The sequence below is a fragment of the Brassica napus genome, chromosome A9, assembly GCF_020379485.1.
Source record: "Brassica napus cultivar Da-Ae chromosome A9, Da-Ae, whole genome shotgun sequence".
Lineage (NCBI taxonomy): Eukaryota > Viridiplantae > Streptophyta > Magnoliopsida > Brassicales > Brassicaceae > Brassica > Brassica napus.
The window spans coordinates 9,530,965-9,602,772 of NC_063442.1; the positions used below are offsets into that span (position 1 = coordinate 9,530,965).

At 32.8% G+C, this 71,808-nt stretch overlaps 7 protein-coding genes, 1 long non-coding RNA gene and 1 pseudogene across 8 annotated transcripts in view; 2 read left to right on the top strand and 7 right to left on the bottom strand.

The window, feature by feature from the left end:
• Nucleotides 1-5,813: 5,813 nt before the first annotated feature.
• Nucleotides 5,814-7,993, bottom strand: LOC125577838. Its single transcript, XR_007316238.1, has 2 exons — nt 6,466-7,993; nt 5,814-6,365 (listed from the first exon to the last, which is right to left on the bottom strand). It is a non-coding gene; the product is annotated as an uncharacterized LOC125577838 (long non-coding RNA).
• A 4,968-nt stretch (nt 7,994-12,961) lies between these two features.
• On the top strand, nt 12,962-14,788 carry LOC106367812 (annotated as a pseudogene).
• An 82-nt stretch (nt 14,789-14,870) lies between these two features.
• LOC106380591 (cytosolic sulfotransferase 5-like) lies at nt 14,871-20,228 on the bottom strand. The gene is made up of 2 exons (XM_048739779.1): nt 16,992-20,228; nt 14,871-15,251 (listed from the first exon to the last, which is right to left on the bottom strand). Exon 1 carries the CDS (start codon nt 19,528-19,530, stop codon nt 18,550-18,552), a length of 981 nt encoding a protein of 326 aa, XP_048595736.1. The 5' UTR covers nt 19,531-20,228; the 3' UTR covers nt 14,871-15,251; nt 16,992-18,549.
• A 2,186-nt stretch (nt 20,229-22,414) lies between these two features.
• On the bottom strand, nt 22,415-26,213 carry LOC106349011 (acid beta-fructofuranosidase 3, vacuolar). Its single transcript, XM_013788884.3, has 7 exons — nt 25,718-26,213; nt 25,353-25,361; nt 24,356-24,600; nt 23,599-24,216; nt 23,042-23,451; nt 22,875-22,962; nt 22,415-22,791 (listed from the first exon to the last, which is right to left on the bottom strand). Exons 1-7 carry the CDS (start codon nt 26,091-26,093, stop codon nt 22,573-22,575), a joined length of 1,965 nt encoding a protein of 654 aa, XP_013644338.1. The 5' UTR covers nt 26,094-26,213; the 3' UTR covers nt 22,415-22,572.
• A 5,963-nt stretch (nt 26,214-32,176) lies between these two features.
• LOC106349019 (3-oxoacyl-[acyl-carrier-protein] synthase III, chloroplastic) lies at nt 32,177-34,526 on the bottom strand. The gene is made up of 7 exons (XM_013788896.3): nt 34,137-34,526; nt 33,616-33,901; nt 33,447-33,552; nt 33,250-33,368; nt 33,070-33,134; nt 32,758-32,983; nt 32,177-32,677 (listed from the first exon to the last, which is right to left on the bottom strand). The coding sequence occupies exons 1-7, from the start codon at nt 34,325-34,327 to the stop codon at nt 32,456-32,458; spliced, it is 1,215 nt and encodes a 404-aa protein (XP_013644350.1). The 5' UTR covers nt 34,328-34,526; the 3' UTR covers nt 32,177-32,455.
• A 10,721-nt stretch (nt 34,527-45,247) lies between these two features.
• On the bottom strand, nt 45,248-48,558 carry LOC106349029 (flavin-containing monooxygenase FMO GS-OX-like 4). The gene is made up of 7 exons (XM_022692489.2): nt 47,979-48,558; nt 47,106-47,176; nt 46,879-47,031; nt 46,703-46,785; nt 46,486-46,621; nt 46,248-46,412; nt 45,248-46,163 (listed from the first exon to the last, which is right to left on the bottom strand). The coding sequence occupies exons 1-7, from the start codon at nt 48,523-48,525 to the stop codon at nt 45,969-45,971; spliced, it is 1,350 nt and encodes a 449-aa protein (XP_022548210.2). The 5' UTR covers nt 48,526-48,558; the 3' UTR covers nt 45,248-45,968.
• A 102-nt stretch (nt 48,559-48,660) lies between these two features.
• LOC125575667 (flavin-containing monooxygenase FMO GS-OX-like 4) lies at nt 48,661-51,480 on the bottom strand. Its single transcript, XM_048739780.1, has 6 exons — nt 50,783-51,480; nt 49,869-49,939; nt 49,625-49,777; nt 49,319-49,537; nt 49,069-49,242; nt 48,661-48,976 (listed from the first exon to the last, which is right to left on the bottom strand). Exons 1-6 carry the CDS (start codon nt 51,330-51,332, stop codon nt 48,794-48,796), a joined length of 1,350 nt encoding a protein of 449 aa, XP_048595737.1. The 5' UTR covers nt 51,333-51,480; the 3' UTR covers nt 48,661-48,793.
• Nucleotides 51,481-55,479: 3,999 nt separating this feature from the next.
• LOC106367841 (RING finger protein 44-like) lies at nt 55,480-56,049 on the top strand. The gene has a single exon (XM_013807701.1). It carries the CDS (start codon nt 55,480-55,482, stop codon nt 56,047-56,049), a length of 570 nt encoding a protein of 189 aa, XP_013663155.1.
• Nucleotides 56,050-66,794: 10,745 nt separating this feature from the next.
• LOC106349044 (flavin-containing monooxygenase FMO GS-OX2) overlaps nt 66,795-71,808 on the bottom strand; it is a 6,839-nt gene continuing 1,825 nt past the window's right edge. The window contains exons 2-7 of the mRNA XM_013788930.3: nt 70,709-70,779; nt 68,342-68,497; nt 68,100-68,182; nt 67,856-67,991; nt 67,609-67,782; nt 66,795-67,185 (exon numbers count right to left, since the gene is read on the bottom strand). Of these exons, the coding sequence (XP_013644384.1) occupies nt 66,964-67,185; nt 67,609-67,782; nt 67,856-67,991; nt 68,100-68,182; nt 68,342-68,497; nt 70,709-70,779 (842 nt within the window). The 3' untranslated portion in view covers nt 66,795-66,963. The remainder of the gene's footprint in view (nt 67,186-67,608; nt 67,783-67,855; nt 67,992-68,099; nt 68,183-68,341; nt 68,498-70,708; nt 70,780-71,808) is intronic.

Here is a 71,808-nt window from a genome sequence, read left to right on the forward strand (position 1 = left end):
AGAAAATAATTCAACAAAATTAAGCCCTAGTTTTATTCGCTTCTCGACCCGTCCTTTTTTTTTACCGTCACGAAGTCGTCTCCGCCTCTCTCTTTCGTCTGCGAGTCATGAGTTCTTCAACTGAAATACTTCAACCTTGTAACAAATCTGGAAGACAATAGTCTTTGACATGCATGATGATTAAACATTACGTATTTGACTTTTTTCTGGTGGTGGATCGGTGGTGGTGGATGACTGCAAGGAGCGGTGGTAGAGGAGAGAGTGGTGGCAGAGTAAGAGATGGTGGTGCCATGGTTGTTTGTGGTGATGGAATGTGCGGTGGCAGAGGAAGAGACGGTTGTGGCGGTGGATTCAGACATAGTTTCACTCCCTAAGGTACGTTAGTTTGTTATTGATTTTTTTTTTTTTTTTTTGCAACAAACGGCTATTCTATTACTCAATCTTGAGGTGACATGGATAACTAAACCGGAATAGAACAACCAATAAAACATAAAAACCTATGAAAAGAACGGGCATTCCTAGCTAATAAATCAGCAATTTCATTTTGCACTCTTGGGAAGTACTCGATTTTGAAGTCCGGATAACACAACTTCAGAAGTTGAATGACCTCTAGCTTCAGAAGTTTGTTATTGATATGAGTAAAAAGTCTCAATAATCTATATTTATATTAAAATATAATATATATTTATGTCACTATCATTGAAATATAATTATATACCATATAAATAAATAAAATAGTTATTTTGATTTATTTACCATAAATATATTATAAATAAACAAGAGGTATTATGTTGATTTATGTGATTACTCTAATCTCCTATATAGTAATTGAGAAACAATTCAGCATATGTAAGATTTTATTAATTCTTATTGTTATAAAATTATATAAGAAATCGATACAACTAAAATTTATTTAAAAGCTATGAAAATCACTTAGCGAGAACAAGGATTGCATAACAAATTTGTTTTCACATAGAATATTTCGAAGTGTTAATTGACAATCTGAAATGATATTTTTTTTTAAATTGATCCCATTGTTTTTTTAATGGGCCTAAAACAGTTTTTAATGATTAACTAAATAGGTCACGTACATAATAAAATGTGTTTTAGTTTAAAAATTATTGCATACCCAAAATTAATATGAACCATCATCATTTTCATTTAAAATTTTGTCACAATAAAAATATAGGGTTAAGCAAAAAATCAGAATCCAAAAAAAAAAAAAAACCAAAACCGATCTAAAAATAGTGCTGAGCCTTAACCAAAATTGGTTAGATATTCGAATGGGTTCAAAATTTTGGTATCTAGAGAACCGTAGCCGAACCTGATCCAAACCAAAATATTTTGGATATCTGAATATATCCGAACAAAATTTATATACTTAAATATATTAATTATTTTTAAATTTAATATCTAAAATAATATATATATATATGATGTTTTAATTTGTCCAAAATACTTAGAAAATGTACAAATAGTTATAAGTACATGTTTAAAATAGCTAAACGATACTAAAAATACATAAAATCTCTATTGATTCCTATCCAAATATTTAAGCTAAACCAATTTTTATGTTAAGCTTAAATTTTTTGGCATACATTATTCAAATTTATATGTTCTATATTATTTTATTTTGAGATTTTGAAAAATTTAGCATATATATGAACTTTAATTTTTCAAAAAAAATTAAATAGGTTATCCGAACTGAACCAAACCCGCAAGGATCCGAACTGAACCAGATTTTTGAGATTTTGTTTATAATATTTAAGTATAATATATTTTTAAAAAATTTACTCCGCGCAGGACACGGATTATCATCTAGTAATTGATGAAAACCAATGAACAAGGAAGAATGAGAGAATAACTTTAATTTTTTTTTTAATCCAAAAATGGATTTTAATCAAACATAGAAAAAATAAGATTTGTAAATATTTTAAAATTATTTGGTAACTGTACTTTTTGTATTTGGTCATGATTATTTGTAGATTACAAAGTATTTGCAGTGTCGAAATAATGCAAGAAATCCGAACTCTAATTTTACAAATCTTGGATCATTGAGCTATTTGTAGATTACATATTCATACAATTTTAGAATGATCGATTAACAGAAAAATATGTATTCAAAAAAAAATTTAGAAAAGGCTTTGCAATCTGTAGATTACTATTCTAATAAAAGTTGACTGCCTAACAATTCGTGGAATTCAAATTCTAATATACAATTTTCCGTAGAATATAAAATATGCTATATGTAGAACAAAATTTAAATTTCTTAATTATAAGTTCTAGAACCCCAAAAAAAAATACTATTACATTGACATGGGTACTTCTTGCATTTTTTAGTTTTTTTTCGTAATTGTTTGAGTTTGTAAAACTATTTATTTCATTAATTTTGTTAAATAGAAAGGGAAATAAATGTAAATATGACAAAAAGAGTATGATGCTATAACGAAAAAAATACAGAATTTTTTGTCTATATTTCAAAATTTCCCTAAAATTTATTCTTTTCTGTAAAATTCAACTTCATAAGAAAACACTACTTAAATACCCGCACCTTGCGCGGAATGAACATTATATATTAAATTATTTTGTGTATTATATGTTTTTACTTATTATTAAATAATAAATATATATTGAATAATTGAAAAATCAGTAACTATTACACATATAATTAAATTGGTACAAACATATAAATAAATTTTATTAATCCAAGCAATAATGTTTTTCTATTTGATAGGATATATAATAAAATTTAAATGATATTAACATATATAATATATATATATATAATATTAGTCTATTAAATGATGATTTCTACTCATGGTTTTTTTGATCATGTGTATCTTTTATAACAAAAAATTTAAATTACTGATAATAAAATTTTCATTGTGAGATTAATAGTTTAAGTAATTCATAGTTTAAAAAAAAATTAAGTTGTTGATGTTTGCGCAAAGCTTTTATCAAGAAAAAATTGTCAAAGTAAATTTCAAAATTAAAATATTTATGCATTTTATATGGTATATAGGTTAATTTAAAATGATATATATTATATATATATATATCTTTTAATCTTAATAATTATTAAATGAAACTTTATACTTATATAATTTTGTAATCATTTGTATTTTTTTTAATAAATTTTTTAAACCATGGATCACAAAATTTGAATTTGTGACTTTTAACAGTTTTACTAATTTATAGACGATTTTAAAAATTTAAAATATAACATATATAAAAAAAATTTAAATTATTATTATATAGTTAATGTGGTTGTATAATTTATTTTAGTAGTTTAAAATCAAACAAATATGATAGAAGATACACTAATTTTTATCAAATATTTATTGTCATATATAATTTAGAGACAGTAGGCAATTCTGTAACTTTTATTTAAAGAAATAATAAAAATATTAATAATAAATTTATGGTTAGTTTTATAAAAACATTATTATATATTTAGATGAACCAACTTATTTCTATAAGGATTCCAAGAATCATTCTAGTAGTAACACGTGATTACAAAAAAATGTTGTAATGATTCTCTATTAATATATAAGAGATATTATACATACATTCATTCTACTTGAATTTAAAAGTTATCCATGAAATTGAAAATATATAAATATATTAAAATAGTTTATATATGTTTTCTTATTTTTTTTTAATTAATAATAGTTGAAACTAAAATTTCTGACTTTGGATCAACTGCCTCAATCAGTTTCAGTCCTCATAGTAGTTCTATACTTGCTGAAATACAAAAAAAAATAACTATTTACTGAAATATATATTTTATACTATTTCTTTTTAATGTTTTTTTCTAATTTATAATTTAATATAAAAGGAAGTTTTAAATTTTGGATTATTGCTAATCTGCAACGTTAAATATATTTGATCTTCACCCACCTTACATTTAAAACATAATAATGTATTATTCTAGCCCAAAGAAACATAATAATATATTTAAAATATTTAATATATATCAATATTTTACATGTTCCACCGCATGTTTGTTTACTTTGTAAAATCCCGCGAATCATGATTAAGAATTTCAACTCTATATATGTATAGTTGTTAAGTAGTCTCTGTATCACAGGTCACATGTCCTGCCTAATATATTTAGTCAATATATTTTGGTATTGTTGTATTAGTTAGTGTCGGTTCAAAGAATTATCCGTATATATTTTAGTCTTCCATGAGTTATACCTGAGAATCTTCAGATATGATTATGAGTAATTTTGTCATTTTTCAAATGAGACTGAAACAAGATTAATCATTTTCTTTCCAGTACTTAATGTTGAGTGGTGTTTTGTATAGCCACATGCCACATGCCACATGCCACATACCATTTGCCTGCCTGTTATATTTATAGTCAACAGATTATATCATTTCTTGAGACCAAAGAAAGTCCAAATCAGATACAAATTAAAGAGAAAGGCATTAATCTAAGGGTCCGATTGGTAATTGCTGTAGCTTTAAATATTTTGCTGTAGAAAAAAATCTGTAGACTTTTGGCTGTGGCTTTAGATTTTATTGCTGTAGAATTTTATTGAAGCACTAAAAAATTGCTTTGGATATTTGGCTCTGCAGAGCACTTGTACAACTGTAGGTTATTTTAAGAGCTGTGGTTTCAAAAAAAAAATTAAAGCTTGATTGCTCTGAATTTGGTGCTGTAGAAATAAATAGGGCTGTGGACAGCACCTACAGCAACTACCAATCATCCCCTAAATTAATAATTTTAGTCGAAAGATAACGCCCAACACTTTCTTTGAAATTTATAACTTTGCTAAAATGATATTTACAAGCTAAATTATTCATCTATGAATAATATCATTTCAATGTTTCTTCATCTTTTAGTCTTTGAAGGATCCAAACAGGTTCTGGATAAAAATGTACACATTTCCACATCGAACTGTGGTTTTCATAGTCATAAACTGTGTTCCAGTTGTAGCAATAAATTCTATTAGAAATATTTTACTTTGAGCCAAAAGTTTTCAGTATTTTTAATAAAATTTCAGACGTGTTTTAGACCTATTAACTATTTGAAAGCAATTTTTTAGGCTAAGTTTTATTTTATCTTTGGAAAAGCAAATCAGAAATCAGCAGACAGAAGATTGCAAACTCATGTATCTCTTGCTTTAATTTGAGTTCAATACATGAGTCTCAGACGTGTTTTAGACCTATTACCTATTTGAAAGCAATTGCTTAGGCTCAACTTTTGTTGGAGAGACTATCTATGCTTAGATCTTAGAATTTTAAATCTATTTTCGAATTCAATCAATTCATACAAACATTAAGATCAAGTTTGATAAGTTCACTAAATCCTTAAACTATTTTTTTAGAATAGTTATTTGGCTCATCTATGATTATCTCATGTAATCAATAACACTATAATATCTACCAATTATCCTAAAATCTAAATGTCAGGTTGTCAATCCATATATAGCATTAAGAATAATCTAGATGAAGAATTTAATCAATAACCCTAGCAGTTGCTTGATTTGAGCATTGTGATTTGAGTTATAGAACTATTCTTTATAAACTATTACCATCTGTTTATTTGTAATTATGATTCACATGAGAGTTTTCCTAGGTCTAGTGCTTTCTTCCATCACTTACAACTATATAATTTATTGTCTTTTATTGCCAACATCTTAGCCAAAATTACGCATGTGCTTTACATGAGCTTAGTTTTTATTAGTTTTTCTATTCCGATTTGGATTTTAAGACCGCTTTTAGTTTTAATGGTAGAATAGATGTTTGTTGTCAGAAAAAACCCTATGGATCACCATAATTGTTTTCGTGTCGGTTTAAGATGGTTGGAATAAACTAATTCACTTGGATTGGGAAGGCACATACAGATTTTAGAGTGTAGTTGTGATATGAAGAATTTAATCAATAACCCTAGCAGTTGCTTGATTTGAGCATTGTGATTTGAGTTCTAGAACTATCTTCTTATTACATAAAGTAGACTTTGTCTCTCTTTTTAGAGAGACACGTCATCAAATAAAGAGAAGAGAGCCTGACACGTGGCAATCTAACTTAAACGATTGATCACGTTTTGCTAATGGACTTTCCCCGAATATTAGCTTATAGAATCTGAGAGCCCAAACTAGACAAAAGAGAGGACCATATCGCCATTTTCTTCTGCATTCCTCACAGCTTTAGGGTTCTATGAATATCCGCTTCTGTGACCCAATGATTCGTCAGTAAGCTTTCCATCGGACTCTGTTCATGACGATTTAGATTCGGTTCTACACCTCTGAAGCGTTACAAGTCTCATTGATTCAGCATCATTAACCCAAACTTAACTCTTCCTCACGATCTTAAATTCAATGAATCTTATCCATCTACCAGTCGGTGATTCTCACCTATAAAAAACTTAGTATTCATCCATTAAACATCATCCTCACATTTCCTAATACTGAGAAAATTTTTACTTTCAATTGTTGAGAGCATCGAATTTCTTACCGGTGATTTGAAACGAAATGGACTTCCGGCTATCTATGGGCCCACAACAAGCCATCCTGGATTGGCACCTGAATCCCGTCAACCCGACCCGTTTCCTGAACGCCGTGGAGTGATTTAGTCAGCTTCTACGGCTGCTGTTTTGTCGTCTGAGTCATCATATTCGGTACGTCCTTCCTCGTTATCTCAAATCAGAGAAGAAACTGAAACGATCTCCAACGACGGAGGGGAAATGCGGAGATATAGGATTTGATGGTGGATTACATGCAATTTGTTTCTTGAGACAGAGATCGTCGTAGCAGTTGGAGCAACGATTTATGGTGGTGGACCTGTCGAGGAAGCCGCAGCTGTTAGAACAGAGACGGTGGCCTTCCCGCGTCTGACATAAACGTTTCTCCGCCACAGATCTTGAAAGAAAGTTTGATTTTTTAAATAAACAATCTAGAAAAAGCAATTGATTTAAAGAGATAATGAATCTGCAGAATCTAAAAGAAAGAACATGACACGAACCGGAATCTGGTCACAGAGAGAAACACAACGAAAGAAAAACAGCATATCGATTAATTAAAGTGAAGAAAATTTTATTTCGCTTTCTCAACAACTAAACAGGGATTACAAGAAAATAATGAGATGGAAAGTTTATTAAAAAGCGAGAAGATAGAGAAGGAAACATCTCATAGAGAAGAGATAAGAGATATCAGAGCGGAAGAGGAGTTGTGTAAACTGATTCTTGAGAAAAGAAGAAGGAGAGGCTTTAGAATCGGACCTTAAAAATGTCTACAATCGTTCAATAGTTTAACTGCGCTTTAAAATTTTCTTTCGTGAAGATATTTAAGAAATCAGAGTAAAAGAAAATAGTAAAAGGAGGTGAGGTCCACTAAGCAAGCATCGCCATTTGATTCCGACGAGCACCATGTAACCCAAACATTTAAAATTTCAAGAATTGATTACTTTTTTACGGGCAATCAAAAGCTCAAACTTGGACAAACCTTTTACATAAAAAATGAAGTCTCACACCCACAACATTAAAACACAGATCGTTAAATCAAAGATAACGATTAATAACTTAGAGAGGACACATGTAGTTAACGTGTTTACCAATGGGTGAAAGAGACGAAGCCTCCTAAAGCAAAACTTTAGGACATTTTATTTAATTGCAAATAGTGCACATGGTTAAACCCCAGTTGTTATGAAAAAAAAAACATAATTCCATTAGGACTGTAAGTGACCAAAGATCAATAAATCCCAACACGACATGAAGCCCACTACAACTTCACACGTAAACACAAGAGAGCTCCAGCCTTCTGTACCTGCAAAGATGAACGTAATAGACAAATAAAACCAGACTGCTTTTAGTAACAAATTTACTATATTACAGTCTGTCAATGAAGGCCAAATCTACCTTACAGCTAGAGCTTAAGGATAAGATTAGGAATCAAACTAGATACTTCTAAGTCGTGGGTATATATATATATAAATTTATATATACATTGTAATAGCTCATTGTAAATTATCAAGAAAGTATTATTCAGAACTAAAAGTATTGTCTTTTTTCTAAACATTCATATGGTACCAGAGTCATTATAAGCTTTAGAGCATCTTTATCCCTAGAAAAAGAAGAGTCTCTTAAGCAAAAAAGTACAGGAGAGGCCCATAAAATAACAAAAACCGTATGCCCAAATTGCCAAATAAGAGACGTTTTCGGTGGGTTTTTTCAAGTATTCGCGGGTCTCACTGACACGTGACGGCCCGCGATTGGTTCTTTTTAAAAAATAAATTTTAATCAGACAAAAACGAAGAAAAAAAATAAGAAACCCATTAAGGGTCTGTGCGATAATGATGCTCTTAATTAACATATATCAACAATGGTTGATCGACTCAATCCCTACCAATTTTCTGGTAATGTTCATGTCCTCAATTGCATTTTCACAAAAGGACACCTACATATTACTATGATGCCTTTAGTGAAATCTAAAATATATTTTCCTTTTGCTAAAGGACTTTCGGAAAAAAATTATACTTTAATAAAAAAAAACTTTACAATACATCACATTTACTATACAATTGATGAAGCGTTCCAACCATCTCACAACTCATCTATAAATACTGAAATGCAACTCGTATTGAGCCGGCAAACAAAACAGTATAGATCAACATGGTCCAACAACATCCCTTCTAAAAGCTTCAAAGCCTCCTCAAGTAAATTCAGGTTGACATTATTGCACGGTTACGCTTTTTCTCCAAACATGTTTTTGTAACCTAATGCAAACAAACTCGATTCTAATGGATGCTACAACCGATACTCAAGTCAATAAGAACTTCGACCTACACCCGATGATAGTCTCTACTAGCATCATTGCACATGTACAACAACCTTATGACACGATGTCTCACGGGTGGTAACTTAAAAGATCGTTATATTTGCGTAGTACGAGAGTAATTTCATAATATCGATGACATAAACACTTCTCAGCATATATAGCAACTGAAGGTATGCATCACAAAACTATTTATCTATATAATAATATTATGCATGGTAAATTCCAAGGTTGGTAGGTCAATGTTGGATAAACTAGGCATGAATGTAACGTGAAAAATTATAGGAGAATACAAGCAACAATCACATGTCACCACTACAACTTTGAAAACCGGATATTTCCTTCTACTACAAGAAAATGATAAGTTTTGCTTTCAAAACTAAGAAAAATATGTTAGATAATTGTCTTGGGGTACTATTTCGAAAATCATAACTAATACAAAATTATTTCAACTACTTTAAGACTTTAACAATGACCTACACCGAGTTAGAATTTAAGAATTAAAGAAAAATATTTAACAACTTTAGATGAAAGTAAAAAACTCGCATTTAGTTTTACATAAAAATAAACAATGACATATGCTCACATTCTCCATGGCGCATATACGGAACTATAACATTCCCAAAAGAATCATGCAACATCTGGGTCCAAACCAAAGAACAGCACACCCAATACACTTAGGCCTTGATTGGCCGAGCAGATGATAAGTCAGTAGGAATATGCTATAGAGGCAGTATGCTAGAAAAACTGTAAGCTTTTGCTAAACTGTTTAACAGAATGATTGGTAAAGCAGTATGTATATGCTATTTAAAATTATCAAAATTAGTATATAATATATTTATTTCTAATGAATATATTTCTAATATATATATATATAATTAAAAATATAAATTAATTTATTTTATTTAATAATTTCAAAATTATGTTTATATAGGAAAATATTATTTAAAAAAATCAACTAAAATATCTATTTTTAAAATAATATTTCACATTTTAAATATAATTAGTTATAATATTTAACATTTAAAATATGATTTAATTATATATATATATATATATATATATATTTAAAGAGAAAAAGACTAGGATAGCACCAAACCAAGTTTTTGTTCCCAAAGTAGCACTCAAGGCTCAAAGTCACAAAAATAGGGTTCATTAAAGAGGTAAATATACACTTATACGGTTATACCCCTTGGGTTAATTAATCCAAACCGTAGGGTTTAGAGTTAAGGGGTGGGGTTTTGGAATTAGAGTTTAAAATTTTATAAAAAATAAATACTAAAATAAAAAATAAAAATTTTAAAAACAGTTTCAAAAAGTATTTTCAAATTATAAAAAGAAAATTTGAAAAAACAATTAAAAAAAAGTTCATAAAAAAAATTTCAAAAAAAAATTATAAAAATTTCGAATCTGAAAACACATAATCTGAAACTATAAAAAAAATTTCTTTTTTTTTATTTTTATTTTTATTTTTATTTTTATTTTTTTATTTTTATTTATTTTTGTTTGTTTATTTAATTTTAAACCAAGGGTATTAGGGATATTTTATCCTTTAATGAATGTTATTTTTGTGACTTTCTCCTTCTAGTGCTATTTTTGAGACATAAACTTCAAAAGGTGCTATTATTGACAATTGCCTATATTTAAATTTGAAATACTATTTTAAAAGAATATTACTGTAAATTTATTTTAGAAATCAAAATTTTATTTTCTGGATATAAAAATAATTTTATGATATTATTAAATAAAATAAATGAATTAGTTATATATATTTTTTAATTTTATAAATTATAAATGTAAATGATCTTCTAAAAGCTTCATATGAGAGCATTGACAAGAAAGTATTTGGAGAACATTAACATTTAGTAAATGTTTTTCTAAATATTTTTCTAACAAATGTTGATTGAATAATGTAAAGCATAATGCTAATGCTAATGATCTACCAACCAAGGTCTTACAAACAAACTTTAATTTTTTTATTAACAAAATATCAAATCCCGCGCGAAGCGCGGGCTTTCCCTAGTTCTTTATAACCTATTACCATCTGTTTATTTGTAATCCTGATTCACATGAGAGTTTCCCTAGGTCTAGTGTTTTCTTCCATCATTTACAACTATATAATTTTTTGTCTTTATTGCCAACATCTTAGCCAAGATTACACATGTGCTTCACATGAGTTTAGTTTTTATTGGTTTTTCTATAGTGATTTGGATTTTAAGACCGCTTCTAGTTTTAATGGTAGAATAGATGTTTGTTGTCAGAAAAAACCCTATGGGTCACCATAATTGTTTTCGTGTCGGTTTAAGATGGTTGGAATAAACTAATTCACTTGGATTGGGAAGGCACATATAGATTTTAGAGTATAGTTGTGATATCTGCTATCTTCACTACTGAACTGGAGAGAGTTGAAACTACCGAATTGATAGAACCCTAGGATGCTTCTTTGGAATAGATGGGATAATTCTTTGCAGAAATGAATCAAAAGACTCAAGCTTCTCAAAGGCAGTGGATCAAATGGTGACACAAGAGGGATGGTTGGATCTCTTGATACTCCTAGACTCTCCGTTGGATATGACACACCAAACAAACAGCCCTTAAATCTCTGGATATTACACACAAGAACAAGATAACTCAAAAGCGATATCAAGAAGAGAGAGAAAACAAGTTTTAGATTGAAAATATGATAATGGACAAGAGGATTTCGACCAGGACATAAAGCAAGAGCCTTGTACATGCACATGGACTGGAGAATGACAAAAATAAAAGACAAAGGTTCCTTGAGTTTAAAATTCAAAATAAACATAATATAAGTTTTTGACCATAGATCAACAACTAGGTGGTCGGGAAAGTAACTTGTGGCCTCATTAAAAACCTATCTTTGGAAAACCCAGTGAGACAAAACTAAAGAGCACACACAAAGTTACTTGCCTAATTGTTGATCAGTTTGAAGGTCGGCCAAGACTTGCTTGAACGGTGGTTAGGGTAACTGTGGTCAAGATATCATGGATGAGACTTTGAACATGGCTTTCCACTTGTTCCCAAACTGACCTAACGGAAAAGCTTCCTTGAATTCCTTTGTTCTTGCACAAGTCATTGGACCTTCTGAAATGGTTAAGGCACATACATCTTCAAGCTCTCCCTCTTGTTCAAGACTATTCACATGTTCTTCACCTGACCATCTGGACTTGACGATACATGTATTGTTTTCTAATTTGTCTTCAATTGACCATCTAGACTTGTCCACGTTTGTTGATTTGTCTTCAGTTAACCATCTAGGCTTGGCCACATTTGTATTGTCATCTGGTTCGATCAAGATCACATCACGAATCATACGGCAGCCCTAACACAATGGAAGAGTTGCTACGCTTAAAACATTTATAAAATATGAGATTTTGTTAATATAAACAAATTTTGATTCCAAAATATAAAAAATATTTTGAATTTATATACGGGAAATTCATGGATTTTAACGGCAATTTGAAGATGAACTACATCCTAAAAATAATACAAAACTAATTATAAATCTAATTAGAAGACTAAATACAAAAATATAGATTTTCAATAAATCTAAATATGTAAAAATACCAGATGAGAACATGTGTGATTAGTATGACCATGTCCCGAGATTAATAGGTTCATTCCAAATTTGATGACTCTGGAGTGAACCCTAGTTGAAGGGGTGTAATATAAATATTTATTATTGGCATTTCCTACTCAAATGATTTTATTAACATTTGTGTATTTCCTGTAACAAAAATTTAAACTGTCAATCATAAATTAATGTGAGATTTTTCAATACAAATTTTAAAATGAAAATATTAATATCTCAATATTTTCTTACTACAAATTTTGAAATTAAGATATTTTTATATTTTATATAGTATATAATTTAACTTAAATGATATTAATATATATATATATTATAAATATTATTAATAAGACTTCATATTAATATGATTTATGATCATTTGTATCTTGCTTGAACAAAAAAAAGTTAAACCATTGATCACAAAATTTTCAATGTAGGATTTTTACCATTTTTAGTAATTTATAGTCATTTTAAAGCATTTAAAATATAAAATATAATAAAAATCTAATTTTTTTTGTTATATGCTTAATGTGATTGTTTAATTTGTTTTAATAATATAAAATTTGACAAAAGAGAGAGAGTACAAAATTGTTATCAAATATGTATTATTCATAATCATTAATTTTCATATATATGTTAATCATATTAGGTAATTCTGTAGCTTTTATTTATGGAAGAAATAATATTCTCTTGTACATTAGTAATCAATTTGATAGTTAGTTTAATAAAAAATATAATATATATTTATATGAACTAACTTTTTTTCTTTTTTTTTTAAGATTCTCAGAATCATCCTACGGATTGACACGTGGTTACGAAGACATGTTGTAATACTTCAGGATTAATATATGGATTATGCCTAATGTTGTTACCTATACTTCTTTGGTGAAGGGTCTTTGTAATTTAGGTAGATGGAGTGATGCGGCCGGGTTGTTGAGTCATTTTATCAAGAGGGAGATTAGTCCTAATGTGATTACTTCTACTGCGTTAGTCGATGCGTTTGTGAATAATGGGAAGGTTTTGGAAGCTAAGGAGCTATACGAGGAGATGATAAGGATGTCTATAGATCCTGATATTGTCATTTACAGTTCGTTGATCAAAGGGCTTTGTATGCAAGATCGCGTAGATGGCCTAGCGAGATGCTTGGTTGGATGGTGAGGAGAGGTTGTTCTCCAGATGTGGTGAGTTATAATACTCTTATAAATGGGTTTTGCAAGGCGAAGAGAGTAGAGGATGGGATGAGACTCGTCCGGGAGATGTCTGAAAGAGGATTGGTTAGCAATAGTCACTTACAACACTCTTATACAAGGCTTTGAAGCTTTGAGTTTCTTTAACGGGATTGAAAGGGAAGGTGTTAGTGTTAGGCCTAATGTTGTTACCTATACTTCTCTGGTGAAGGGTCTTTGTAATGTAGGTAGATGGAGCGATGCGGCGGGGTTGTTGAGTGATATGATCAAGAGAGAGATCAGTCCTAATGTGATTACTTATAGTGCGTTGGTTGATGCGTTTGTGAAGAATGGGAAGGTTTTGGAGGCTAAGGAGTTGTACGAGGAGATGATAAGGATGTCTATAGAGCCTGATATTGTCACTTACAGTTCGTTGATCAACGGGCTTTGTATGCAGGATCGTGTGGATGAGGCTAGTGAGATGTTTGGTTTGATGGTGAGGAGAGGTTGTTTCCCTGATGTGGTGAGTTATAATACTCTTATTAATGGGTTTTGTAAAGTGAAGAGGGTTGAGGATGGGATGAGACTCTTCCGGGAGATGTCTCAGAGAGGTTTGGTGAGCAGTACAGTCACTTACAACACTCTTATACAAGGCTTTTTTGAAGCGGGGGATGTTGATATGGCGCAGGAGGTTTTTAGTCAGATGGATTCTCCTGATATATGGACGTATAACATTTTGTTATGTGGGCTTTGTGACAACGGGGAGGTGGAGAAAGCGTTGGTGATGTTTGAGGATTTGCAAAAGAGTGAGATGGAACTAGACATTGTCACATATACTACAATTATCCATGGGATGTGCAAGAGTGGTAAGGTTGAAGAAGCTTGGGGTTTGTTTTGTAGCCTCAGCGTCAAAGGAGTGAAGCCTGATGTTGTAGCGTACAGTACAATGATGTCAGGCTTGTGTAGTAAAGGCCTGCATTGTGAAATAGATGCATTGTATTTGAAATTGCAAGAGGACGGGCTTGTGTTGAAAGATGGCAAGCTGTGTTTTAGAGATAGTGACATAACTGTATCTGCCGAGGTTATCAAAGAGTTGTTGACACGTGCAACATCTGAGGGGTGTGAAAAAGCTGTTTCTCTCTTGTAATTGTTTGCAGTGGTTAGGATTTGGTCTTGCAAATTCATCTACTTTCAGCGGTGATGGAATCACTGGCACGCTTCCCTCAACTCCCAATTAGAGAATATGTATATGAAGGGTTTTGCTATCTATGGCGCTGATAAGCTTTGTTAAATCAGTCTCCTTCTGATCTTCGCGCTTGAGGTGAAATTTCTGTCTTACTTTATAACATCTGTGCTTATTTATTAGTCACACCTTTTGGGAACTAATAATGGTAACTAGTAACTACAAAGATTTTCTAGTTTTGAAGTATAAGTATTACTTGGCTTTTCTCTAAACCAATGGAAAGGTTACTGTAGATGAACAGAACACACATAAACAGTCTTTTGTTGTTTCTTACTGGTCTCTTTCTCACACAGTTTGAGTTGTAAAACCGGTTAGGCTACGCAGTGCAGGTACTCAGGAACAGAGCTTCTGATTCACGGCCAATGAGACTCCGCTTGCGAGCTGAACTCTTTTTGGCATCATTCGCAGTGAGAGAAGAGAGCACACACAGTGAAGAGCGAAGCAACCCTTTTGAAGAAGGGATCTTAGGAGTTCTGCGGGATGTATGTAAAACAGACGTATTTGGCTAACCGACATGAAGAAGAATGAGCATCACTAAGTTCCTCAAGATGTCTCTCTATGTGCATTAATTAGAAGGCCATGAAGTCGTAAAAATCCTTAGGACAAGTCGCAGTGTATTCTCGATTAGAAAAAACCCTTATTGTTTGTTCTTTGCTAATAATAATTGACATTCACTTGTATTATTTTGTTTGAATAGTGCATGCCGCATTATCTAAAATATATATAACAATTAATAATTTTAAATAATAAGCATTTGAGTTATTATATTAATAATATTAAATTTTTATGTTGTATTAGAGATTGATAAAAACATATTTTAAAAATAAGATCATTTTTATATATGTTGTGTTGTTATCTGGAAATATTGTTTTCTATTTTAAAAATTAAAATGTTAAAATATAAACAATTTATAATCAAATATTAACCAAGCAAGAAAAATTGTATAAAAATATTTTATAAAATATTTCTAATATAAAAAAATTATATTAAGAATATTAGATTAATATGTTGTATCAGACAATTGATAAAAACAATTTAAATATAAGATAATTTGTATATATATTGTGTTGTTATCTGAAAATGTTATTTTTTATTATAAAAATTAAAACTAAAATATAAAAATTTATAATCAAATATTAATCAAGCAAAAATGTATAAAGATATTTTATAAAATATTTCTATTATATGTGAATGTTAAATTTCAGCACAATAATATATATATATATATATATATATATTAAAAACAAAATTTTGTAATATATAAATAATTTAATGTTTGATTTGAACGTTCCGAAGACATAAATAATTTGTCATATTTATTTTTGAATTAATAAAACATAAACAAATAAGTATTTGTAAAAGAATTAGGGCAATTCTCTCAAATAGTTCTTTTTAAGTTTTTGTCACAAAAATAGAACTCAAAAAATAAAATGATCAAAATAGCAGCTTTGTGTTTTGAAAATTTTAATATTTATTTTTTATTTTTTAAAATTTGAAACTTTATTCCCAAAACTCCACCCGTTAACTGTAAATCCTAAATCTAAATTAGTTAACCCTTGGGTATAAATGCATATTTACACTTTAATAAAATCTATTTTGGTCATTTTCTTTTTTGAAGTCTATTTTTTAAAAAATAAACTAAAAAACTATATAAAATTTTTTTTCAAAGAAATTATGTTTATATTTGCAAACAAAACACCTAATTATTATTTAAGTAAATTTGAAAAGTGATATCAAAGATAAGTTAGACTGTAAAGCACTTCTAGAGTAAAAAAAATTAGGTGGAAAACATTTTACTCCTAGTTATTCTACAAGTTTGCCAATCAAGTAAAAAAAAATATTTATGTCTTTTCTTCTAGTTACTATTTAGATTTGAGTAAAATGTACTCACAACTTTACGCTCTCACGTGTAAGAGTAAAACATATTTACTCTAATTTCTTTTTTTACCCACTTTTATTTTTTTTCTTTTTTCACCTATTTATTTTTTTTCTCATTTAATCTAAGAATATCCAATCACACATAAAGTTAGATGACGATTTGGACTTGTATTGTATCATGACATTTTGATCTATTTCACGTTTCCCTATAAGATTATACAGCTAAAATTAATTAAATAAACTCAAGATCTGATCTTGACCAAAAGAAAATATTCCAACATCTCTTTTAATATGAGATTTTAATAGATATCAGTATCTTGGTAGATATTATTGACCTTTGATTTGGCAGAAATCCGACTCAGACGAACACGTTCGTATTAGCCCTTTCTTGTCTTCAAGCTATCTGTCATTTGCTACACACCAGATACGGCAGATAATAATCACAGTTTTTATTTAATTTTATATATTTTAAAGAATTATTGTAAACTTGAAATTTATATATTTCAGTTCCTGTCTGTAGCTGACTTTTCTATTACACACAGTTGAAAGTACCTTCCAATTACAAAGAGTTAAATTTGTCTTTTTGCGAGGTGTTAGGGCATCTTTATTGCAACTCTTAGATTAGAGTTTTTAGCGTAATATAGAATATGATTTCTTAATTTTTAATTAAAAAAATTAATAAATATTTCTTATTTAAGAGACATTTTTAGTTTTTTAGTTAAAATATAAAAGACCGTATCTTATATTATGCGAAAAGCATTTACAATCCATCTCTATAATAGAGATTTCTAAAATAGAAGAAAAAATAGAAATGGTGTTTTTACTCCAATGTATTCTTCTATAATAGAGAAATGCTATATTTACTTTTATAAATAGAGGAATGCCATTTTTTCTAGCATTCGTCTATTTATAGAGGTAAGTATAGTATTCATCTATTATAGAAAAACATAGTGGAACAAAAACATTATCTCTATTTATTTTATTTTTTTAGAGATCTCTATTATAAAGATTGGTTAGAAATGGTCTAAAAACTCCAACCTAACAGACTTGCAATAAACATACTCTTAGTAGTTCTTTTGGCGCTTGTTGGATTCCAAAACTTGCTTGATAGACTGATGCAAGAATTTCTTCTTTCTTTTTTGTCAGCATGGAAGATTTTTTTTTTCTTACATGTCACACACTAAGATGAGCGGATACATACTAGCTACAAATTATCCCAAAACAATTTTATTTTATAAATATAAATAAGAACTGCCCAACTTAATTTTTGTTAACTATAAATTTTGGAATTTGGATATTATTTCTTATACTGATAATTTTTGAGTTAAACTATATCAATATTACAAGCAAATCTAGGTTATTTTACAAAACTATAACTTTAAAAAAAATGTTTATTTTCATTAAATTTATTAAACAACATATCGTAATTCTGTTTGGTGCAAATCGTGCTATATACAATTACTGATATTTAATAATAAATACTATAATCCTAATCACCTAAACCATTTAAAATCGTTTTGATCAAATGTTCTAGATGCCAGATGTTAGATACTATCCGTTTAACAACTTCACACTTTCTTAAAAACAACAAAGTAACAAATGGAAGACACCACTAGTAAAAGGACATAGCAACGGAATGTATTTTATTACGCTGCATTAAACAAAACACAAAACATATACATAAACCTTGGTTTCCTTTGACTAGTACCTGCACATCCAACTATTCTTGAAAATACAAAAAAAAATACCATAGGACATAATATTATTGAAGTTACCTAAAAATATTATTGGTGCAGAAACTTTTGAAGAGCTTTAGGTCTGCTGATGACAAATGAAAGATATTATAAAGGAAAATAACAACAAAGAAACACACAAACCATACGATATAGATATTTAGAATTTCAAACCTGAACCTTGCAATTTTTCTTGGATGATCATGTCCAGCTTGTTCTCCATTTCAGGAGTAAGATAATTCTTCCAGTCACCAACTTCCCCTTTACGGAAAAAAATGCTTCGATCCACTTTGTTAGATATTTTGGTTTTGTTAACCTCCAAACTGCTCAGATTACGCAGAGAGCAAAAGTCCAAGATCTCATCCACCAATCCAGTATCTTCTTCTTCCGTGGTAAAAGGACAATCCAAGAACTCTGCAAGTCTCTTGACCTGATCGCGAGGCTCAGCTTTCATCTCCTCATACCTCATGAAAAGAACTTGCTTGGGATTCTCCAAGCTTTTTCTCCAATAACTCAAGACATGTTCCCAAATGGGTCCATAGTAGATAGTTCCGTTGCATATTTCTTCGAACGTAGTCTCGAGAAGGCTTCTGTTTGGTTCCATTTGATGAATAGCACTCCTAAAAAACCACCACGAGATCAATGTGTCCTTCACGTTCCTGCACAGGTACACAATCTTGCAAGGAGAGCCCTTAAGGGTCTCATGCATCGCGTGCAGTGGCATGTGAGTTGAGAACAGCCTCGGAAGTGATGAGAACTTGGCTAAGTTAGGACTTGAGCTTTCTTGATACACACTGAGCTCCAGGAATGGTACAATGCCATGAGGACTATCAGATAGTAGAGGATGATGATCAAAGGAATGGTTCTTTGATCTCTCCATAAGGGCAATGGTGAGGGCCTTGAGCCAAGTAGTGCCTGATTTGGGGAAAGAAGCAAGAATTATATCGGTGTCTTGCGGTTCAAAACCTCTCTGGAAATTAAGAACGCCTTGGAGAGTGTTGTATTTATACCAACATCCTTGATAATTACAAAGCTTCTTCCCTTGGAAATCTGTGCATAAAGGAAGAGAAGAGATCAAAATATTTGCTTCTTCGCTTATGTTGCCATCTCCTACGTTCGATGGAAGCTCCTTCAGGTCCATATTTGTTAGCAAGTTCTTGTAAAAAATGATGTGTTAAGGCTTCAAACGAAATCATAACAAATATAAGCAAAGAATCCAAGAAAGAAAAAAATAATACAACTATTGCTGGTAGTAGGTGTAATTAGTGTAGTTGGTGTATACTGTTGATTACTTTTTAAGAGAAACAATATTTAATACCTAGTTGATAAACAGTGTACTCACTGATTTATATGCTTGATTGTTTGAGTCATTCACTGAGTCATAATATGTGTGTTTAGAGTCTTTTGGTCATTTATCAAGTTTTTTTTAAGTGTAGTTGATTTGGAGCAGAATGTGTCAAGTTGGGTGCAAAGAAACACTTAATGATGCATAACTGTATCGATGCATGTTTAGCAATGAATGGAGAAATTTCTATGGTGCGATGATTGAGTTCATCTTTGATCCCAAGATAGAAAACTGAGTTAGCTTTTTATTGCCACCAGTTTTAGTTTGATCCATCAATTAGATTGAGAAGTTGATTGGAAGTGGCTTTAGAAACTGTATCAACGATTTATCTTATTTTTTATATCAATCTAAAATATAAATGTCCAGTTACAAAAAAAAAAAATAATATAAATGTATCTATTATTCTATGCCACATATTCATATCTATAAAATTTGATTTTACCGTTTCTTATCCCGTCCCAAGTCCACGTTTCCATTCCCGTATCCGTCTCGGTGCAACATAGCATGCCAAGCCGTCCGAAGGCACATTGCACACCTAATTTATTAGGCCCTAAATTTTTTAAGTAAGTTTCGTTTATGAAATATGCTGATAACGGTTGAATCGTTGATGCCTAACCAGCGACAGAGGCGTGCTTACCTTGTTATGAAAAAGGCAACCGCCTTAGGCCCCAACTTGTATAACACATTTTAGGGCCCCCATTTTATTTCCACTTTAAATTGGTTATATTGTATATATAAATTTCTCTTAGTTTTGGATTTAAACAATAATTTATTTATGCTATTTAGACTTATTTTATTCTATTTTAAATTTTTAGATTTAATTTATCATCTATCTTCATAAAACTATTACTTTATTTATTTAATTTTTACACTCTAAACTATAAATTTTTAGCTTGTATGATTTTATTTTTATTATTGTAGTAATAGATTTATAAGCTTGCCATTTAACATATCAAAATAAGCACATATTTAATTAAACAATTATAAAACCCTCATAGATAATTTGTTGCATTTTTGGTTTAATAAACTATGTATTTTGTATTCTTTTAAGAAATAATATGTTCACTTTTTCATATGAACCTATAAATATTAAATACATAATTTTTTGTAAAGTTTTATGTAATAGATATTTATTACTAATTATGAAAAATTTTTTACTCTAGCCTTAGGCCCCCAAACACCTAGGCACGGCACTGTCCAGCGACTTTTTTTTGAAACATAAAACCGGCGACTAAAGCCATGTTTCTCTTATTCCCATTGATTGTATTGCATTTGTAGAGTAACTTTTTAGTCTACTTTTTTATTTACTCCAGCTACCACAAAAAGTATATCAATTAGGTGAAACTTTTCTTTTACTCTATTTATTATTTAGAAAGTGGGAAGTACACAGTTAGTTTTACTCTATACTATTATGCTGGAGTAATAGTGTTTCCACTCATTTTTTCTTTTCTTTCTTGTTTTTCGCCACTTTTATTTTTCACTTATTTCGATTTTTTCATTTACTAATTTTTACTTTAGTTGTATCCAATCACACTCATTATTATTTTTCTTTGAAAAATGTTTCTCGTACTTCAAGGTGTCTTTCTCCTAAGAGCAGCATTAACGCGTAAGGGGGGAGAGTGGGTTCTAACTTTTTTTTTTATTAATTTTTTTCTGTTTTGTCCGATTTTTAAAAAAAAAAAAAAAAAAATTAAAAATGGACTAATCGCGGGCCGCCACGTGTTAGTGGGGCCCGCGGAAAGTGGCAGAACTCTCACAGACTCACCTCTTACGGAAGAGTTATAAGAGGTAGGTTTTAAATAATGGTGGGACCTACATAATTTTTAATTATTGTTTTCTGGAAGAACCAGCCTTAAAACTCAGCGTTAATGCTGCTCTAAGCTCAAAAAAAAAATTGTTCTCTTATAGAAATATGAATACTTACTTCAATATTAAAAAGGAAAAAAGAACACGAGCGAAGGACATGCCCTCTACTAATTTGGAGACAGGAGTTGTGTTCAAGGTCATTTTTATAGTTAGTCAATTTTAGATGTATTTTTAACTTTTAATTTTTCATAAAGAAATTTAAAAATAGAGATAATTTATTTATTATATGTTTCTAAAACAGATGAATGTTGTTTTCTAAATATGTTTCACTTTTATATTTTTCTTCTAAAATATAAAAATCCTAAATTAAAGAAAGAAACAATTTAGAAGAAAAATATAGAAATGGGGACAAAGATGCTCGTATACCTTTAAATATATATACATAAGAATGGAGAAAAATGTATTTTATAATAGCATTTGGAAGCAACTATAGAATTGAGAATGATATATTCTTTGACAAATATATTTATTTTTAATAGCATGTTAAATACTTTTAGTAATATAAGATGTTTAGAAGCATTTTTAGCTACTCATTTGTTTGGTTTCGAATTTATCTATTTTATTAAAATAGAATTACATTAATTTTTCATGTGGATAATCTTGTAGATAAACAAACTAGATGATACGACAGTAATATGTACTCGTATATGTTAGATTATTTTTGCTGAAGTGGACAATCTCATATACTTTCAAATTAGTGCATTTTATAGGTTTTTTCCTTCAATGAATTTCTTCATCTATCTTGGAAAGATGGGTTTCACATTCCAGAATTTGAGCAATCGAACTAAACGAACTCCAACATCCTTTACAAAAATTTTAGAAATTGATTTCATTTTTATTCTCTTCACTCACATAATGAATCAATACTGATCTTACAGATGACAGATCAAAAACAGACCAATTATATAACACCAATTCAAATGACTCAAACAGGATAATAGCCCCTTCTTATTTGTAGATAATTAACAATCATCAGGTGCTAGAAGGAACACCCAAATCGTCCGCAGAGAAAGGATGAATAAAAGCACTGTTCATTTGCCACACCTTAAACGACGCCGTAATAGTCGCATCAATAGCATTGTTGAACAAGAAAAGCCTTGTAGCTCCGTAGATGGCCTTCGTTGGATAAACCCTTGAGGTAATACATGTTCTTCCACCTTGTCCAAACCCCTCTATTATCGAATGATCCACCTAAGCAAAATAACATTTAATTACATTAGTTATTGTATGAATACTAATGAATTATTTATTGATTTATAGATATAATTTATTACCAAGATTCTCATGGTCAATTTCTCTCCTCTTAGAACCGGTACGAAGCTTCCATATACCGGTTTCACAACATCATTTGCCATGGTCGACCTATCAATTAAATAGATTTTAATTGATATAGATTTAAAATGCAATTATGTATTGATTAATTTGTTAAAGAACTGCGTACCTTGAGGTGTCAGTGCAGAAGAACGTTTTGAGTTTCGAATCTTTTCCCTTAGTCACATAGAAGTAAACCTGAGTTTGTTCCGACAAGCTTTGGTCAGCAAGAACCGAGAATCCGAAAGGTCCTAAAGCCCCACGTACGGTGGCTCCACCGCTTGTTTCACAGCTGAACTCCTTGTCGTCCTCCACGGAGTCATCTCCAAAGACTACTTCGAGATCGTCCTTCTTAATCTTGAACTCAGCCTCTATGTCTAGCTGAGCGGCGGGACCTACATCAACCGGAACCACCGTCCCTGGTTCAACCTTCATGTGGAACTTCTTGCGTCCTAATCTCAGAGACTCAATTTCCTTAACTGGCCACTGGACTAAGTTCTTCCCTGTCTTTGTGTCCAATGCAACAGTTCTAGGGATGCCCTGATCATGAGTAAGACAAAATTAAAACCTAACTTAGACAACAAGCAACTAATACATCAAAACATAAAGTAAAACCTAACTTAGACAGCAAATAATATTGCAAAAAACTAATTTTCACACCACTTAATTTAGGTTAAGAGACCATACCTGAACAGAAGACCAACCCTTCTGTACATCAGCTGCTTCGCTATCAGATTCACCAATCCAACCCCATAAGATTCTTCGTCCCTTATGTTGATCATAAAACGTCTTGGATGCATAAAATTTACCGTAATCATATCTCAAACCGGTACTAATCCCGACATCGATTGAAGGATTGTCGGGGACCCATGTTGCATTAGAGTCATAGTATGTCCCAATGGCATAATGGTCAATTCTAGTATCGTCCATGCTAGCCTTAATGATATGCTTAACATCCGGTCCATTGACCGAAGTGTCAAGACCCTTGTCTTTAGTCTTGGACACTGGATAAAAGTCAACACACTCCCACATTCCAGTGTTTGGGACTTGGTGCAACAAGGTCTCATGTTTCTCGTAGGTCTTGAAATCTGTTGTATCGTAAATAAGAGATATTCCGGTTCTGTTGATTTTGGAGCCAATAGTGATCCGCCATTTCCCGTCTGAAGTCTTCCATGCAGTTGTTGGGTCACGGAAGTCCTTAGCACCGATACCTGGAGGTGGTACAAGAACCGGGTTGCCGGAGAACTTGGTCCATTTCAACAAAAGTGGATCTTTTGGGTCTTCAGGATAGGCAAGGTTTTGAACCTAAAAGCGTAGTAAATAACAACATTAACACAAGAATTGGAATCAATATTAATTATGAAACAATTATTCACGTTTTATACTGTCACAAGCATTACTAAAGTGATTAATGAAGCAATAAATGGATTTTAAAAATCATTACCTGTACGAATTTGTCGGTGGAACCAGTGTAGAGCATGACAATAGAACCATCATCAAGGAAAGTAGCTGAACCGGTCCAAACGCCGTTAGCATCGTACCATTGGTCAGGAACCATGGCAAATGGGAGGTAAAGCCAGTGGATAAGATCCTTTGATACAGCGTGACCCCAAACAATGTCACCCCACACGGCTGCATTTGGGTTGTATTGATAGAAGAAATGGTACCATCCCTTGTAAAACAATGGACCTGGACAAGGTTTAAACGTAACATGGGTCAAAACAAGAGTTTTGTAATAGTTAATAATGAAAACCAGAGCTGGACAGGTTTATCATAACGCATGGGCAAAAAAAAACTTAGCTGGCTATAGTCCATGTAAGACAAGATCAAAACTTTTCATTCATTAAGATATACAACAGAAAATCACGTTTTACTACCACTAAGAAAGTACACGACGCTTCAGATATAATTGGGTTGGTAGAACGAGTTTAATCAGATCACAAAAAGGCTCTCAACACACACTAATGGGCAAGCAATGATTTTTTCAATTTCCACATGACTCACGTGGTGTTATACAAAGCAAACTAAACAAAACAAAAGGGACATTATTGGCTTACATGACTTTCTGTTGAGATTTTGTCTTTGTACTTATATACCTTTTTAGGTGTAAATTAATAATTGTCTCTCACAATATTTATTTTTATCAGTTACCAAAAAAAAATATTTACTTTTATGTTTTACAATTTATGTTTTTTTTTGTTCTAGTGACATCTATTGTGGCCCGCAAACGTGCCATGTTGTCATATATCTCTACCAATAATGTTTTTGGGTTTTAGACGTATCCTCCAGTTGTGAAGCCAGTCTTCTTTTTTTTTGGAACAGAAGCCAATCATTTAATTTCTTTTGCATTTATATAAATAAATAAAAACAAGGTCAAAGGAAAAAAAAATGTACACTTCTAAAAAGCACAAAAAGACTTCAATGTAGGATCTAGAGCTTACCATTAGGATCTGCAGACGGAGAAGCCAACATACGCCATCGAATTGAGAGAGAGACAAAAACAATAAATTAGAAATGAAAATAATAAAATCTTGTATATTTTAAAACTTAATGAAATTGTATGATTCCAGATTGAAAATTCTCCAGATTTGAAACTAAACATATTGGATACCAGCTTGATCACTTAAATATTTTCTTTTAACCTATGGTCTAAATATACAAATCGTTATGAAAATCAAAATCTATAGAAAACGTGGAAAAATGAACATTCTTTTATGTTGTTTGGAACTTTTTATAACTATTTTAGCTACAAAGATATAAAAGAAAAACATTGTCTTCTTATATGATTAATAAATAGTGTTAATACCGTTCATCCAATTTTTCTCAGGTTGGAAATGAAACGCAGTTCGTTGCCACGACAACACAGTATTGTTCCAGGCAAACGCTTCTCCTTTCAGATCATTGGAAAGATTCCAAATATGGTCGTTGCTCTTTTCCGACACGCCGGCCAAACGAGCACGTGACTCCACCGTCGTGTCATCATTGACATCATTTTTGGGTGCGGATCCGCCGTGTGTAATGATGAGAGTAACGTATAAAGCAATCAAAAGAAAACCAGAATAGATGGCGAGATGAACTTTGATAGGTCTTCTTCTCCGGCTCTCCGGGATAGAGTCGCATCTTGAATCAGATAATGGATCTTGCTGAGAGCTAACCGGCAAGAGAGATTCAGAGCTTGCCATTTTTGTTCTGTTTTTCTTTCTTTAGTTTGATTGGTTTAAGAGAATATGTCACTCCAATTTATATAGGAAAACAAATCTGAGAATATGTATAAAAATATTGATTCAGACAGGTAGATAGGCTAGAGAGAGACTGGATTGGTTAAAAGGCAGAAAGAACTGGAGTGGGTCGGCATTTGGAAAAATATATAATTTAAAGAAAACGATTTTTAATGAAAAGCTAATAAACGGGGAGATTAATACTACAACAGTTGCTGACTGTGTCTTGTAATAACTTTCGCTAAACCAAGATAATATGATATACTTTTTTTTGTCAACATATGATATACTATTCAATATCGAAATATGATAATGGATGATAGTGGCTTAAATTTATTGTCGTAAAATATCATCTACAATCAGTTAATATAAAACATAAATTATAAGAATTCATCATATTTATAAGGGATTACAAAACATGTTACACTTTATAAAACCTTATATTAAACATTATAAAATATGTGTTGTAGTTCTTTATAAAATTGAAATTTTGACGTCTATAAAATATGACGTTTTTGAAAATAGACTGAAAAGAGTGGTGATTAAACGGCAATTATTTTGGTTACCAATATAATTCTAAAAAGCGATCTAGTATCAAGTTTGATGAAAATGCCACTCTCGAATCAATAACTAGCTCATATCTACCACTTGTAATTTTTTTTTTGTTACAGCATTTCTTTGTATACAGTTTTCGTTATTACAAGAATTTTTTTCTTTGGTTTTTGTATTATTGAATTAAAAGATAAAGACAAGATCTCATGTAATAAAACGACAAGATCTATAAATTACTGGACGTGGGAAAATAAGATCCACATGTAGAAGACCCGTTCGGTCTCTGATGGCAAAGACGTGCTCGATCTAAACAATAATCTATTTATTATTTAAAACCGATCTGTACCATGAGAAATTTGGCTCCATAACCATAAAAATACTAAAACTAAAAAAACTAAAAATACTAAAATTAAAAAAACTACCCAGCTTTCCCCTCTTTTTTTTTCTCTTCTTATATTTTTCTAACTCGTAGTTAGTTTCTTAATATTATTTTTGTTTTTGGTTATCTCACCGATTCTATTTTTCATCTCCCATTTTCCGTCTTCTATTCAATTTTGTTCAAATAATTATATGTATATTATTACGAGAACAATTTGAAAGATGGGACTAGTATTTGAACTTTAAAAAGATTGAAATATAATAAAAGTTAAAACTACTATTGAAAAATCAGAGATTGCCATATGCCTTCAGTAAAAAAAAGTATCAGAAATTACCGTAATTTTTTTTTGATCAACCCGTAATTTTTCCATATTATGAAGAAATAACTGAAATACTCATTCCAAAATTGACTTTAAACGATTTTAGCTACCATATTTCTTTTCAAAAAAAACATTGACTTTTACATATTTTAACTACCATTCTTTTTCCAAAACTACCCTTACTTAACTTTCATGTCTCACGTTTTATCGAGTATACTTTAAACAATATATTTTTAATTTTAGTATTACTTGTTTTGATATTTATCTGCTATTTCTCGTCATGATATACGAAAAAGACAGTCCTAGTAATACGCGAGTGCTATCCAAAATAACTCTGTAAGATCCTACGAAAAAATCAGAGCCTGAGGATAAAAATACTAATTAATCTAATTAACCTGATTTAGTTTCTAACTAGAGCTTGACCCGCGCATCCGCGCAGGTGTTAGTTTTTTGATAAATGAATATTTATTTGTATAAGTGATAATATATATTTTAAAATTTACCCGTTTAATTTTTTTTTAATATGACATTTATAAACACAATAATTTTATAGTTTATATTGAGTAGTTTTATTTTATCATGTAAACCCTTAATTATATCATCCATTTATTTAGAATACGACCTGTAAAATCACACAAATGTATTTTTATTTTTTATGGATCAAAATTTTATGATTATATATAATAAAATTATTGTATAAACTGTTTTTATGGATCAAAATTTTATGATTATGTATAATGAAATTGTTGTATACTATTTATTATGTATATGTGGAATTAGTAAAATAATTACCGTATAATGTATGTAATTACGAAATGTATATATGGAATTAATTATTTTCAAATACACATATGTATAATAAAAAGGAAAAGACAAAAAATATTAAAAGTTAGGTTTATTAATTATTGTTGCCATGATTTTTTAGTTAGAATTTGATTTTGGAAATACATTAATTGAAGAGAAAAGACAAAAATCCTAAAAGATAGGTTAATTAATAACTTCAGTGGCATGCCATTGTAAATATAGTGGAAAACTAAGGGATAATCTAATTTTGTACTCCTATTTTAATAGATTAGATATATCTGATTTTTTATTTAATATTCTTTATATTTCTAAATAAGTATCATTTTGACATTTTTTACACACATTAAAAAAATAAATGAAATGCAATTAAATTTCTATTAATTACACATGTTTGACCAATAGTATTTGAGATAAATAAAATTATTTATAAAATTAATGCACTATGCAGTTAACTTAAGATGAAAATAAATAAAATTTGTATTAGAATTATAAAGTGAAATTTTTTGTGAAACAAGAAAAAAAATATCAGAATAACATTTAATATGAAACAAAAAGAGTAGAAAATACTAATTGTATCCTTTAATATAAAAATACTAATTAATCTGATATCTTTCTAATATAAATGGTTTCTTTATTTAATTCTAGGGATAGTTGGCAAAAACAAATCTACTGGATATCAACATATTGATATTTATTAAATCTCAAATTAAAACAGATATTGGAAGTTATTTTTGGTCATTACTGATTGGGTTTATTTAATGAAATTTAATTTGTATAATCTTATAGTGACGTGTTAAAAATTGGAATTAGTTGATAATTTGATGTACACTAACTTGTAAATTATTATTTGTTGATTTACAAGAACCTATATATAGTAGTATTAGTTATAAGAAACATATGTTGCCAAAAAAAAAGTTATAAGAAACATATACTATTAAATTAAAAACTTATACGTGGCGCCATGTAATTATATATTGGATATTAAGTGCCAGTGAAACTTGGTAGAACATGACCAAAGATTTGACAGGGATCTGACTCAGACGAACACGTTTACATTCAGCCTCTGTTGTCTTCAAATTATCTGTCATTTGGTACATCAAATAACAATATTACCAATTTTCTTTAATTTTATATATTTTAAGATTTTAATTGAAAATCTGAAATTGGCATATTTGCAACGTTCCATAAAATATGTTTAAATGGTGAATGAATCAGACAGTGAAATCAAATGCATCAAATAAATTAAAGTGAAATAAACAAGACCAAACATATCATAATGAATAAAATAGAATAAACATATATTTAGATAGAATAAGTGAATAAAAATAAATTATTATTAAAAATCATATTAAATTTGAAATTATTATACAATTTATTTTTTCAACATATAATCTTTTAATGTATAATTATATACAGTATCTAGTAATGTTATTATAATTGTAATATTTTAAATATTTTCTGCAAGAATAATAACATATATGGCCATCTGGTTCTACTTGCATTTTTTTTTTGTATTTTGGATAATTTAAAAATATATGCACATATCAAACTTGTTTCTTATTTTAATAACATACTACATTGATAATATATGAATTTTAGAGGAAAAGGCAGTAGACATGTTTCTAACATGAGAAAATTGAATTTATCTGTGATGAAAATGAGAAGATCAGAAGGGAAAATGTAAAACGAAAAAGTGAAAAGGGGCATGGGTTTGATAGAATGATAAATTATAGTTGGTTTGGATGGATGATCCAAACTAAAATTTGGTTGGATTTAGTAATACTTAAAATTCATCAAAAGCAATAGCTTATTTGATCACTTTTGCATCTAAGAAATTTTCAAAAAAAAAAGTTTGGTTCAGAAGAATACCATATAAGATTTTTTTGTAGCTCTGAATTCATCTGAGCATTTGATCTACGAGAGTTTTCAGGCATAATCGGTGATTGGCTCCCATCTCTGGTGCCGTGTGCCGTGCCGATAGCTAAGAGAGTTTTTTTTTGTGTCACTGTGAGTCTCGTCCGTTTTACAGTGCTTGTCCCGAAATTTAAAAAAAAAAATAGTAGAAGGGATCCTTAGATTTTCGCTCATCGTCCGAAATCAGCAATTCTAAAACTTCAAACTCAATATTTGAATTCATTACTTAAGATGGAATATTTAATTAATCCAATCGATCTTTCTTGGAATCTGGATTTGTTCAAATCATATGTTCACCAAAACGATGCGAGTATTATTCGAAGTTTAGCCATTAGTCGCCATCCAAACCCAGACTCATATGGATGGCAGTTTACCGATTATGGCAGGTATACTGCTAAATCAGGCTGAAAAAAATTATATCCTGATAGAGGATATTCAACACAGTGATATGGACCCTAATACTAAACTACTGTTAGCTCATTCGTGAAAACTCAACTGTTTGCCAAAATTAAGATATTTTGTGTGGCAAATAATCTCTGGTAGTTTACCGGTTACAAAGAACCTTCATTCTCGTGGGATTAAGTGTGATTTACAGTGCCACATATGTGGAGCAGAAGAAGAATCTGTTAATCATGTGCTTTTTAAATGTCCTTTGGCACTTCAAATAGTGTTTTATCTAACATTTCTTCTCTTCCAGGGATTTTCACTATCCATTTCTTTTACCAATATAGATTATCTATTTTGGCGGATTCCAAAAAAAAAACAGACTTAAATTATTTTTCATGGATTTTATGGTATATCTGGAAAAATTGCAATGCTAAGATTTTTAACAATAAAGTTGGGAATCCTCCTCGTATTCTCCGTACCGTGGAGATTAAAGGTGCTTTATGAGCTGAATCCCAGATTAAAGATGCTACATGTAGGGTCCTTCCCATATAGGGAGTCCTATCTTACATGGGGTAAATCGATGTCTATCGATGGTGCATGGAAAAAACACGATTCTTTCACATAACAAGGAGGGTTTTACAGAAAAGAACGATCCACTAATACTATGATGGGTGCAATGTCACCTTACATGCAGAATGTGAAGCTTTGATATAGGTGATGGAGTGCATGAAGATCCTACATATCTCAGAGGTGGTGTTTGCAACAGACTGCTCACAATTGGTGAAGATGGTGTTGCCGGCTTTCACTATACACATGGAAGAGTTTTTAAGATGTAAGGAATACTCCCCCTCCCCTTCACTATTCAACACATTCCAAGGACATAAAACACAATGGTGGATAAACTAGCACGAGGTGCTAAAAATCTGTCTTATACTATGGTTTATGTTGATTTAGTTTCTCCGAGATGACTCTCGGATCCGGAATCTGTTTAGTTTAGTTTTTTTTTTTTTTTGAAAAAAAAGTTTAGACACATTTACTAAGGGTCATTAGTCTTTTTTTTTTTAAAACCATCTATAAATGTGAATAAATGGAGAAGGCTGAAACTGAACTTTTACTTAGCTTTCATTATAGAAACCACTAGACTACTAGAAATTTTTACGGCTGGTGGTCGGTTAAATTGTTAAACGAAATAAGCCGGGCTTCTATTCTATTGCTTCTTCTCAGGGTCGGCACAGGTGCTGATGGTGAGATCTTAAGATGTGGTTGGTCGATCTAGCTGGATCGGTAGTTGTAGCAGCTCCCTTAAATGCTCTGACAAATCTAGGAAACACATGCTTAACGACCATCTTGTCTTTTTTTTTTTGTAACACGACCATCTTGTCTACTATTCAAACTGTTGCACCTAATAACCCTTCCGTGTAATCGTTCAAATTAATGTGCAGTTTTTCTGGAGAATTCATGTGTCCCCTTTCTTCTTCGTTTTTCTAGAAATTGTCAGTCATGTTAACAGTTAATTTATTTTCTCACATTCATTGTTAAACTGCTTTTTTGGTCGATATAATTCGCATGTTCTTGCTAACCGTATACTTACCATCTATGTTTAAAGAATTTTTAGTGCAAAATGTTCTTTAGCGATCAAGAACCAAGTTTAGTTTTAAGTGCATCTATCACCAACAAAAAAAAGGTTCTAAAGATTCTGAACAAATATGGTTTGAAGAACTATTCATCTATCACCAACAAAAAAAAAGGTTTTCAAGAACAGAAAAAGATCCAAGGAAACAATAACTAACAAGTAAACAATGAAACCTCGAAAGTGAAAATGAAACGAAATCAAACAAAATGCGCTCTACTTCCAGTTCAACCGGATTAAACCAGACCGGTTTAAACCAATTTCCAGTGGTTCCTCTACCCTGTGGAAGAGAAAAGTAAACTTTGGCTCTGAAGTAAACTTACATGTTGGACTTTCACCATTCATCTCCACCTGATAATTGCTGAACCCCAAGTTAAACCGGCTCCAAAACCGGAAGTGGCTATGGTATGTCCCGGTTTAACTTTCCCGCTTCTCACCGCCTCATCAAGAGCTAGAGGGATAGAAGCAGCGCTTGTGTTACCGTAATTAGCCAGGTTTGATATCACTCGTTCCGGTGGAAACTGAAGCCTTGTAGCCACAGAGTCTAATATTCTCTGGTTTGCCTGCAAAATTTTTAAACCTTTTTCTTGTTTCAAAAGCTCTAAAATATTCCACCATTTTATCTTGAATTCATTAGGTTTACCTGATGAAGGAGGAGCCAATCAATGGAGGAAGCAGGAAGACCAGCTTTTTGTAAAGCAGACTCAAGAGATTGGGGAACGCATTTGACAGCAAAGCGAAACACTTCTTGTCCATTCATCTGAATGCAAGAGTATGAAGATTGCTTCGGTGGAAAGTCACCCAACGCTGACCCATTGGAGCTCAAGGCACCATCGGTTTGGGATTCTTTAACAGAAGCATTCAAATGTCTGCAAAAAAAACAAGAGAATCTCAAGGGAAAATAACAAGAAGATGAATCTTAAGAAGCCTCTAAGGATATATGAATCTAAATTACCTACGACCGTCTCCATCGCTGTGCACATCAAAACTGTATAACCCATCATCCTCAATGTCACAAGCCTGCATGAAATGAAACTACCAATTTAAAACTAAAGAACAAAGATTGGTCTTTTAAATTCAGTGAAGCTAATAAACAAACATAGTATACTAATAACCGGTGGAGAATGTTCAGTACCTGAACAACCACAGCACCAGCAGCATCTCCAAAGAGGATGCAAGTTCCTCTATCAGTCCAATCAACAAAGCGAGATAAAGAATCAGCTCCAATCACTAAAACATTCTTAAAACCACCTCCTACAAAGAAAAAGAAAAGAACAGTTATTAGTACAGACTTATCTTATGAGCTACTAATCATCTTATTTGACTTTATACCTCTTATATGACAAGCAGCTGAGACTAGACCCAAAACAAATCCACTACAAGCAGCTGTGATATCATACGCCAAAGGGTTCTTTGTGCAACCAAGCGCCTTCTGAATCTGCCATCAATACAGAAACAATCAGCATGTGACTTTTCACTCCATCAAAATAGAAATAAATACCTGTGGAGCAGCACCAAAGAGATCATCAGGAGTGGAAGTACACATCAGGACTAAGTCAATATCCTCAGGAGCAACCTCCGCCATTTCAAGGGCTTTGGTCGCTGCTTCCACTGCTAAGCCAACCAAGCTATCTTTGCCTGATACAACTCTGCGGTTGCGGATACCAGTGCGAGTAGCTATCCATTCATCATTAGTATCGACGATCTTCGCGAGATCATCATTAGAAATGAGAAGACTTGGGACAGCTGAACCAGATCCAATCAGTTTGCAGCCACTCGGAACTAGCCTTTAAGCAGACAGAACAAAAGGAATGTTGAATAAGAGACCATTTAAATTGTTTTGTCTTAAAGATCTTCCCTTTAGAGCTAAGCTAAGACTTAATCAGAGACAAAAGCAAAACTTGTGTTCTGTCTTAAAAGATCTTCCTTAAAGCTAAAGCTAAGACATAATAAAGTAATCAACTTTCGAATTAGAATCAATGAATTGTTAAAGAAGGAATCAAAGACTGAGTTTTTTATCACCTGGGTGGTCGGTATTGAGAGGGAGAACGAGAAGCATTGTCATCGAGGGAGCTGAGGCTAGAGCAGAGGACCCTTTTGGAGAATCGTTTCGAGACGCAAAACCCAGATCCAGAAACTTGAATCGGGAGGTGGGTTCTGCTTCGCATTGAGGAAATCGAAGGATGAGTGAAGAAGCCAGATGCATTCGCCATTGTTTGAACAAAGGAATCGAAGAAAGGAAGAAGCTTTGCTGTCTATATTGTGATTACAGAGATTGAGAGGAGAGGAAGAATTTCGAAATAGTTTATTAGTAAAAATATCGAATCTTCGGAAGTTCCGAAGCGGAGAGAGGAGGAGACAGAGAGAAGGTTGAGAGCAGTGGCAGCTCAATTTTGAGGAGATTCCAATGCTTATTCTTTTTTTTTTTTTTTTTTTTAACTCAACATCAACTTTTCATTAACCAATTAAGGGTACACATGATTTTACACCCACAGTGTTTCAACCACACTTACAACAAAGAGATTAGTATCATCTAGAATCACTACTTGGATCCTACACTACCAATCTGAACCTTTGTTGCAATTTTCACCCAATGAACACGACACTCTTCCCACTACACAGGAAAAGCCGGCTCTTAACCAAACTACTTGGACCATAGGGAGTGAAGGCAGTGTAGATAGATAGTGTTCATCACTCGCCAAGTTACCATATTGACACAATGACATCGGTCTCCCAAGGATTTGATTGATGAACCGGACCAATGCCTCATCACCTCTCGGTGCTTCTCTTGGTTGGACTCAACACGACTGATCTGAAAGCTTCACTCCTAACGCCAACAGAAACTTAAACCCCTACATTCGACCTAATGGTGCGACCAACACCTACTAACGCAAGAGAAAAAACAAAACTACTCCCGAGTCCAATCTTAGTCTAACCTACTGATTCCATATGATCGACTTATAGGTACATGAACCAGTAGCTTCTTCACCAAAGGCGCATCCTCGAGTTAGCGTCATCCTCTTGGTGTTCAGAGTTGCGACCCTCAGCCAAAAATTGGACACATAGATCCGAAATGAAAGTCGGGTCTTGACAAACAGACATGAGTCGATGTAAAACAGATCCAAGCTTTTCGAGAAGCAAAGTCCTTACCCACGGTTTAATGGTTGTTCTCTTCGTCGCAGGGGTCTAGAACTATCGCCACAAACCACCGCTATGTTTGACTTTTCCGTTTCCACCTAATCGGCGAAGCCCATGATTTGTGTGGAGCCCGATTCGGAAACCATACTCTGTAAACTTGTCTTCAAATAGCTCCTCCTCACATCTCACCGCCTCGTAAAGGCCAAGATCCATGTGAAAGGAGGTGTCTTTCGAGCTCACGCGCCGTCGCCAAATCGGAAACACCAGGGATCTAAAAAGGGAAAAACAGATCCGGTTTCTCCGCTACCCTAAAAGCCGACTCTCCACACCACCGCCGCCACGTAAGCCTCGCCGTCACTCCAGATCTTGTCGGGATTCGCCACCGTCCTCCTTGAATCTAGGCTTCAGATGAGTTTCCTTAAACCCAGAATACACGAGCATCTCGGCAGACGGACATGACGAAGGTGTAGAGAGCAAAATAAAAAGAGATTAGAGGGAAGGAGGGTTCCTCCGGCGCCGGATTAACCGGGCCGGAGTTAGGTCGCCGGGTTTCTTTAGAGAGAGGTGGGAGCGTTTGTTTTTTATTTATTTTTTGTGTGTCCAATGCTTATTCAAAACTAACCACTCATGAACCAATTTGCATTTTTTTATATTTTACTGTAAATCGTTAAAAAAAATTATGAAAACAAAATTCTTATTTTCATTTTCTTCTTTTACTTTTATATATTTACTTTATATGTATATTTTTAATATTAATTTTATTATATTACATATGATAATGTACAACTGAGAATGTTTTATTTGTGAGTTACAAAAATTTACGCAAGTTCTATTTACATTATACAAAATTTTATTTGCATTACACTTAGGGTAAATCTTTAATAAGGACCCAAATTTAAGCCAAAAAAAAATCTTTAATAAGGACTCAAAAAAAATAAAAACACATACAAAAATGACCTTTATTAAATAGATAAATAATAATTACTTCTTTATTGTATGGATATACCAATTTAAATAATTTTTTAAATAATTTTTTTTCGAGAAAGTTTTATTCAATATTTGAAAAAAATCAAAAAATGACTCAATTTGAAAATATAAAAATTATTCTTTAAAATATTTTTAATATTATAATTTTAAATCTTAAATTTAAATACTAAATTTCACTCCTATTTTTCAAATCTAAACACTAAGTTTAAATAGTCAACCTCAAAAATATAAATTAGTTACCTTTTTAATAAAACTTGCTTTGATCGTTTAAATCTTTGTATGCTATATTTATAATAAATATTTTTTAAAATATCATAGAATATTTCTCTTACGATAAATTATCTTATGAAAATTTACTTCTAACATTCCTACTTATACCAACTAAAAATTCACAATATTTTTTATTAATATATACAATTAATATATACTTATACCAAATTACTTTGTAAATACGATTTTCACATCTTATTTTCCATGTTTGAAAATGCAGGTGACACAGCCGTCTGGCCTGATGATGTAAAACGTCCGGTAACTCTGCCCACCGTTAGAGCATTAATCGATTTTTTTTTTATAAACACACGGTTCTTTTTAAATCCCCTTTTGTAACTATATGACTGATCTACATAGCTTTGATAGCTTTGAGAAGGGCTTGTATTCCAGTGGTCTCCTTTCTCACAGACGATTGCCAGAGGTCGCAGATTCGACTCTCTATCGGTGCGGTGATACTATGACTCTCCAAAAAAATCTTAAAGGATTTTTTTGGATTTGGGCACCGCTTGCGGTGGGATCTAGTCACTATAAAAGGTTTACCCAAAAGTTTTTTTATCGGGCTTCGTGGTCTGGTGGTAAAGAAACCTCGGCTGAGGTATCCGCCATCACGAGTTCGAGCCCCGGCCACAGCGGATTTAACATGGTTTCCGTTTGGCTTCCAGGACCTTCCTCGCCAGTTCCGGTTGGACGTGGTGGGATAGTCAGACTTAGTGAGAAGTCCGGATACCAAGATTATCAAAAAAAAAAAAAAATCATGAAAAAGAGTAAAATCGTTGAAAAACAGAAGCGGCTAATGAATCTTAAAAAATTCTAGTTCTATTGGTTTACATGTTGCAGCGACATACGATCAGTCACGGATCGCAAATTGTTATTTGGTTTGCTGTTTCAAGATCAATATCAGAGTATCTTCCCGCCTATAACTGTGCGTACCCGGATGAAAGGCTTCGTGAGGATTAATCTGAGTTTACCACCTGGGATCCCCACAGATATCAAAAAAAAAAACATTCTAGTTTTTTGTTCTGAATTTTTTTTTTCAAAACTTCAAATTTAGAATTCTCGAGAGTTTCACTACTCAAAACTTCAAATTTAAAATTTATTTTTAGTTTGTATTTTGGTCCTTACAATTAACATCACATTTATGATTCTTAATTATTTTCTTGTTTATCGTTTTAATCCTTAAAACTTTTCTATCTCATAAATATTTCAAATTTGTTTCATAAATTCAAAATTTACACATATTATTAATAAACAATTTAAATAATATTTTAAAACTAGAATTAAAAAAAAAAATATTACAACTTACTAAAAACATTCTTTAAAAGATACATGAAAACATAATTATTACAAAATTTTAAATATTTTAACAATACTATTAGTCGGGTAAATTTTCTCCGGAACCTTCAAAATGTCCAAAATATTGTCCAAACAAATTTTGTGTAACCAAAAATAGAGCATTATGGAAAATATTTTATGGAAAAAATATGGTATTTTATTTATATTTTAATATTTAATTATGCATTTCGGTTTATAATTTTATATATAAGTGTAAGATTTTATAGGTGCTAGTTATTTATAATTTTTGTATAGATATAGATAAATTATGATAAATATAACTATATTGTAAAATATAAATAATTTTGAAATTAAATTTGAAATTTTGTTTTTAGAGAAAAATGCTTTGAAACTTCAGACAGAGTTTCGAAAACTTTAAAATAAAGAGTCTTTCTCGAAATGCTCTCAATCTGGATCACCGATTAGTCTCTGATTCTCAAGTAATTCGCTATGTCTGAATCGACCAATTCACACCTAGCATAATTCCAAACTTGGCGTATTTTTAGTTTAACATATGTTTCTGTATATTTTATTAACTTTATTTATGACTTTATAGTTTAATAATGAGAAGGAATACATCATTAATATTTTGATACAAAATGAACAGACTGGCATCTTAGAATTCTTTTCAGTCGATGGCGATGGCGAACTAGGGTCTCATGTTTTTTCGACGATGGGATCCGGGTAATCAGAGGAAGATTCGGAGGCGAGCAAAACTCTATCACAATGACAAGATCGGGAAGATATGGAATCGAAGAAGAAATTGGGCAAATAGGATTCTTTTGGATTCGCGAAGGACTCTGTGGGCCAGAGACAAGATCAGGATCAGAAGGACGAGAACATCCATAGGATATTCGAAACGGATACGGAATCCAGAGGATCAATCACAACACTATCGTGGCATGTTCTTCGTTATCATCAAAACGAGATCTTTGTCAATTGATAATGTGATTCGGGGAAATAGGATACGATCTGCTCTTCTTGATTGGCAAACATGGATATTGCATATGTTTGATAAGGAAGCTTGGGAAAGATTTATTGGGTTAATGAATATGGAGGTTGCTACCGGTGAAGTGGAAAAGAGAGCTGGTGCAAGTAAGCAATTGTTTTCTGCAGCTGTAGGAGGAAACACAAAGAAGAGGTTTGTCCACCCCTTCATCTCTCCTTGCAAACGTACAACAGCTAAGCGATGGGTGCTCTTTGTTTTTGCGGTCTCTATTGTTTTAATAAGCTCTTTGAGCACACTTGGTTTTATTTTTATATTCTCTTTGTTTCTGGTTGTTCAATTCAAGTGGGCTACGTTTCCACGAAAGGTTAAGTATTGGAATAAAAGATTTTGTTTTGGTTATTGCTATGGGTTCATCATCTGGAAAAAAATCTTTAGTTATTGGTTTATATTCTTTTTTACAGTTTTATGTTGGTCTTTGGCCAAGGGTTGGGGTACGGGTGAAAAGTCTGGAATTATGTGGTTGATTTGGTTCTCATCGACGCTTGGGATCGACTTTATTGGTCTCTTCTCATTGGGGCATACTCTTGGCTTGGTCTCATTAAACCAAGTGCAGAGAATATATGGAGCCAGGAAGGTCATCAGGTTTGTTTCTTTGGTGATGCTGTACGATGAGAGAGTTTGCGTAAGAGCTATGGTATTTCATTATTTGAGTTTATCTCGAGTCCCCTTATCAGAGGAGAGATCAATGTATGCTATGTTAGTGATTTTTTTGGATAGAGGAAATAGTTTAAGAGATGGGGTACAAGTGAGAGCTAACCACAAATTTGGGTTTCGAGATAGTACGTATAATGGTTTGATAAGCATTTCGAATGTACGTATTATGATGATTGGAAAAAGGAATAATGGTTTTCAATGGTGTAATGGTGTTCCTCATGGGATTGATCGTACCTCTCACAAGACTGATTGTGATTTTACTGGTTTTAGGAACCTTGAGATTCTAAGATTGCTGGGTATCATCAAACCCCAATCTTCCGGCTCGGTAGAGCAATACAAGCAGGTTTATATATGAAAATATTAAGTTGGAATTGCAGAGGTCTTGGAAGTCATTGGATAATAAGTTATCTTAGGGAAACATGGCATAAACATAAACCAGACTTTTTGTTTTTATCAGAAACAAAACAAGAGTTTGGATTCGTACAAGGGTTTCAATCACATTTTGGTTATGATAGTCTTGTTACGGTAGATCCAATTGGGAGAAGTGGCGGTTTAGCCCTTTTTTATAATAATGAATACCAAGTTAAAATATTATATTCTAGCAATAGAATGATAGATGTCGAGGCGGTGGCCAAAGGGAAACAAGTATTCCTTACTTTTGTATATGGAGAGCCGGATCAAAGTTTAAGAGAACATGTATGGGAAAGGTTAACCCGATATGGTTTAGCTCGATCGGAGCCCTGGTTTATTATAGGAGATTTAAACGAAATTACCGGGAATCACGAAAAAGATGGGGGATCTCTAAGATGTGCGACGTCCTTTATTCCTTTCAACAATATGATACGGAATAGTGGACTATTAGAATTTCCGGCTCGTGGTAATAAAATGTCATGGCAGGGACGAAGAGGTAAAGGAAAAGGAGCTGTAACGGTTAGATGTCGACTGGATAGAGCTTTGGCTAATGAGGAATTGCATACACTCTTTCCATTTTCTTATACAGAATACTTGAGGATGGTGGGATCGGATCATCGACCGGTGATTGCTTTTCTGGAAGATAAATTATTAAGGAAAAGAAGAGGTCAATTCAGGTTTGATAAGCGGTGGATAGGTCAGGAGGGGCTTATGGAATCAATTGTGTCAGGTTGGACAGAAAATCAGGAGGGCCAACCAGGGGATTTTATTACTAAAATTAATAATTGTCGACATGAAATATCTTCATGGCGGAAAGACAATCAACCTTATGGAAAGGAAAAAATTCAGAATCTCCAACAAGCTTTGGAAGATGTACAAACAGATAATAATAGATCCCAAGAGGATATTATTGAGATTTCCAGGAAATTACAGGAGGCCTACAAGGATGAGGAGGAGTATTGGCATCAGAAGAGTCGAAATATGTGGTACTCATCCGGGGATTTGAACACTAAGTTTTATCATGCTCTGACAAAGCAACGGCGGATCCGAAACAAAATAGTGGGCCTCCATGATGATGCGGGTAATTGGATCACAGATGATAACGGAGTTGAGAAGGTGGCTGTAGATTATTTTGATGGTTTATTTAATTCCACTAATCCTACGGAGTTTGATAGTTTCCTGGAGGAGATAGGACCATCAATTTCTCCTCAGATGAATCAAAGGCTATTGCGGTTAGCAACGGAGGAAGAAGTGAGACAAGCTTTATTTATGATGCATCCGGAGAAAGCGCCAGGTCCGGATGGAATGACAGCTCTTTTTTTTCAGCATTCCTGGCATGTTATTAAAAAGGATGTGGTCGAACTGGTGAATATTTTTTTGGTATCAGGTGATTTGGATCCAAGGCTAAACATAACTAATATTTGTATGATACCAAAAGTAGAGAGACCGACAAGGATGACGGAACTGAGGCCAATAAGTCTTTGTAATGTGGGCTATAAAATAATTTCAAAGGTTTTATGTCAAAGGCTGAAAAGTTGTCTTCCCAGACTAATTTCAGAGACACAATCGGCTTTTGTGGCAGGAAGGTTAATTTCGGATAACATTCTTATCGCGCAGGAAATGTTTCATGGTTTGAGAGCAAACAAGTCCTGTCAAAATAAGTTCATGGCAATCAAGACAGATATGAGTAAGGCATATGATCGGATAGAGTGGAATTTTATTGAGGCTCTCCTTCAAAAAATGGGTTTTGATCCTCATTGGATTAAATTAATGCGAGAGTGTGTCTCTTCGGTTCAATATAGGGTGCTTCTCAATGGACAGCCACGAGGTCTAATTATTCCCCAGCGGGGATTACGTCAAGGCGATCCTTTATCCCCTTATTTATTTATCATGTGTACGGAGGCGTTAATTTCAAATATTAAAAAGGCGGAGCGGATGAAACAATTAACCGGTATGAAAGTGGCAAGAGCTTGCCCTGCAATCTCTCATTTGTTATTCGCAGATGATAGTTTGTTCTTTTGTAAGGCAAACAAGGAAGAGTGTCAAACTATACTCAGGATTCTAAAGGAATATGAGACTGTCTCTGGACAACAGATTAATTTCCAGAAATCCTCAATTCAATTTGGACATAAGATTGATGAAGATAGTCGTCAAGAATTAAGGGATATTTTGGGAATTCAGAATTTAGGTGGAATGGGATCTTATTTAGGCCTGCCCGAAAGTCTAGGAGGTTCTAAGGTACAAGTGTTTGGCTTCGTACAAGAACGGCTGAATAGTAGGGTTAATGGATGGACCTTTCGATTTTTTACCAAGGGTGGAAAGGAGGTGATTATTAAATCAGTGATTACGGCTTTGCCAAACCATGTGATGTCTGTGTACCGGTTGCCGAAAGTTACAGTGAAGAAGCTCACAGGTGCAGTTGCCCAATTTTGGTGGAGTCCAGGAGGCAGTACAAGAGGTATGCATTGGAAATCATGGGATAAAGTGTGTGCCCATAAAGACAGTGGTGGGTTGGGTTTTAAGGATTTGACTGATTTTAATACGGCAATGCTTGGGAAGCAGTTGTGGCGGCTGATCGAGAAGCCAAATTCTCTTTTTTCTCGAGTTTTCAAGGGTCGGTATTACAGGAATTCTTCACCCCTGGAACCGATTCGCTCATATTCCCCGTCATATGGCTGGAGGAGTATTATTTCTGCTAGATCTCTGGTTTGTAAAGGACTAATTAAAAGGGTTGGAACAGGGTCATCTATTTCAGTATGGAATGATCCTTGGCTCCCATCCACTCGCCCGAGACCAGCTAACAAAAACCTTCATAATAATTACCCGGACCTCACAGTGGATTCTCTCATTAATCCGGAATCCCGCACATGGAATGTACAGGCCATTAGAAACTTGGTGGATCCACAAGATGCAAAAATAATTGAGAGTATACCGTTGAGTAGAAATCAGTTGACAGATAGGAATGGATGGCATTTCACCAAGAATGGAAAATATACGGTACAATCAGGGTATCAGGTAGAAAGGATTTATCCTGACAAGGAGAGACCACCTGATTTTTATGGTCCTAATGTGGATATCCTCAAAGCATTTTGTTGGAAGGTGAGGTGCCCTCCGAAGCTAAAGCACTTTTTATGGCAGTTGTTGTCTGGCTGTATAGCGGTAACGAAAAATCTAAAAGCACGAGGGATACAAGGAGACACCTGTTGTGCCAGGTGCGGAGATCCGGAGGAATCAATAAACCATGTGTTTTTTGAATGTCCTCCAGCACGTCAAGTGTGGGCATTATCCAAGATTCCATCAAATCCAAACATCTTCCCAATTGGCTCTCTTTTTGCTAATATGGACCATCTATTTTGGAGAATTAATCCAAGAATGGAGAATCATCAGTTTGCATGGATATTATGGTATATTTGGAAGGGACGGAACAACAAAGTGTTCAGTAACCTTGACACTGATCCAAGAGACACGCTGCGACTGGCAGAAGTTGAATCAACACTGTGGGCTGAGGCACAGGTTATTAATAATCATAGGTTGGTACAAGAAGTACAGGTAAGGCCCGATTTAGGGACCCTAGGAAGATGGTGCTTCACAGACGGTTCTTGGAAAGATAAAGATCTATTTTCAGGACAAGGATGGCTTAGTACGCTACCAGGGTTTGATAGCTTATTGGGGGCACGAAATGTAAGGGCATCCCTCTCACCTCTTCATTCGGAGATGGAGGCATTAATTTGGGCAATGGAATGTATGCGAAATTTAAGGCAGTTTCAGGTTACGTTTGCAACGGATTGTTCTCAACTGGTGAAGATGGTTTCGGAACCAGAGGAATGGCCAGCATTTGAAAGCTACCTGGAAGATATCAAGCTTCTGCGACAAAGTTTTGTCAGCTCAGAAATCGTTCATGTTCCTAGGACGGAGAACAAAAGGGCGGATAGCTTGGCACGTAGTGCTCGGCAACAATCGTCTTTCGTCGTGCACATGGATGCAGATTTACCACCTTGGTTTACAGAGTCTACATGAGTCTGTAAATGTTTGCTGTAAAAAAAAAAAAAAAAAGTTTAATAATGAGAGGGGAATTATCTCTCGACTCAAATTTCTGTTTGCCATTATTAGGGCCAACTAATCATCACTTAAACTAGCTTTTAGCCCTCGTTCTTATCCAAAAGATTATAAAGATTTTGAAAAGCATTTTATCAAGTAGATTATATTTCCTTAAATTCCACAGGAAATGGATTAATATAAAGTAAATGAGACAAAAACAAAAAGGTAGCTGAGGTACTACTCGTAATATATTAGGAGGGGTTTGGTGAACAACTTGAAGAAGAGTAAGTTCAAGGGAATAAAATATACTGCTAGAAAAAGAAAGAAAGACGGGAAAAACCGTGAAAAACATTCATATGTTGTCAAATATAGTTGGTTGTGAACAGTCTTAATAATAAGAAGCTTCATAGTTTGGTGGATCAGACAAAGACACAAATGAGCTTTTGGATGTTAGATATGACATGAATGCAAATTAGGGGTGTTCAATCCGGATATCGGTTCGGCTTAGGTTCGGTTTTTTCGGTTTTCGGTATTTCGGTTAGTAAAATATAACTACCATTCTAAATCCATATTTACTTCGGTTCGGTTTATATACCGTCGGTTTTCGGTTTATTCGGTTTTATACCAAAAAACATAATTATTTAGTTTGAGATCATATTATATAAATTTTATAGTCATATTGTCAACACAGTCATTTATTAAAAATATAATACTTGTTCAAATAAATGAACAAAAAAGTAAAAATACTTCTATCATCAAATAAAATAATCAAATCTATTATTAAAATGAAAGGTTGAAATTTTGAAAATAAAAATATGAAACAAAACAGAAACATGAAAGAAAAAATTTTCCATTCTTCCATATTTAGTGTTCATTAAAGTCATGTTTTTTCAATTGAACACGAAACTCTGTTTGCTTACAGATAAGAAAAAAGTTGTGAAAACTTTTCATTAATTATTATCCATCAAATTTATAATCTTCATATTAATTTAGTGAAGACTAAAATAAAGCAAAAAAATCAAAAGAAGACTTAGAAAATAAGATGTCTAAATTGCGATGTATTGTTATTTAATTATAGTTCAAGTGTTTTACAAATTAAGATTCTTTATTACTATAAAATTATGGTAATAGTTATTAACACAAATTTAACTTATGTAACAAATAGATTTTCATGTATTGTTATAAAATAGATACATATTTACATGTTTCTACTTTTAATCGGTTTTGTTCGGTTTATTCGGTTTAATCGGTTATATACCAAACCATATCCAAATCCTACGGTTTTTATAAAATTATATCCATTCGGTTTATATGGTATATACCAAAACCAAACCATATTGTCTATTTCGGTTCGGTTCGGTTCGGTACGGTTCGGTTTTACCATATTGAACAGCCCTAATGCAAATTCACTACTCATTCCACTTCTAAACAAAGAAAACACATTGCCAGAAGAAGAAATGGATAACAAATAAACTTAGAAGTGAAGCAAATAGATGTGGGTTGAAATTACGATCCTAAGATCATAGATTGAAATATAGTAGTCACAAAGGACATTTGATATTTGAACACAAAAATATGTCTGAACTGATGAACGTGTAAGCAGGATATGAAATATACAATAGCATTTTAACTGCAAAGGTAGAAGTCAGCTGTTCTACCTTTCTGCTACTAGTAACCGTCGTCGCCAAGCAGCTACATGATACAATAATCAAAGAGAAAGAATTCGCTGACATGATATCCGTATCAGCAAAATGAGATGATATAGCCGTTGATGTAGCAGTTGGTATATGATTTCGCCAAAAGTAATAAGATAAATGATATTTAAATTTTCTCAAAATTTATGTATTTATTTACACGATGGTATGCTTGTTTTATAAGTTAAACATATAACAATATGTTAGACGGGGTTTTTTACCCCTTTGCTTTATGAGTGATCCAAAGTTGTACAATTGCTTCTTCTTTTTTAATATATCACGACAATAATTGAGGTCTAGAACATCTTTCCAAAGAAAAACTTACATATTACAAGTGAGTGTATATAAAGAGAAATCTTGGTAAGCTTGAGAAACCAAGTGATGATCTTCCCACTCGTCTCTGTACGTCTCTGGATGCGCTTTCTTCCTCACTCCAGTCGTCAAATACATCTCTTTCCTCCACTGCTCTTTTTCTGAGCATCCGCATTGCGAAGCCAACCAATCATTGTACTCAAACTGTTAAACAAGAACCAAAAAAGTCGTTAATATGTTTCTGTTTGTTTTCTGAGCAGAAGCATAAGTTAAAAGAGACATTCTTACTTGGGTACGGTGGGTATATCTTTTTGGAATCCCCTGAGCTTCAAGTGTTGCATAGAAGGATTTGATATCCTTCATCATATCTTCCTTTGATGGAAGGATAATCCGACCCGACAAAACACCAGCGATCCACTTGCTTTGCAGCTCAAACAAACGAAATGGTGAAACCTGAAAATTCAATTTGTTACAGAAAATAGGGAAAATGTTAAGTTGGTTTAGTGGCGTTCTATATTTGTGTTACCTGACTTGGTATCCCGATGAAGGAGAGATACGGTGCTAATGCTGGAGGAAAGACATCTTTGTACAATGGCCCCACACGGTTATCAACTACAGTAACACTTCCATTTGTTTCAAGAAACGGGTAGTGATACTTATACCTTTGAGAAGAAGGAAAGAACCACTTTTAAAAAGTTTCACAAAAATAGCCAAATAGTGAAAGAACAAATGAGTTTATATACCCAGTGCAATGCATAATAACATCAACCAAAATCGTTTTCCCGTTCTGAAAATCCACAGAACCATCCTCATGGACACGATCAATCTGCGTGAGATTCAAGAAAACGTTAAGAATTTTATTCTCTTGATCAACGAACTGTGGTAGGTAAGTAGTACTCTACTTATGAGTTAAACCAACCATTGAATGCATCCACAGGTTACTGTAACCGGGCTGTTTGATAAAGGTATCAGCTGCATTTGACCTACCAGCCACATGAACCTCTTTGGCATGTCCAGCAATGTCTCTACTTATATCAACAGCACTTGCAGAGTTCCCAATAAGCACAACAACCTATATAATCAATGCATCACAAGCTTCTAAATGATCTTTTACTGACATGAATGTGATCATTCTGAAATGAGTACCTGATGTTTAAAAGGTTCAGGGATACGATAATTATGGCTGTGCATCTCCTTCCCTGGCCAAGAACTTATCCCTGTAAATATATCCCGAGAAAATCACAATCAAGAGTATAATTCAAGCGTGTGTTCCCTAACAAGCCAAGCTATTCAAGATTAGGCATGGGTCTAGGTTAGGGTTTGGATCGAGTTTTTAGATTTTCGGTGGGTGAGCCTCCTAATTCCCACATATTTTGTATATGAGCGGTCGAAGTTGGTTAATAACACTTCATTCATATTTGGATAATTTCAAGGAACGTGTAAAACTCATTTGGATTCGACTAATAAATCCCTAATAAACTTCAGATTATGGTATTTTTATAGTTCATAGCATCTTCTACTCACTGATGTTTTTACCTTTGTAATAGCATTTATAGACAATTTTACTCAAACTCATTATTGTTATTTCTTTCTCTAAAATAGAAATTATTATTTTTGCAGAAAAGAAATAGCAACCTCCATTTTTAAGATATATTTATATCAGTGATATTATAGAAAAATACATTAGAGCATACTACATCTTTATTATAAAAAAATTCTACCAATTTTTAAAATAAAAATACTCAAATACACGGTAACGGTAATACAGTCCTGTAAAATATGTTTGAGTATTTTTTTTTTAATAAATCTGATTGGGTACGCAATCAGTTTTTTTTTGTCAGGGTCTGATTTGGGTTTCAGATTTTTTTTTTACCAAGGCCTAATCAAATGTTGAAATCACAAACATTGCAAGACCAGAATCACACTCACGCTTATCACTAAAGGTTATGTACTCGTCCTATGAAGTTCTACGTCTTCTACTTTCTTAAAATGACAACAAATACCAAAGCTTTAAATTACCAGGAACGTCAGCGAGACGAGGTTCAATGTAATGCCCACTACAAACAACAACAGCATCGTAAACCTTATCACGGCGAACTCTCTTCTCCGTCTCCGTAGATTCAACCCTCCACTTCCCGTTCCCACCCTCCTTCGCCGGAGAAACTCTCTCAACCGCCGTCTCGAACCGTATCACCTCCTCGATGGCAAACTCCTTAGCGAAGTCTTGCAGATACGCAAGAACCTCTCCGTGGCTCGGAAACCTCCTCGGATCGCCGGATCGGACCACTAACGGGAACTCTAAGTATCCCATACACTCTCGAGGGAGGTTAGTTCGGAGAGAGGCGTAGACGCTCGAGTGAACAACTGTTCGGTTCGGGTCAACGCTTAACGGATCCGTTTCGACGTGATCTGTGTAGATCCATGTTCCTCCGACCTGTTTCTGCCTCTCGAAGACGACGACGGAGTGTCCTTCCCGACGAAGCTCTCTCGCCGCTACTAAACCGGCGGCTCCAGCTCCGATAACAGCCACGTGGTGCGACCTGGTTGGTGATAAGGAAGGTGCCATTGTGTTTACTTGATTCCCAAGACACGGAGAATATTATTTAGGCCTATGTGATGAATATGTGGGTGGCCCCACACTGTCTTGAATAAATGGTTTAAACGCAGCGTTTTGTATAGGAGAACGGAGTGAATGTTTATATACACATTAAACGCAGCGTTTTGTATATGAATATGTGGGTGGCCCCACACTGGTGTAAAAGTTTTGCACTTCTTACAGAAGTTTCCAACTTACAAGTGAATGTTTATAAGAAAAGGTAAAGACCCTTTTTGTTTTAATGTGTATATAAAGAGAAATCTTGGGAAGCTTGAGAAATCAAGTGATGATCTTCCCATTCGTCTCTGTACGTCTCTGGTGTTGTTCTCTTCCTCACACCAGTCGTTAAATACATCTCTTTCCTCCACTCCTCTGTTCCTGGGCATCCACATTGCGTAGCCAACCAATCATTGTACTCAAACTGTTAAACAAGAACCAAAAGTAATCGTTAATGTATGTTCTGTTCAGTTTCTGAGTAGTATTATAAGTCAAAAGAGAAAGTGACATGCTTACTTGGGCAATGCCCATACGGTGAGTATATCGCTTTTGAATCCCTTGAGCTTCAAGCGTTGCATACAAGGATTTGATATCCTCCATCATATCATCCTTTGATGGAAGCATAATCCGACCCGACAAAACACCCGCTATCCACTTGCTTTGCAGCTCAAACAAAGGAAATGGTACAACCTGAAAATTCAATTTGTTACGGATGATTGAGAACAGAACATGGAAAATTTGAAGTTTGTTTTTGAACTGTGTTTACCTGCCATGGTATCCCGATGAAGGAGAGCCACGGTGCTAATTCTGGAGGGAAGACATGTTTGTACAATGGACCGACACGGTTATCATCTACGGTAACACTTCCATTGGTTTCAAGAAACGGGAAGTGATACTTGTACCCAGTGCAATGCATGATAACATCAACCAAAATCGTTTGCCCGTTTTGAAAAACTACAGAACCATCCTTATTGACACGCTCAATCTGCGTTGAGATTCAAGAAAACGTGTTGAATGTTACTTCTATTGATCAACCAATTGTTGTTAGTACTACTTGAAAGTTAAACCCAACCATTGAATGCATCCACAGGTTAATGTAACCGGGTTGTTTGATATAGGTATCCGCTGGATTTGACCTACCAGCCACATGAACCTCTTTGGCGTGTCCAGCAATGTCTCTACTTATATCAACAGCACTTGCAGAGTTCCCAATAAGAACAACGACCTACATAACCAATGCATCACAAGCTTCCACATGAGTTATGGCTTTACATGATCTTTCATTGACATTATAATGATCATTCTGAAATGAGTACCTGGTCTTTAAAAGGTTCAGGGGTACGATAGTTATGGCTATGCATCTCCTTCCCTGGCCAAGAACTTATCCCTGAAACACGTAACACACTCTAAGCTATTTAAAATCAAGATGTTGAAATCATAAACATTGTAAGGCGAGAAACACAACTAAGCTCATCACTAAAGCTTATGTTCCACTCTTTCCTATGAAGTTCTAAGTCTTTTAAATTTTTGAATGACAGCAGATTAATTTAGAACCAGGATTGGGTCGGATTCAGTTAATAACATTTCGGATTTGAATATAACTTAAAACCATGTGCAAAACTTAAATCAGATTCAAATAATACATCTTCGGGTTCAAGTACTTCTATAGATCATAAAACTAAACATAAAATTGACTATTTGAGGTAATTAGCTAGATTTTGTATACTTATTGGATGTACTAAGTTGGATATTTGGGTATTTATTCGGACAATTTTCAGGGTTTTTGAATACTTATTTTGAGTACCTAATTCTTCAAGCCGGGTTCGGATAATACTCAGTACCCGAAATACTGTCATACAAGATCCATTCGGCTGTTTTTTAAAATCTGATCAGGTACGGAACTGGGTTTTTCAGGTCAGTTTTGGATTTGAGTTTCAGATTTTTTACTCAGGCCTAATCAAGATGTTGAAATCACAAACACTGCAAGAGCAGAATCACAACCACACTTATCACTTAAGCTTATGTTCCGCTCTTCCTATGAAGTTCTCTTCGATATTCTTGAATGACACAAAGACTAACGCGTTAAGTTAAGCAAACTTCAAAAGGTTGAAACTTCAAGAAGAAAATCTAAGTTACAGTTCAATCCCAACTTATCACTAAAGCTAATGTTTCACACTCTTCCCTAAAATGTTTCCCGACAAAACACACTTTCAGTTCCAACGTTCCTTACCAGGAATCTCAGCAAGACGAGGCTCAATGTAATGCCCATTACAAACAACAACAGCATCATAAACCTCATCACGACGAACTCTCTTCTCCGTCTCCGTAGACTCAACCCTCCACTTCCCGCTCCCACCCTCCGTCGCCGGAGCAACCCTCTCAACCGCCGTCTCGAACCGTATCACCTCCTCGATCTTAAACTCCTTAGCAAACTCTTGCAGATACGCAAGAACCTCTCCGTGGCTCGGAAACCTCCTCTGATCGCCTCCGGATCGGGCCACGAACGGGAAGTCTATGTATCCCATGCACTCGCGAGGGAGGTTGGTCCGGAGAGTGGCGTATACGCTCGAGTGAACAACGGGTCGGGTCGGGTCTACGCTCAGCGGATCCGGCTCGACGTGGTCGGTGTAGATCCATGTTCCTCCGACCTGTTTCTGCCTCTCGAAAACGACGACGGAGTGGCCTTCGCGGCGAAGCTCCCTCGCCGCGACTAGACCGGCGGCTCCGGCTCCGATGACAGCCACGTGGTGAGATCTGAGTGGTGATAGGGAAGGTGCCATTGTGTTTAGGAGATTCGTAGGAGACTGAGAATATTAAGATTCATAAGTATGTGGCCCACACAAAGCCTTGAACCACAATTGTACTTTTCAACACAAAATCCTCACAAGTAGTTTAAACGCAGCGTTTTTGTAGTAGAATCAAATATGAACTGAATCAAGTAGTAACGAAAAATGTCTAAACCGTCACAAAACAAAATTGTATCATAGGTCTGGGCCAGGGCTGGGAAACAAAAATCTGAAACCTGAGATCTGAACCGAACCGATCAGTTATTCGATCTGAAATATAAAAAATAGCTGAACGGATTTTGTTAGGTGGTACAAAACATATCTAAACTTGAAGTGTTATTAACCAAACCCAAAAGAGTAATCCAATAAAATCTGAAATAAATAGTTGATATAAATATTTTAAATATATAAGTATTTAAAAATACTCAATTCAATGTTTATGTTAATATCCTACAATAAGTAAAAGCGCGATACGAGCACCAAACAGGCTATCCACGTCGGCAATTTAATCAGCCAATGGGATGCGTTTTTTTATCCACGTCAGCCAAGCTTGGATTGGTCTTGGGTCTTCCAAACTAAATCCGTAAGCCCAGCATCATGTGTATCCAAGCCCATACGATGTGTGATCTGCTTCTATCTCATCTCATCTTATCTCTTCGCTTAGAACGGTCAGTCAATCGATCTCTTTCACGACTCATCTCTTTGCCTTTTCCCCTTCTCGAACGGATCTATCAATCGACACCGTATTCATGAGTGTGCAATGAATCCGGTGGATAACTCATTAATGGATTCCTTTCGCCTTTCCTTCTCTGATTTTCTATTTAGCTTTCGATTTTTCTCCAGTTCTATTACACCCAAATCTCTCTCAAATCATGAATTCCAACAGCCAAAAACAAGTTTCCGGCGATCTCACCGCAAAGAAATCAAACGGCAAGGCCGTTGTCTCCTTCGCCGAGCCAAACTCCGGCGATCTTACCGCGAGGAAATCAAGCGGCAAGGCCGTTGACTCCTCTGTTGAGCCAATCAACCGAGCCGGCTTCACCGAAGTCTCCCCTGTTTCAGCTGTTCCCGGTGATCCAAAGTCCAAGAAACTAAACGGCAAGGCCGTTGTCTCCTCCGCCGTTCCTATCTCCGGTGATCTCACCGCGAAGAAACCAAACGGCAAAGATGTTGACTCCTCTGCCGAGCCAATCAAACGAGCCGGCCACACCATAATCTCTCCCGTTCCAGTTGTCTCCGGCGATCCAAAGTCCAAGCAGAAAACCGGTAAGGCCGTTGTCTCCTCCGCCGAGGCGATCAGACGTACCGGAAATGCCGGTGGTTCGTGCGCCGACATTGTCTCCGGCAAGCTTACACCGAAGAAGTTAAAGGGCAAGGCCGTCGACTCCTCCTCCGTTGAAGTGATGTTCTTCAAAGATGTCAAGTTCAAACCTCAAGAAGGCGAGCTGAGGTTTCGTCTTATCCATTTTTGGGAGGCTCGGAACGCACACACGAAGATACTCATTGGTATTGAGATGATTCTCATCGACGAACAGGTCTGTCCATTTTTAAGATTTTTTTTTTGGTTTTGCTTGGTCGATAAAATACTAACAAACTCATTGCTATAATGCTATGTGCGTTATCGACAGGGTACTGTGATCCAGGGGTTTATTCCACCGAGCAGGATTGACACTTATTTGCCACATATGATCGCTGGTTCTCTCTACAGGCTTATTAAGTTTTATGGATCAAAGAGCAAGACTGTGTATCGAGTTGCTGAACAAGACGTGACTATTGCTTTCTCATGGAATTCTGTCCTCTCTGTCCTCGAGAACAGCCCGGTTCAGTTTCTTGAAGATCGGTTCCGTTTCTATGGTTATGAAGAGTTTGAATCGGCTTGTGACCTCAAGGGGGATCTTTATGGTAAGCTTCACCAGATTATGTGTTTAGCTCTTGATTGTTTTGAATGATGCTATGTTTGATCTTAGTTGTTTATGATTGTTTTGTTGGTAAATGTAGTATTAAGTTCTATTTAACTTCTTGCAGATTATATTGGTCACATTAAGCTGGTGAATGAGCAGGCATTGGGTGACGGTCTTGTGCTTGATGAAGCTGAGATAGCTTCTTCACGGAGAATTCTGGTTCATGTTCAGACTCATGAGTAAGTTATTCCTCATGTTTATTAACTATGCACACTCAATTGTAGAATTATATGCGATGCTTATCATGTGGTTTTGGATTGTTGTAGTGGTCCTGTGATGAAGCTTTATTTATGGGACACTGCTGCTACAGACTTTTGTTTGAAATTTAAGGCGCAAGAAAACACTCCAAGTGTTATCCTGGTGACTACTGTAAACCCGAAACGATTTGGAGGTTAGTATTATTTAAAATGTTTATGGTTTATAGTTGTTGATAGGATGCATGGAGAACATAGATTAGACACCATAGGTGTGGAATAAGCTTTTTTACCTTTTGTTTTGTGCTAATTTGTTATTGTTGTGTCTGATGACATTTGCTATGCTGCAGGCGCCCTTACTATCTCCTCTCTGTCATCTTCACGTGTGTTCTTAGACCTGGACGTGCAACCAACCAGGGATTATCTGGCTTGGTATGTTTTCTTTTGTTGTATATGCAATTTGAAACATTTGACTTATTTAATTCTGTGTAACGTTTATTTCAGGTTGGGTTCAAACTCAGAAGTTGCTAACAGGATCAATGCTGAAATAGTGACAAAGGCTGAGACAGTCACTATAGGAGAGCTATTTACCTATATCAAGCAGGAGGGATCAAAGGTATATTATACCAAGCGTTTGTACACAGTCAATACGCTTGCTTTGGTTATTCATAAGATACTATATTTCAAATGCGCAGGTTGCTTGGTTTGAGTGCACAGCCACCATTGATGATGTTGGTCATGGTTCGGCATGGTATTATATAGCTTGCGGTGGTTGTAAAACTAAGGTGACCAAAGGGCCTACTACACTTATGTGTAAGAAATGTGGAAAAGCTGAAGTGGCCGGTGTTGCAGAGTAAGTGTTTATATTATCTTTACATCAGACGTTTAGCAACAATAGCTAATGAGCTTCTATCACAGGTACCTCACAAACCTCTCTGTCTATGACAATAATGACCATGCGCGTTTTGTGCTTCTCTGTGATGCTGGGCATGATCTGACTGGGAAGCTAGCCTCTGAATTGGTTGAGAGATACTTTGAGGTATTTACAAACCTGCTCATTATATATCTTTTTGAATAGAGTTTTCTGAAGTGTTTTACATCATACTAGGCCAATGAGAGCGTAGGTGATGATGCCGTTGTCCCAGTGCCTCAGGCTCTGATTGACACAATTGGGCAGACTCGCACGTTCGTCGTGAAGGTATCAAAGCACAACTTGGAAGGCAAGACCCAAGCTTTGACTGTGACAAAGGTGCTGCCACTTGAAGTTCCAGTGCTTGAAGACGTCCTAGATGAGAACGTGGTTGAGGAACCTGCTGATGGAAGGGATGATGCTGCGGATGTGACTGTGAAAAGGAGCTCTGATGGAATTGAGTCAGGAGAGACCAAGCGTGCCAGATGTGGCTAATAAATTTTAATACTGTTTTTTTTTTTTTTGTGTTTCATGAAGACTATGCTTTGTTTCTTTCGTTTTGGATTTTATTTTCCCAGCATTTGAACAACTTTGGTGTTTAATAAAGACTATGTTTTGCTTATCAGTTATGTTGTGTTGCTTTGCTCATTTAGTATTGTTGCAACCTTTTAAACGTTTGATAGTGTTAGTTTGGTTAAATATTTCTTATTTCAAGTTGTTTGATCGCTTTAATGTTGCTAAATCTTTTATGTTTTAGTATTCAGTGAGTTGTGGTAAATTTCTCATATTTATTTTAGGTGCAATTTTATTTTAAATGATAGCTGATCTATTGGAATATGGTCAACATAAAAATGATAACAGAAGACCATAATCAAGTTAATAACTTATCAAAATTGAAACCTATAAACAATAAAGTTTGTAGTAAATTAGGGACGTTTTCGTTTTTAAAAAGGTTTCATGAAAAATAAACCCCTCTAAGGTTTGACCAAGGCATTATAAATAAGTTATCAACGTAATTGTCATCATATACAATCTCATATCCGGTTACAGCAAACTATCCCAACGAGTTACTAAAAATGAATCATCTAACACCGTATACCTTGGTTCTAAGCGACAAAAAGAATCCAGCTTGCTCATCTCCCAAACGAACCCTCACCATGAAGATCAAGAGGCCCAACACCCAGCAAACAACAATCAGAATATCAATAGCACTGAGGATATCAAGTAATGGCCACCTAGACGACGGTACAATCAGCGATATGGAGTACATGCTTCAGTATCATGAAATCAACTTTGACTCGGTGACAGAAATTATAGATGAGACTACTAACTATGTCGCAGGCGTTATTCTAACACTCGAAGATGTCACAGTTACAGATCTAGATGTAATTGTTAAGGTTACTGACTTCAACCCACAAGCTTGGAGTAGAATTGATCTCGACGTCTATACAATCGACCTGCGAAGCAACAGAAGAGAGTCCATCCCCAGCAAAGAGAATGACATCTGCGCAATTTGCCACAACGAGCTTGGTGCAAGTGGAGATTTGAACACTTTGGTATGCAACCATTCATATCATCACCAGTGCATCTTAGGCTGGATCAAGATGAACTTAACCTGCCCAGTATGCAGAACAATGCTTGCTTAGCATTTAAGAAATCCTCTATCCCATCTTATGCAGTTTTCGACTTTACTTTTATAATAAAAATAAGTTTTATCTGTTTTCTTTATCAAACCAAAGTTTCAATATAAGAAATTTTACCTAATATTTTTATGCTTACTTGTATTATTAAAATAATATTAAGAATGCCATTTTGAATAAAACTCTTTGTTTCCCTTTATTTTGAACTTTGCATCTAAATTATTATTATTTTATATCATGAAAGTAACATTTAGTATTTATATGGTATCAATTTAATTAGGAATGTGATTCCATAAATAATATTTTCGTTCCTTTCAAGACTTTTTTGTTTTATTTGGAGAGGAAAAAGGACATCTGCACTAGAGCATCTATAAGCACATTCTAATTTCTCATCCAAAATAGAGTTAGAGTAAAATGTTTCGATTGTACTATATTTTTATTTTGTGATATAGTAAAAATATGTTTACTCTATACATAGAATAATTTAATTATTTTTTATTTTTTAATTATTTTTTCACTCTAAAATATAGTACGATTGGAGTAATATCCATTTTATTATAGAATAACTCTGTTATGATAACAAAATAAATAGAGTGAATCATTAAATATGGTATTAGTGAACATCTTATAAAATATCTAAATACTAATAAAAAAATCAAAGAATCACAATAATAAAAAAGCAAATCCATTGGAATAGTTTTACTATATTTATAAAAACTCATTTAATAGTTGTCAAATGCTTATTAGTCAAGTTTGACTTGCAAATTTGACATTTGTAGTGTAGTTCTTTGTATATAACAAAATTTGTATTTGGCATCTAGAAATAATAATCATCCAGAAATAATAATCATCCGAAAGACCCGGTAATTTGACAATCACGTCAGTTCAGAAATATTTAATTGTTTCTTCTTCCTTTTAACGAGGAAAACTCAACTTCTCCTCTTCCAGTTCTCAACTGCTTCCAATCGATCCAGACATCGGAGGTTGACCACTCATTCGGAGAGCACTATCATCCCAAAAACATTGCCATATTGCTATCAAAAAGAACTACGCCATCATCCCAAGGTATCAATTATAACTAATGAAATTTATATAGGATAAATACACTTTTAATTCTAATACCATACATTTTTTTTATAATTACTTATATACTCTTTTCGTTTTAAAACAATTGTGTAATCTTAATAATCCATACTTCCCCATTGTTCTGAAAAAACAATGCTGATATTCCAAACAAAAACATTGAAACTTATAATCGGGAATCGAACTAAAAACACTTTTCCGCGCGTAGCGCGGAGAACGGATCTAGTGATATATAAAAGTAAGTATTAAAAGTTAAATAAATACCTTATATATCTAATTATTTATAAATAAGTATTTCATAATTTGCTTATTGATTCATATGTCTCCGCATTTTCCATTTCACATCCGAAATAACATGACCAGTCTAGATTTTTGGTTTCAACTTCTTAAGCTGTTTTGCTCGGATTTTATATATATGGGTCAAGTTCAATTAAAAATATTTTAGATCTGAGTAGATTTTAAACAATATCTAAGATCTATTTGAACTTGAACATGTTTCAGATAAAGGGTTTGATTGGTTGAAGTTATAGCTTTCTATTTTTTGCTCTAAGATTTAGGCTTTAAATTTTTAGCTTTAATTTTCATTTATTTTGATGTAGATTTTTTTTCAGAGCACAAAATAAAAACTCCAGAAAAATTGCTTTCTAAAGCTAACAAATTTCCTATTTAAATGTTTTGGCTTTGGATTCAATTTAAAAAATAAAAGCATGATTGCTTTTAAAAATGACTCTAGAAATTAAAAGTTTGTCTATAGCTTCTAAAATAAAAACATGATTGCTTTAAAAGATGGCTCTAGAAATTAAAAAGGTTATCCACGGCTTCTACAATCATTACCAATCACCCCCAAAGTCGTGAAGCACTCGCATGCTAATTTTTTTTTCTTAAAGTGATTATTTTTTTAGCAATCGAATAAACACTCACTGCATTCAATTAACTAAGATTGTGAATTAGGTGATAAATAATGTCCAAGTTATAAGAATAATCAATTGAAGAACCAAAATGAAGAATCTTTAATCAGTCAATCCTAAAAAATTATTGACATAACCAAAAAACACAAGATCAATGATATTTTGACCTAACTATAAAGCTATTTTGACATGACCAAAAAACACAAGATCAATGATAAAGTCAGTATAATTAGATTAAAGAGATAAAAATAGGTTCAATGAAATTATCTTGTCTCTTAGGGTTTTAAGACCTAAAACTCTTATGAAAATAAAGCTTAGCCTACCTAATAGCTCAAAATAATATATATATATATATATATATATATATATATGTCAAAAATATGGTTTGATCTCAGCCAAAACCAAACCAAAGATATGAAAAAACAAAAAAAAATTGTATTAAACCGACATGCCTACTATTTTTCAGTAAAACAAGCATAACTTTCGATCATCATTGGGTCGACATCAAACCAACAGCATTGGAAAACTAACTCAAATTTTTATCTTATCTCCAACTTTGATGTCAATACATATTTAGCAAATTTTCAATCCATTGCCAAAGTTCTAACGCATATGCACAGTTTTGTATCTTCAATTGTCTTTTTGTACTTAATTCTACTCATTCTGTTCCAAATAGATCTAAGACCTGTAAAAAACCGATAAAAGACTAAAAGCCTCCAAACAAAAATACTTTAACTCGATAAAAGACTCAAAACATAGATTATATACCAGTTAAAATAAATATATATCAGGTTGTCGCTTGAAGCTTCATGGTGCGGTATGTCGATGACGTTGAAATTGCACTCGAATATATTAACAGTTTATTTGAAACTAGTGATATGCCCCCATTACACGCGGGATGTATATATACGGTGTTGCATAATGTTTGATTTTAGTTGGTTTGTTTGCGTTGTTGTTAATATTCACATTGTTCCATTTATAATAGTATTTCAACTGTGCGATGATGTGGTTTGTTGTTTAGTATTAGTCGTTTGATGTTGTCATTCGTCCACGAAATAGGTGTTACAAAGTGACAGCCATCAAATATTGTTAGTTTTTTCTAATGAAAAAGTGTCAAACTTTTGTTTAGCTTTTGGATGTCTATTAGTATAGTGACATTTTTTAGGCTGCACCTCTTTCACTGGACATTGTTGTGATGGTGAGGTGGGAGATATTTATCAGATAACCAAGTTTTCAGCGATATATACCAGAGTACAGATGAAGACATGAGACTAGCACTGAACAAATAATTTGTGAGCTGATCACTCTCTTTTGGTTTAACAACTTATCCTTTATTCTTTTGACTAAAGATTTACCTTCTTGGGTGGTTTTTGGTTTGACATGCTAAGTCAAACGGGACGTTAATATACATATTTGTTTTAAATTGTGCATGTGTATTCTTTCAATAGGTGTCGTGACAGCGGCCGACTTTCAAATCGGTAATCAAAATGGAGGAGATTGCCATCGCTGGTGAGTGATTCTCTTAGGGTTATACTATTTGAGAGGGAGCGACTGATGTATATCAACGAAGCTGACTCTCTTATTTATAGGCCTAGATTCTCTAACATGGAAGAAGGAGGGGTTGTCTTGAATGCGGCAGAGCTCGTGGATCAATTGCGTTAATGAGAAGGATAATTAAGTTGATTGAATGCATTCCTAAACTGTTACTCCATTGATTTACCAGAGGCGGTGGGGTGAACATTGAACGTCACAGTAACGATTCCATCTTCACGGGTGATTCACGGATGGAGCAAGTGACGGTGAACTGTTTTCAAGTCTGTTGTCTCTGTTAAGCTACAGATTTTAAGCCCAATAAACTAAGAGAGTCCTACTAATTTAAAGCAAAAAGAAAAAAACTCAAACCTGAACCGATTATCGAAAGTCATAGAAGTAGAGTTTTAAGGTATACTAGATTTTGACCCGCGCAACCGCGCGGGTGTTTGTTTTTACTTTTTCTATACATAAATTATTATTTTTAAACATTAGTGATATTTTTTTTAACATTAATCATATACTTAAATGTTTATATAACTATTTTAAATTCAATAATTTTATAATTTACATGTTATAATTAATCATTTGGTTAAAACCGTATGTATTTTTACTTCTTATTATATATTTATCGTATTGTATTTGCATTTAGTTATTAAGCAAATTATTATATTCATGAGAAAACATATTTGAAAATTATTTTGTATTTAATTTATGCTAAATTCTGACCCGTGTTTCAAAGCTGTATTTCTTTTTAATAATATTTTTTATACTTATTCATTTTAGATAATATATTATTGTATATACAAAAGTCTAAGATATGTTAATTTTTAGACATGTGTTATAAGGTTTGTTAATTTTAAGCCGTTCTATCATCATATTATATTTTTAAAATAAATAATTTATATTTATGAAAATAAAATTTATAAATTTATCAATTGAATATACTTTTATCATATTTATTTAAGTATAATAATTGTATTTTAACATGATCATGACTATAAAGTGGGTAGGATATAATTTATTTATTTTTCATTTTATAAACGATAACTTAAAATATATTGAATTATTGTTAAAATACTTTTACACAGATTTATTAGAATTTTTAAATATAATATATAAATATATATTATATTTAAAATGAAAATATATTATGATTAAAGTAGTTGCAAAGATTTTATATTATAAGCTTTACAGAAATACATGTTAATTTTTATACATGTATTATATATTTTGCTTAATCCATCTTACCAACATATTAGATTTTATTTTTGAACATAAATATTTTATACTTATGAAAATAAAATTTATAAATTTAATACAATTTTATTATACTTAGCTCAATATAATAATTTTCTTTTAATATGATTGATTATGATTATATAATATATAAAATATTACAGAATTTTTTATTTTTTATTTTATAAATGATTACTGAATTTATTAATGTATAATAATATTTCAAACTAATTTCGAAATTAATGAAAAATATTTAAATATAATTTCGAAAATGAAGATCTTGTAAAAATCTTTTAAAACAGATTTGTTAGATTTTTAAAATAAATATATTTATTTTTTAAATAAAAAGATATCAAAAGATATTATGATTAAAGTATTTTAAAGATTCTATGTATTATTATTCTTAATAAAATACATTTAATAAGATTTCTAAGTGATGGTCCAAATAAAAAAAAATCACACATGAAAGAAGTCATGACTTCTCTTTTAATATATAAGATTGTAGGCATCACATTTTGTCATATCTTCCTGATGATATCGCACTCTAAGAAGAGACTAAAATCTACATTATTATAATAGATATATATATATATATATATATATATATATATATATATAATGCAATTAATTTAAAAATAATAATTGCTAATCTGATATAAAAATAATTGCTAATCTGATTCTTAAAAAAGTAATATAAATGAGTTAATGTGTTAATGTGTTCGTTAAAACTGCCTCTTATTTTATTAATGAATTTCATGACAGATAAAATATCCCTTAAATCTTTAGTAGTAAAACTATTAACTAGATTTTCACCCGCGCAACCGCGCGGATATTTGTTTTTATTTATATATATGTATAGTTTTTCTTTTTTATATCATTAATCGTAAAATATTCTAAATATTAACCATATGTTTTGATCACTATTCTCCAACAGGTAAATTTCGTTGCACATGTTGAATGTGAGACTTCTTCCTGGAACAATGTATTTTATACACTTTATAAACGAAATTGAAACAATTGAACTAATATATGTAAATTTTGGTATTGAAAAATATGTAAATAGATAGTTAGTTTACTTTCAGTATCGCATGTTTCTCCACTGTAAATGATATGTTGTTCCATGAGTAAAACAACTTAATTTGAACAGGCTAGCAACTCTTATCCGGGTTAGCATCTTTAAATTATATATTTTAAATAAATAGTTTATATTTATGAAAACAAAATTTATAAATTTATCAATTGAATATAATTTTATCGTATTTGTTTTAGTATAATAATTATATTTTAACATGATCATGACTATAAAAGTAGATAAAATAGGATATAATTTATTTATTTTCATTTCTAAACGATAACTTAAAATACATTAAGTTATTGTTTAAATATTTTTACACATATTTCTTAGAATTTTAAAAATATAATATATAAATACATATTATATTTAAAATGAAAATATATTATGATTAAAGTAGTTACAAAGATTATATATTTATTATAATTATAGCAACTTAATTCTATTTTTAAATGAATTATATGTTCACTTTAATTTATTTTGTTTATTCATCTAACATGTTTGGTTTGACTTTTTTTCAGGTTATCATTTCTACCGATTTGTTTATATATCTGAACCTCAAAGAATTTTATAATGTATGGTTTATGTAAACATTAATAAGAAAAAAAAGTCTCCAGTAGGTTGATAAATAATAAAGCTCAAAATAATATGGTAAATGAGTGAACCGAGTTCGACAAGTAGAGTGAACCGACTTGGTCAGATTTTATCATAATGGTTAATATCGTAATTAAATTTAAACCGGTAGTTTAGGAAATAATGTTATTGGCACCATGTTAAATTTTAATTAATGGTGGTTGACTTACTCACACTCCGATTTTAAGGTAAGAGTAGTCAACAATGTTTAGGCGTTAGTGCTGGAGTAATAAATGTTATGTTAATAAATGATTTTCTAGATAGAGTCCATTTTTAAAAAAATCACACATGAATCAAAGTTGTGACTTCTGTTTTAATATATAAGATTGTAACTCGTTTCATTATATTTTAAAGTAATATAAATATTAATTTATTTTAATATTTGATTTTATAAAGTAAATATATTTATCGAATTATTAATATATTATAGAGTCATTTTCCTCGGAATTTCCTCGGAATATTCCGACGGAATTCGGAGGAAATTCCGAGGAACTAGGGGTTTTTAACCGAAAACAACGTTTTGCGGATTGAATAACACGTATATAACCTTCATTAAGTGTCTTAACCAGATTATGAAGTCAAACTTTGGTATTTACCCAATAACAAACACTTTTACGATTGCATGAACGAAAACCACACAACATAAGAGAAACACTTATACACTTTAATAAACGGTAAAGGGAATACTTACAATTATTTTTGAAATTTTGTTATTTCATAATTTATGATCATCTATACAAAGAAACCTCAATGGTATGCATTATAATTGTATAAGAAATGAAATACGACAAAAAAAATTGATGTTTTGAAACCCCAAACCCTGTTTCCTCGGAATATTTTCATGTAACCGGGTAAACCAAGCCGCCAAATATTTCGCGAAAATTGAATTAATGATTTTCGAGGAAATTCCGACGAAAATATTTAATAATTCCGAGGAAATTCCGACGGACAGTTTCCGTCGGACGCCTCATTTTATTAGGTCGAACCAGATCTTCTTCCCCATTTCTCTCTTCCTCTCCGCCGAACTCTCTCTTCTCTCTCGCGAATTCCGGCGTCTCCTCCCTTCTCTCTCGATGATTTCCGGCGAATCCGTCCTAATCCTCCTCAATTTCATGTATGAACCCTATCCCACTCTCTTAGGTTAGATTTGTTAAGTTTTTAAGTAGATTTGATGATTTTGGAATGATATTTATAGATTTTTGTTAGGGTGAATGGTAGGATTGTGTAAAATCAAGTTTGATTATGGTATTCACTTGATTTGGAATTTTTTTTTTAGTTTTTATTAATTTTGTGGTTATAAAAATCTTATTGATAATTATGTATATATAATATGAAAACGTTTTTTGTATATAAGATCTATTTTTTGCATTATAAAATCATTTATATATTTATTAAACATTTTTAATATCTGTAAAACTTTTTTTGTGATTAAAAAAAAAATATATATATATATATATATAATATAAATTTCTATATTTATTAAACATTTTTAATATTATTAAAACTATTTTTTGTAACTATTAAACTATTTTTTATTTATTAAAACTATTTTTTGTAATTATTAAACTATTTTCTATATTTATTAAACATTTTTAATATTATTAAAACTATTTTTTGTAATTATTAAACTATTTTTTATTTATTAAAACTATTTTTTGTAATTATTAAACTATATTTTTATTTATTAAAACTATTTTTTGTAATTATTAAACTATTTATATTTTTGTGATTAAAAACTATTTTTTAAACTATTTTTAAACTATTTTTTATTTAAACTGTCTTTTTATTTATTAAAATTATTAGAACTAATTTTTAAATATCTTTTTTTTAATTTACAGGTCTAATGATGATCAGACCCGGCCTCGACAGCGTCGTGGTCATGGTGGTACGGGGAGCCAGTCTCGGGGTTCGTCCAGCCATATTCAGGATTCCGCTTCGCCCCACAACTCCTACCATACATCTCCCTCTCTATTACCCGCTCCTGCTCCTCCCACTCCAGCTGCTGCACCCTCCCGCTGCTGCACCCTCTCCTGCTCCTCCGGGTCCTCCGGGAGTGATGAGTGTTGCGGAGTTGGTTCGACAGCCCGGTCGTGACCATCTTCCCTATCTCACTCAGTATCCACATGGACGGGGTCAAACATAGTAATTAAACTTTTATTTTTTTTCATTAAAATTTGATTCATTATTAATAATTTGTTCTTTTTATTAGGTTCAACCGATCCGGGAACGGGATCAGCGCATGGATCAACCGTATGGTGTACTCGGCCCTCGACAAGGGACATCCGACTTTCACTGACTTCCCTACCGACAAGCAGCATCTCTGGTTTCGTCAGTTTGCGGTAAGTATTCTAATTTTTTACTTATATTTTTAATCTTTAATATAAATTTTCTACTAACTGTGTTTTTTTTTCAGCAAGAATTCAACTGGAATTCCGATGATACGCTCTTTATCTATCACCACTTTGTCCATAAAGTTTTGGACAACTATGGGAAGCAGATCCATGAATGGAAGAAGAAGTGGGAAATAAACAAGGTTATTTTTAATTTATTAAACAATTTTTTAATTTATTAAACTATTTTCTTTTTTTTTTAATTAAAAGGTTCCAAAGTCGATGAACGACACGGTCTGGAAGGAGTTGTGTGCGCATTGGGATAAGGAAGAGACGAAAGAAACTTCTTCCACCAATTCCACCAACCGCACCAATCGCAAGAGCGATCGTAAAGGGAAGGGCGTCTTCAAGCATAACTTGGGTGCTCAATCTATTGCCACTCTGGGGGATCGCATGGTAAGTTCAGCCGTTTTTTCTTCAATTATTTAAGTTTTGAAATTTTATTTTTTGTGCATTTCTTCAAATTTCTAATGTTTGTTTAATTTATGTTTTTTTCAAGGTGGAAGAAAATGATGGCGAGCCGGTTGATGATCTCGCCCTAATGAAGAGGGCGTATACCAACAAGAAGACCGGCCAGATTGATGATGGTCTTGTGAGGGACGTGGTCACCCTGGTCCAAACTCAGGTGCAAGACGAAGTGTCTCAGCTTCAAACCGAGGATGACGATTCGACGGCTTCGACCAACTTGTCCCGGGTTCGAATCAACGAAATCGTTGAATCGGTAAGTTCCTTTTTTTAAAGTTCAATTCATTTATTTCTTGATTTTTATTTTATCATCTGTTTATATTATTTAAATTTGGCTATTTTCTATTTCAGTCGGTTCCAAAGAAGAAGGGACGTTTGGTCAGTTTGGGTCGTCGCTGCCGGTCGGCTGCTCCTTTTTCTGCACCACCGTCCTTTGTTGATCCAGAAGTACTTACGGCTCAGTTGAAGGACAAGGATGATCGCATATCTGTGTTGGAGACCCAGATGGCGGCTCAACAGGCGGGCTATGAGGCACAGAAGAGGCTGAACGAGCAAATGATGGATATGATGAAGAGGATGTACCCGAACGAGGTGTTCCCGAACGTGCAAGACCTGTAGTTTTTTTTTTTCAAAAACTCGGAATGTTTTATTTTTATTTGTACAACTTTGAATATTATCTAATATGTTTTCAATTTTAATTTTATATTTTCGAATTTAAATTTCAAAAATTTTAATTTTAAAAAAAAATATTTTTTAAAAAAATTAATTTTTTTTGAAATCCCGAGGAAATGGACCCTCGGAAATTTCCGACGAACATTTCCTCGGAATAAGTCGTCGGAATATACCGAGGGACTCTTCCTCTGAATTTTCCGAGAGCTCTGTTCCTCGGAAATTCCCAATGAAAATTCCGAGGAACATTTCGTCGGAACTTCCGAGGATTGGACCATCGGAAAGTCCATCGAAATATCCCGAGGAAGTCCTCCCTCGGTATATTCCGAAGATCTTTCCGACAAACTGGTGGTCGTTGGAGTTTCCTCGGAATTCCGTCGGAAATTTTTGAGGGATTTCCGAGAAAAAATTAATTTCCGAGGAGTTATTTCCGAGGACTTTTTTCGTCTGTATGTCGTCGGAATAGTGTTATTCCGACGACATACCGACGATTTTTTCCCTCGGCATGCCGCTGTTTTCTTGCAGTGATTACGGCAATGTATATATGTTTGTTAATAGATCTAATTTTAGATAATCTCCATATGTTGCTGTCTTGTAACACTTTGCTAAAGGTGTTATTTAAGTATGTAATATGCATCAACAAATAACGGATCCGTTCTGCCTCCCACATGTTGTGAACTTTGGAAGCAGTATGATTGCGGTTGGTACCAAATCATCCATGCGTGCTTGCATAGCAATGTTTACTTGAAATAAGTTATGCCATGAAAGCTTAAACCTCCATCCTGATTTTTCATAGATAAAACCTAGGACAATTTGAAAAGTAGTAGCCATTGTATAACAAGCAACCCTTACATTCAGCTTTATTAAAACCAACATTTTTAAAAATAATACAAGTAGACCCTTAAAAACAAGTAGGCACCATTATGGGATATCATCTTCCTGATTTGGGGAAATAAGAAGGAAGAAAGCTAATCAACTTCTTACTAGCAAAATCCTCGTACGCTTCTTTTATGAGATCATCGTCGTCCCATTCATCGCGGTAATTTTCAGGGTTAGAAACAAGTCTCTCATAACCACGGTCAACTTGTTGAGTTCTCCAAGGCTCAACAGGCTGACAACCACATTCTTCTGCGACCCAGTCAAGATAATTAGACTGCAAGAGAGAAAAAATCATTGATATAATGATGCTCTTATTACGCTACTAATTTACCAGTAAGGGCATCTCCAACCCAAATTTTTTTCTTCTATAATTTCTATTAAAATAGAGTAACTCTATTATAGATTTCATTTCTATTATAGATTTCATTTTTTCCATATTATATACTTTAATGGTTTTCCATGCATAATAAAAACAATTAAATGTTTTATTTTGCCATCAATCAGTATACTATTATTTAGTGAGATAAAAATAGGATAAACTAAAGATTGTGACAAACATATAAATTAAAAATATAAAAGGACACTTCAAATCAAATAAATTTGAAAGTGTATAACCACAACTAATACAAAATGTTTGAAACTATCAAGACCTACTATATATTTATACACGTGATCATATCGGAAAACGAGAGCGTACCTGAATTTTACCCAATTTATGTGTATATCTCTTGGGAATACCTAACGCTTCAAGCATGGCATACGATGCAATAAGATCTTCCATCATTTTTTCTGGTGCAGGAAGTGTAACTCGTCCAGACAAAACTGCAGCTACCCATTTGCTTTGGATTTCAAACATGACGAATTGTATGCCCTGATCATAAAATCATAGGTCAAAAAGAAGTGAGAGACTGGAACCCAATAAATGAATTTCGATTAAGACTAACCATCCCTGGTAAACCAACAAAAGAAAGCCCTGGGGCAAGCGCCGGTGGAAAGACATGTTTGTACAAAGGTTCAACGCGGTTATCATCAATGCTCATATAACCATTGGTTTCAAGAAATGGAAACTTATACTTGTACCTGGACAGTAAACCAAGATATAAGAAATATAATGAATCCATCCACATTTTACATATGATATCTCGCTATATTTAACCATAAAATATTGAAAATGATTAAAGAACATACCCGGTACAATACACAACAGTATCTGCATGAACCGCCTTCCCATTTTTGAAAACAATTGAACCATCATCACATGCAGTCTCTATCTACGAGAAAAAAACATGTCTTTACCTCAGAATGAATCCATAGATTGTTGTTTGAAAATAAAGTTGTTAGCTTTACCTCAGAATGAATCCATAGATGAATTTCTTTTTGAACTATTATAATCTAAAATCATGGTTTGAAAATAAAGTTGTTAGCTTTACCTCAGAATGAATCCATAGATTGTTGGTGGGCACGGAAAGCTTCTCATACGTACTAGCTTCACTCCCTCTAGACGCAACGTGGACTTCTTTGGCGACCTTAGCTACGTCTCTACTAATATCGGCACCGCTCGCAAAATTTCCGATGACCACCACCACCTATCAAAAACATCAACACAAAAAAAGCATATCATTCTTTTTTCTTTTTAGTTTAAAAACGCATATAAAGGGAAATTGTACCCTTCAAACACAAAAAAAACTTTAACTGATTAGATAACCATAAGAAGCCAATAGTTAGTATATGATACATATTATATAGAATTCGGGGGAGAGATACTTTTACCTTTTCGGAAGCAAAGTTTAGTCTAAGTGTATGTGGTAGACAAGAATGACGCTCTCGATCTATTATTATATCTCATCTCTCTTTTTGTTTTATTTTATATTTTGTTAATCGTAATTTTCATCCCATCTATGGATTGATATGTACCTTCAATCTTTTTAATACAATCTGTGTGAGCAAACAGTTATATTGAAAAATAATAGATCTTCATTTTTATACATATGCTATACGTTATCATTTTCAAAACGGATATCTAAATTTTTTGTGAGAGTTCTTAGTTCAATACAATATCTAAAGTCTATAAATTTAAATTTTGCAAACCGACGTTCAACCCTATCCCTATGTAATTGTAATACGTACTTAAAACTTTGTCTTAGATAAACAATTAATTTTCTAAGATCAATGATTAACCCAGTCTTTTAACTGGGGTTTTTAGATTCGGTTAAGAGACGGTTTTTAGCTTTTCTTAATTTTTAATTAAGAAAAGTTTAAAACCGTCTTTTAAATAAAAGATATAAGAGTGCAACGCAGTTACATGCTTATTATGGGATTTAAGTGTAGACCCCACAAAACAGTATAAGCCACGATGCTTCCAACTCTAAAATAAGCAGAGTTGTTTTTATGATGCTTGTACTGTTTGCAGACTCCACTAACATGTGATAGCCCGCGATTGATTAACCTTTTTTATTATTTTTTTTATTTTTTTCAGAAAAAAAGATAAATGAATAAGCACCCCACATTAGAAGTTGTGCGTTAATGGTGCTCTAAGAACCGTCTCTTAGTCGAAAAGTGTAAAAACATAAAATAAAAAGTGTAAAAACATAAAACAAAAAGTGTCAAATCATGAGTTAAAAATTTCGGCTAAGAAACCGAGGTTAATCATGCTCTAAGTATTTTTCAAATGAATAATGTCACTGGAAAGTAACGTCATCAAATGTTTATTTTATTAACACAAACACATGCGCGTCAAATCCTAGTATTTTATTATATCCCTAAAAAACTAAGGCTTTCAAGCTTTCTTTGTTGTGCTACTGTTATGTTGTATATTGACGGATATGAATCCTTCTTCTGTTTGAAAGCAATGCAAAACGAAATGTGTTAAACAGGATAAATTTCGACAAAATTGTAAAGATAAACCTAAACTAGAAATGTAACATACAAGTTATTTGTGAGGGAAATTAAGACAAATGACAAACAAAAAAAATTACAATAAGCTTAAAAAAATTTCAGTAAAAAAAAAAAGAAGTTACTTGTGATAATTTTTTTTTCAGTAAAAAAATAAGTTACTTGTGATAATTTTCACCCAAAATAAAGAAGTAAAGTTATTTTGAAATATGCCATCTTCCTCTATATATATTTTTTATTTCACGTAAATCAGAGCACCTCTATTGCCATCAGTTTTCCACATAGTACTATATTAATATCAAATCTCCCTAATATAAATACAATATTAATATTTATTATCTAAACCATTTTATCTTCAATTAACCAATAAGTACCGAAATAATATTAATTCTGATAACCTATAAATCCACAAATTAATTTGCTTCTTCTATATTTGGTAATTATTATTGTAATAACTTATTTAATTTATATTTTTAACATCCTCTATATTCTATTATTTGTACAGTGATATAAATTTGTTGTTTAGCATAAATTTCGTATTTTTATATTCATAATTATCACCTAAATTAATATTTTATTTTATTTAAGAATGTGATCATGCTTTTTGCTATCAATTTATATCTAGTTTATGTAGATGGAATAATATCAATTGGATTTTCTGTAACTAAAAATAATGATAAGTTTTGAAATATTAATAACTAATTGAAACATTTTTGTCTTAATAAAATGGGTACTGTAATTTTTGGTTTTAGTATAACATTTTTAATATTTCTTTTAAAAATATATATATTGGTGATCCTATATAATGTTTTTAATATTTGGTTTTTAGATCTGTCTGAGATCTAATAAGAACCATATAATATGAATTTATGAGAAAAAACAAGGGCCATATATTTTATGTGTACCTCATTTTTGAATGGACCCGGAACTCTGTAGTTATGGCTATGGATCTGCTTTCCTGGCCATGATTTTATCCCTATATATACATATTTTTTAATTAAATATTTTTTACTGAATTTCCTTCCAGAATATATATAGACCGTACAAAAATGATCATAAAGTCTTCAGTAGGGAATGTATGTAAACAATTGTAATCCAAAATCCGTTGATGGGGTTAAAAAAATCTCGTGGTGATAATTTATCTATAGAGTTCTGTAAAGAAAAGTTATCAAGTTTTTAACGGTTTCTGAAAATACACAATATACTCTCTTTGTTTACCTTTTCCTAAGTACAAAAAATTAGTAAGCAAAAAGTACATTAATCTAATTTTTACTTTTTACTTTTTACTCTTAAATTATAAACATTCAAATGCATCATTCTTATATACTCTCTTTGATTTTAGAGATTGATGTTTTATATTTTTTTTTCTTCTTAAGATTGATGCTTAGACTCTTACTAAAGCATTTTATTTTAAAACTAAAATACAAATTAAAATATATAGACATATAGTATACAAGTTAAAATATATAGACATATAGTGAAACATCATAAAAATATTAAATGTATCAAAACAACTAATAACAAAATAAGTATTTATGTTATACATATTAATGGGTGAAATTCCAAAAATCTAATTTTCAAAATATAGGAAATATATCTTATTTTTGTTACTGATTTTTAAAATGACTTTCAAAAATTAACAAAGTAAACAATTTTGCTAGTTGAACCCTTGAAGGTGTGAAATACAAACACGCGATAAAATAAATTTACTTAAACCGGACATCTCCAATCTTATTTCAAAATAGAATGGAATATGCAGTAATGAATAAAAATAAATAAAATGTTATTTTATTTATAGAATAATACTTTTATTTTTCCTTCATTACACCATTCTTTTTTACTATATTTTGGACTAAAATATAGAGTGAGGTTGGAAATTCTCTTAGACACCAAAAAAACTGAAATATTTATGAAATATCTAAATAATACCTAAACAATTTCACTTGGGTTTGCTACCAACTCTTTCACCGCAATTTGGTTTCTTTTTAGGTCAAAAGCATTAACT

What these genes read in the sequence shown, in the direction of transcription:
- LOC106367841 (XM_013807701.1), top strand. Translation starts at nt 55,480, where the DNA reads ATGAATCATCTAACACCGTATACCTTGGTTCTAAGCGACAAAAAGAAT.
- LOC106349011 (XM_013788884.3), bottom strand. Translation starts at nt 26,093, where the DNA reads ATGGCAAGCTCTGAATCTCTCTTGCCGGTTAGCTCTCAGCAAGATCCA. An exon ending in TTCTGCACTGACACCTCAAG is followed by an intron (nt 22,963 to 23,041) that starts GTACGCAGTTCT and finishes TTTAATTGATAG; the next exon opens with GTCGACCATGGCAAATGATG. An exon ending in AATTGACCATGAGAATCTTG is followed by an intron (nt 22,792 to 22,874) that starts GTAATAAATTAT and finishes TATTTTGCTTAG; the next exon opens with GTGGATCATTCGATAATAGA.
- LOC125575667 (XM_048739780.1), bottom strand. Translation starts at nt 51,332, where the DNA reads ATGGCACCTTCCCTATCACCACTCAGATCTCACCACGTGGCTGTCATC. An exon ending in TCGTCTTGCTGAGATTCCTG is followed by an intron (nt 49,940 to 50,782) that starts GTAAGGAACGTT and finishes TACGTGTTTCAG; the next exon opens with GGATAAGTTCTTGGCCAGGG. An exon ending in ACCTGTGGATGCATTCAATG is followed by an intron (nt 49,538 to 49,624) that starts GTTGGGTTTAAC and finishes ATCTCAACGCAG; the next exon opens with ATTGAGCGTGTCAATAAGGA.
- LOC106349019 (XM_013788896.3), bottom strand. Translation starts at nt 34,327, where the DNA reads ATGGCGAATGCATCTGGCTTCTTCACTCATCCTTCGATTTCCTCAATG. An exon ending in TCTTTGGTGCTGCTCCACAG is followed by an intron (nt 33,553 to 33,615) that starts GTATTTATTTCT and finishes TATTGATGGCAG; the next exon opens with ATTCAGAAGGCGCTTGGTTG. An exon ending in AGCTGCTTGTCATATAAGAG is followed by an intron (nt 33,369 to 33,446) that starts GTATAAAGTCAA and finishes TTTTCTTTGTAG; the next exon opens with GAGGTGGTTTTAAGAATGTT.
- LOC106349029 (XM_022692489.2), bottom strand. Translation starts at nt 48,525, where the DNA reads ATGGCACCTTCCTTATCACCAACCAGGTCGCACCACGTGGCTGTTATC. An exon ending in TCGTCTCGCTGACGTTCCTG is followed by an intron (nt 47,177 to 47,978) that starts GTAATTTAAAGC and finishes ATATATTTACAG; the next exon opens with GGATAAGTTCTTGGCCAGGG. An exon ending in ACCTGTGGATGCATTCAATG is followed by an intron (nt 46,786 to 46,878) that starts GTTGGTTTAACT and finishes AATCTCACGCAG; the next exon opens with ATTGATCGTGTCCATGAGGA.
- LOC106380591 (XM_048739779.1), bottom strand. Translation starts at nt 19,530, where the DNA reads ATGGACCTGAAGGAGCTTCCATCGAACGTAGGAGATGGCAACATAAGC.